We start from the raw sequence: 66891 nt of genomic DNA on the forward strand, positions 1-66891 counted from the left end.
ACCTCGGATCAGGTGAAGGTAAGCGCTCCCCAAGCGACATTTTTTCGGTTTTTAAATGCGGCGGTTTTTCCGAATACGTCGGGTTTTCGTTCGGCCACGCCCCCGATTTCCGTCGCGCGCATGCCGGCGCCGATGCGCCACAATCCGATCGCGTGCGCCACAATCCCGGGGCAATTCAGGTACAATCGGCGCAAATCGGAAATATTCGAGTAACACGTCGGGAAAACGCAAATCGGGTCTTTAGTAAATGACCCCCATTGTGTCACAATTCATATTCAATTTAATTTTGTGCCCATTTACCTCCGTGCAGATTCTATTTTTAATTTTTACTTGTTTCGTTTCTTTGCATGCCTTACATATTTTACAATGTGCAAACTTATTAACTCCATCACGACCACATCTAGGATTGTCATCCTTAATATAGCTATTGGTGAGTCTATCCCTCAGGCACGGTGCCCTGCGGAACACCACTCTTGGTTTGTCTGTTAATTTATCCCCTATTACCGGGTCCCCCTTAAGTACATCCCAGTGCTTTTGTATGATGGATCTGACCTTTAACGCTTCCTTAGAGTATGTAGTGACAAACATAGGATTCATTTTATTGTTATCCTCCTCTATTCTCTTTTTTTCTTTATCTTCGGGGTATCCCCTTTCTGTAAATCTCTCCTTGATAATCGCTACTTGTTGTTCTCTATCCTCCTAATTTGGCCCCTAGGAATATTATCGATCCACGGTCTGTGGTGACAACTGTCAAATTGAATAAAACTATCCACGTCATACAGTAACCAATATTCCCAAATAACGAATATTATCAAAAAATTTATTCCAATGCTTATCCAAGACCCCATTTTACGAGAAATCATATCCCCAGGAATAAAATATATTGCCAGACGAGCTCCCACCCTAGGCAATAGTCTTTCCCCGAGCCTCTTTCTCAGTGAAGAGAAGAAAAAACCCACTTGGCTTAAATACAGAGGCAACTTTAAGTGTGGACATAAGCAGTGTATAGCTTGTGACTACATTAAAATAGGGGATACTGTTACATCCATGCACACAGGCACATGTCATAACATTAAATCCTATATCAATTGTAACACCTCCAATGCCATCTATGTAGCTTCCTGTTTGAAATGCAATAAACAATATGTAGGACACACAGCTGGCCCCCTAAAGATAAGGATACGCAGGCATCTATCTGACATAAGCAATAACTCTGTCAACATCTCTTCTATTTCCAAACATTTTAGAGATTGCCACAATAAACGCACTGATGGCTTTTCTTGGACTGGTATAGAGAGAGTATACCAACCCATTAGAGGGGGAGATATTAAACGTAAGCTTCTCAATCGAGAGACTTTTTGGATGTTTACCCTAGCCAGTCGGCAACCAGAGGGTTTGAATAAAAGATCTGATATCATATTAACATATTAACATCACCCTCTCTCCTCCTAGATATGTGTTTTTCCTTTTTGCATTGGTTTACTTACATCTCCTTTTCCTTGTTTTGTTTATGTCATTGTTTACATATTGTTTACATGTTGTTTACATATTGCATGTTTCTCTAGAACAACTTATGTCATTCTAACATCTTTTATGTGCCTCTGTATTTGCTTCCATATGTGACTTCACCCTCCAATTACCACGGCAACTCACCGTAGGTCTACACCCAGGCAATATACGAGCGTTATGTTTACGAGTGTTATGTTTACGTAGTCTCTTTGTACATGACATGTTACCAGAGCACTTTACATATACCTTATTTAATGGTTAACATAGAGACGTACCTGTGGTCCCGTTTCCCCATAAAGGTTATTCGACGTTTACATATTGTTTACATATTGTTTACATATTGTTTACATATTGCATGTCTCTCTAGAACAACTTATGTCACTCTAACATCATTTATGTGCCTCTATATTTGCTTTCATATGTGGTTCCACCCTCCAATTACCACGGTAACTCATCTTAGGTTTACACCCAGGCACTTTACGAGTATTATGTTTACGAGTGTTATGTTTACGTAGTCTCTTTGTACATGACATGTTACCAGAGCACTTTACATATACCTTATTTAATGGTTAACATAGAGACGTGCCTGTGGTCCCGTTTCCCCATAGATGTTATTTGACGCACTTTATGCCATTGCGTTTTTCCACATGTTGTGTCATTTATAATCCATCAATGTGAATAATGACCTGTGTTTACTTATTTGTGCATTTCCTGCCTCAGCGATTAATGTAGAAGTTCATGTATTGCAGTACATCATCTTTTTGTGGATGCCAGTTACATTCTTTCAGTGCGTTGTGTGTCGTGCCATGATTGGAGTCCCATTTGTCTTTTTTGTAAAGTTTACAATGTTTTATTGCCGGATTTCTTCTGCCCCACGATTTCAGGTTTGTGAGGGTTGACACCGCATCACATGATTTCATGATTGACATATTGTCCATCATCCTCACGTGTGTAACCCCTCCCACATTGGTCACCTGACTCGTGAGGTCATGAAGCGGGTATTTTAAAAGCACCATGTTCTATTGTATATATCAGATCATGACTAAGGCAGCTCCTGCCGAAACGCGTTGATCCCTTACAATCAGCTTTTGTGTGTCCGCATGATTTTATCTTCAATAAAGGATATTTTTTCTGCATTGGACCGTCTCCGTGTTTGGCATAAGAGTGCTGGATCCAAATCTACTTTTTCTACATATTCACATCTACTGGTTTAAAGAAGTTCCTGCTTTTTATTCTACATCCCTCTCGAAATAGTTCTAAGTCCAGAAAGTGAATAGTGTTTTCATCTCTTTCATGGGTGAAATTCAAATTATATTCATTGTTGTTTATATAATTCATGAATTCATCCAAGTCATTATCAGTTCCTTCCATACTATTATGCAGTCATCAATATATCGCTTAAATAAAACAATATTATGCGAGAAGGTGTTTCTCTCACCAAAGATGAAATCCTCCTCCCATTTTTCCATGTACAGGTTGGCGAACGACGGGGCAAATTTGGCCCCCATGGCCGCTCCGCCAACCTGTACATAGAAATAATCCTCATACCAGAAATAGTTATGTTCTAGACAAAACTGTATTCCCTTCACCACACAGTTCTTTTTTAACCAGTCCATCTCCTGACGATTGTCTAGCCTTTCTTTAGTTGCATTGGTTCCCAATTCCTGTGGTATGGAAGTATTTAGGGCTGACACGTCACAGGAGCACAGAATAATATTGTCCTCCCAGCCCTAGATTATTCAATATATCCATAAGATGTGGTGAGTCCCTCAGGTATGATCTCATTAGCTTGACGCTTGGCTGCAAATGAATATCTACATACCCCCCCGAGGGCCGGGAGACAGAGAGAATACCTGAGACCATAGGTCGTCCTGGGGGATTCACCGGGTTTTTGTGCACCTTGGGTAAAAGATATATAACCGGTATTTTGGGGGTTTCTATGCTCAAGTATCTGTATTCTCTTTCATTTATAATATCGTGTTTCTTTCCCCAGTTTCATAGCTCTATTAATTCCCTTTTGTATCTGATTGTAGGATCCCCCTTTAATTTCTTATATGTCGTATTATCATTCAATTGTCTATACATTTCCTTATCGTAGTCGCACTTATCCAGTAGTGCTACCCCCCCACCTTTATCTGCACTTTTTATAATGACATTTTTATTTTCTTTTAATTCTTTCAATGCCATTCTTTCCCCTTTGTTTAGATTATCTGTCCAATTGCTCTTTTTGAGTTTCTCTAGGTCCTTTATAACCAATCTTTTAAAGGAGTCTATGCATTATTACCCATAGGGGGAGCAATAAGTCAGATTTTTTCTTTAGAGAGGTGTATTTTGTGTTAGTCTCTATTGTATTTTTATTAAGGAAATACTTTTTCAAATTGATATTTCTCACATACAGGCGGTCCCCTACTTAAGAACAACTGACTTACAGACGACCCCTAGTTACAGACGGACCTCTGGATTTTAGTAATTTGCTGTACTTTAGTCCTAGGCTACAATGATCAGATATAACAGTTATCACAGGTGTCTGTAATGAAGCTTTAGTGTTACTCCTGGTTCTTATGACAACCCAACATTTTTAAAATCCAATTGTCACAGAGACCAAAAAAATTTTGACTGGGATTACAATAATAAAGTATGCAGTTCCAACTTACATACAAACTCAACTTAAGAACAAACCTACAGACCCTATCTTGTATGTAACCCGGGGACTGCCTGTATTTATTGATGTCAATATAAGTTTGAAATCTATCCATCTTGGATTCTGGGGCATATTTAAGTCCTGTATTGGGGAGTGTTATGTGGTCATCGGTTAGCCGTACAGATGCCTGACCTTTCTAAATTTCTTTTGATCTTTTTGTTTCCGTCCTGTTTTCTCCTTCCCCACGTCTAGTTTTCTTTTTGCTGTTCTCGTGTTGTCTATATGTCCATTTCCAATCTTCTGGTGAAGAAAATTCTGTTTATTTTGATTTGGACTACCTTCATGTGTTAATAGCGGGTCAAATCTATTTTGTAAGTTTAAGCCGTATCCACGGGGTTCTACAAATTGTTGGTGTCCCCTATCCTGTCTGGGAGGGTGTTTTGTTGTTTAGGTGTATAGCTATCATATTGAGGATTTCTATGTTGGTGATATCCATCATATCTGTTGTCCAGGTAACCCTCCTTCCAAAAACCTCTCATATGTTTCCTATCATCCTGGTAGTGTCTGTCCCTATTGTATTCCCTATTATATCCATTATCCCTATTGTATTCCCTATTATATCCATTATCCCTATTGTATTCCCTATTATATCCATTATCCCTATTGTATTCCCTATTATATCCATAATCCCTATTGTATTCCCTATTATATCCATTATCCCTATTGTATTCCCTATTATATCCATTATCCCTATTGTATTCCCTATTATATCCATAATCCCTATTGTATTCCCTATTATATCCATTATCCCTATTGTATTCCCTATTATATCCATAATCCCTATTGTATTCCCTATTATATCCATTATCCCTACTCACATCTTGATAATGTCCCTCTCTTTTTTCGTAGCCCCTAAATGTCGTTGGGCCCCTATCGTTAATAGTTCTATGTCTTCCCCGATCATATCGGGGAATCTGGTCCTGATGTTCTTTTCTCTTAAAAAAATTGGTTGTTCCCCATTGCCCCATTGTGTTCCCATTGGCACAAAATAAATCGCCAAAAGCAAACCTTTGACGTCTGAGTGACGTCTTAGCACAGCAGGAGCACGATCTGTGCAGACACCCCAAACCTTTTCCCAGGAAATAAACCAACTGTGTCAGAAACACCATGTGCAGACGTTGTTGTTGTTTCAAGCGGTTTGCAAAAATAAACTCATCTTTAACCCCTTAAGGACGCAGCCATTTTGTAGCTTAAGGCTCAATTTTTTGGATTCTGACTTGCGTCAATTTATATGGTTATAACTTTTGTATAACAGAGACCCCCCACATGTGGCCGTTACTTCTCCAAAGTGCAGAGACCCCCCACATGTGGCCGTTACTTCTCCCGAGTGCAGAGACCCCCCACATGTGGCCGTTACTTCTCCCGAGTGCAGAGACCCCCCACATGTGGCTGTTACTTCTCTCGAGTGCAGAGACCCCCCATATGTGGCTGTTACTTCTCTTAGTACAGAGACCCCCCATATGTGGCCGTTACTTCTCCCGAGTGCAGAGAACCCCCACATGTGACCGTTACTTCTCCCGAGTACAGAGACCCCCCACATGTGGCCGTTACTTCTCCCGAGTGCAGAGACCCCCCCCCCACATGTGGCCGTTACTTCTCCCGAGTACAGAGACCCCCCCCCCACATGTGGCCGCTACTTCTCCCGAGTACAGAGACCCCCCCCCACATGTGGCCGTTACTTCTCCCGAGTACAGAGACCCCCCAACATGTGGCCGTTACTTCTCCCGTGTGCAGAGACCCCCCCACATGTGGCCGTTACTTCTCCCGAGTGCAGAGACCCCCCACATGTGGCCGTTACTTCTCCCGAGTGCAGAGACCCTCCACATGTGGCCGTTACTTCTCCCGAGTACAGAGACCCCCCACATGTGGCCGTTACTTCTCCCGAGTGCAGAGACCCCCCCCACATGTGGCCGTTACTTCTCCCGAGTACAGAGACCCCCACATGTGGCCGATACTTCTCCCGAGTACAGAGACCCCCCACATGTGGCCGTTACTTCTCCCGAGTACAGAGACCCCCCAACATGTGGCCGTTACTTCTCCCATGTGCAGAGACCCCCCACATGTGGCCGTTACTTCTCCCGAGTGCAGAGACCCCCCACATGTGGCCGTTACTTCTCCCGAGTGCAGAGACCCTCCACATGTGGCCGTTACTTCTCCCGAGTACAGAGACCCCCCACATGTGGCTGTTGCTTCTCTCGAGTACAGAGACCCCCCACATGTGGCCGTTACTTCTCCCGAGTACAGAGACCCCCCCCACATGTGGCCGTTACTTCTCCCGAGTGCAGAGACCCCCCACATGTGGCCATTACTTCTCTCGAGTGCAGAGACCCCCCACATGTGGCCATTACTTCTCCCGAGTGCAGAGACCCCCCACATGTGGCCATTACTTCTCCCGAGTGCAGAGAGCCCCCACATGTGGCCGTTACTTCTCCCGAGTGCAGAGACCCCCCACATGTGGACGTTACTTCTCCCGAGTGCAAAGACCCCCCGCATGTGGCCGTTACTTCTCCCAAGTACAGAGACCCCCCACATGTGGCCGTTATTTCTCCCGAGTGCAGAGACCCCCCCACATGTGGCCGTTACTTCTCCCGAGTACAGAGACCACCCCACATGTGGCCGTTACTTCTCCCGAGTACAGAGACCCCCCCACATGTGGCCGTTACTTCTCCCGAGTACAGAGACCCCCCACATGTGGCCGTTACTCCTCCCGAGTGCAGAGACCCCCCACATGTGGCCGTTACTTCTCCCGAGTGCAGAGACCCCCCACATGTGGCCGTTACTTCTCCCGAGTGCAGAGACCCTCCACATGTGGCCGTTACTTCTCCCGAGTGCAGAGACCCCCCACATGTGGCCATTACTTCTCTCGAGTGCAGAGACCCCCCACATGTGGCCATTACTTCTCCCGAGTGCAGAGACCCCCCACATGTGGCCATTACTTCTCCCGAGTGCAGAGAGCCCCCACATGTGGCCGTTACTTCTCCCGAGTGCAGAGACCCCCCACATGTGGACGTTACTTCTCCCGAGTGCAGAGACCCCCCACATGTGGCCATTACTTCTCCCGAGTGCAGAGACCCCCCGCATGTGGCCGTTACTTCTCCCAAGTACAGAGACCCCCCACATGTGGCCGTTACTTCTCCCGAGTGCAGAGACCCCCCCACATGTGGCCGTTACTTCTCCCGAGTACAGAGACCCCCCACATGTGGCCGTTACTTCTCCCGAGTGCAGAGACCCCCCACATGTGGCCGTTACTTCTCCCGAGTGCAGAGACCCTCCACATGTGGCCGTTACTTCTCCCGAGTGCAGAGACCCCCCACATGTGGCCGTTGCTTCTCTCGAGTACAGAGACCCCCCACATGTGGCCGTTACTTCTCCCGAGTGCAGAGACCCCCCCACATGTGGCCGTTACTTCTCCTGAGTACAGAGACCCCCCCCACATGTGGCCGTTACTTCTCCTGAGTGCAGAGACCCCCCACATGTGGCCGTTACTTCTCTCGAGTGCAGAGAGCCCCCACATGTGGCCGTTACTTCTCCCGAGTGCAGAGACCCCCCACTTGTGGCCGTTACTTCTCTCGAGTGCAGAGAGCCCCCACATGTGGCCGTTACTTCTCCCGAATGCAGAGACCCCCCACCCACATGTGGCCGTTACTTCTCCCGAGTACAGAGACCCCCACATGTGGCCGCTACTTCTCCCGAGTACAGAGACCCCCCCCACATGTGGCCGTTACTTCGCCCGAGTACAGAGACCCCCCCCACATGTGGCCGTTACTTCTTCAGAGTGCAGAGACCCCCCCCACATGTGGCCGTTACTTCTCCCGAGTGCAGAGACCCCCCACATGTGGCCGTTACTTCCCCCGAGTGCAGAGACCCCCCACATGTGGCCGTTACTTCTCCCGAGTGCAAAGACCCCCTACATGTGACCGTTACTTCTCTCGAGTGCAGAGAGCCCCCACATGTGGCCGTTACTTCTCCCGAGTACAGAGACCCCCTACATGTGACCGTTACTTCTCTCGAGTGCAGAGACCCCCCACATGTGGCCGTTACTTCTCCGAGTGCAGAGACCCCCCCACATGTGGCCGTTACTTCTCCTGAGTGCTGACACCCCCCACATGTGGCCTTTACTTCTCCCGAGTGCCGAGACCCTCCACATGTAGCCGTTACTTCTCCCGAGTACAGAGACCCCCCACATGTGGCCGTTACTTCTCCCGAGTGCAGAGACCCCCCGACATGTGGCCGTTACTTCTCCCGAGTGCAGAGACCCCCCGACATGTAGCCGTTACTTCTCTGAGTGCAGAGACCCCCCGACATGTGGCCGTTACTTCTCTGAGTGCAGAGACCCCCCACATGTGGCCGATACTTCTCCAGAGTGCAGAGACCCCCCGACATGTGGCTGTTACTTCTCCGAGTGCAGAGACCCCCCACATGTGGCCGTTACTTCTCCGAGTGCAGAGACTCCCCACATGTGGCCGTTACTTCTCCCGAGTGCAGAGACCCCCCACATGTGGCTGTTACTTCTCCGAGTGCAGAGACCCCCCACATGTGGCCGTTACTTCTCCGAGTGCAGAGACCCCCCACATGTGGCCGTTACTTCTCCCGAGTGCAGAGACCCCCCACATGTGGCCGTTACTTCTCTTGAGTACAGAGACCCCCCACATGTGGCCGTTACTTCTCCCGAGTGCAGAGACCCCCCACATGTGGCCGTTACTTCTCCCGAGTGCAGAGAACCCCCACATGTGGCCGTTACTTCTCTTGAGTACAGAGACCCCCCACATGTGACCGTTACATCTCCCGAGTGCAGAGACCCCCCATATGTGGCCGTTACTTCTCCCGAGTGCAGAGACCCCCCATATGTGGCCGTTACTTCTCCGAGTGCAGAGACCCCCCACATGTGGCCGTTACTTCTCCCCAGTGCAGAGACCCCACACATGTGGCCGTTACTCCTCCCGAGTACAGAGACCCCCCACATGTGGCCGTTACTTCTCCCGAGTGCAGAGACCCCCCACATGTGGCCGTTTTTTCTCCGAGTGCAGAGACTCCCCACATGTGGCTGTTACTTCTCCCGAGTGCAGAGACCCCCCGACATGTAGCCGTTACTTCTCTCGAGCGCAGAGACCCCCCACATGTGGCCTTTACTTCTCCAAGTGCAGAGACTCCCCACATGTGGCCGTTACTTCTCCCGATTGCAGAGACCCCCCACATGTGGCCGTTTCTTCTCTTGAGTACAGAGACCCCCCACATGTGGCCGTTACTTCTCCCGAGTGCAGAGACCCCCCACATGTGACCGTTACTTCTCCTGAGTGCAGAGACCCCCCATATGTGGCCGTTACTTCTCCGAGTGCAGAGACCGCCCACATGTGGCCGTTACTTCTCCCGAGTGCAGAGACCCCCCACATGTGGCCGTTACTTCTCCCGAGTGCAGAGACCCCCCACATGTGGCTGTTACTTCTCCCGAGTGCAGAGACCCCCCGACATGTGGCCGTTACTTCTCCCGAGTGCAGAGACCCCCCATATGTGGCCGTTACTTCTCCGAGTGCAGAGACCCCCCACGTGTGGTCGATACTTCTCCCGAGTGCAGAGACCCCCCGACATGTGGCCGTTACTTCTCCGAGTGCAGAGACCGCCCACATGTGGCCGTTACTTCTCCCGAGTGCAGAGACCCCCCACATGTGGCCGTTATTTCTCCGAGTGCAGAGACTCCCCACATGTGGCTGTTACTTCTCCCGAGTGCAGAGACCCCCCGACATGTAGCCGTTACTTTTCCCGAGTGCAGAGACCCCCCACATGTGGCCGCTACTTCTCCCAAGTACAGAGACCCCCCACATGTGGCCGTTACTTCTCCAAGTGCAGAGACTCCCCATATGTGGCCGTTACTTCTCCCGAGTGCAGAGACCCCCCACATGTGGCCGTTACTTCTCCGAGTGCAGAGACTCCCCACATGTGGCCGTTACTTCTCCCGAGTGCAGAAACCCCCCACATGTGGCCGTTACTTCTCCCGAGTGCAGATACCTCCCCCACATGTGGCCGTTACTTCTCCCGAGTACAGAGACCCCCCACATGTGGCCGTTACTTCTCCCGAGTGCAGAGACCCCCCACATGTGGCCGTTACTTCTCCCGAGTGCAGAGACCCCCCACATGTGGCCGTTACTTCTCCCGATTGCAGAGACCCCCCACATGTGGCCGTTACTTCTCCCAAGTACAGAGACCCCCCACATGTGGCCGTTATTTCTCCCGAGTGCATAGACCCCCCACATGTGACCGTTACTTCTCCCGAGTGCAGAGACCCCCCATATGTGGCCGTTACTTCTCCCGAGTACAGAGACCCCCCACATGTGGCCGTTACTTCTCCCGAGTGCAGAGACCCCCCACATGTGACCGTTACTTCTCCCGAGTGCAGAGACCCCCCACATGTGGCCGTTACTTCTCTCGAGTGCAGAGACCCCCCACATGTGGCCGTTATTTCTCCGAGTGCAGAGACCCCCCACATGTGGCCGTTACTTCTCCCAAGTACAGAGACCCCCCACATGTGGCCGTTACTTCTCCAAGTGCAGAGACTCCCCACATGTGGCCGTTACTTCTCCCGAGTGCAGAGACCCCCCACATGTGACCGTTACTTCTCCCGAGTGCAGAGACCCCCCACATGTGGCCGTTACTTCTCTCGAGTGCAGAGACCCCCCACATGTGGCCGTTATTTCTCCGAGTGCAGAGACTCCCCACATGTGGCTGTTACTTCTCCCGAGTGCAGAGACCCCCCGACATGTGGCCGTTACTTCTCCCGAGTGCAGAGACCCCCCCATATGTGGCCGTTACTTCTCCGAGTGCAGAGACTCCCCACATGTGGCCGTTACTTCTCCGAGTGCAGAGACTCCCCACATGTGGCTGTTACTTCTCCCGAGTGCAGAGACCCCCCGACATGTGGCCGTTACTTCTCCCGAGTACAGAGACCCCCCACATGGGGCCGTTACTTCTCCCGAGTGCAGAGACCCCCCATATGTGGCCGTTACTTCTCCGAGTGCAGAGGCCCCCCACATGTGACCGTTACTTCTCCCGAGTGCAGAGACCCCCCATATGTGGCCGTTACTTCTCCCGAGTTCAAAGACCCCCAAACATGTGGCCGTTACTTCTCCCGAGTGCAGAGACCCCCCCACATGTGACCGTTACTTCTCCCAAGTGCAGAGACCCCCTACATGTGGCTGTTACTTCTCCCGAGTACAGAGACCCCCACATGTGGCCGTTACTTCTCCCGAGTGCAGAGACCCCCCACATGTGGCCGTTACTTCTCCCAAGTACAGAGACCCCCCACATGTGGCCGTTATTTCTCCCGAGTGCATAGACCCCCCACATGTGACCGTTACTTCTCCCGAGTGCAGAGACCCCCCATATGTGGCCGTTACTTCTCCCGAGTACAGAGACCCCCCACATGTGGCCGTTACTTCTACCGAGTGCAGAGACCCCCCACATGTGACCGTTACTTCTCCCGAGTGCAGAGACCCCCCACATGTGGCCGTTACTTCTCTCGAGTGCAGAGACCCCCCACATGTGGCCGTTATTTCTCCGAGTGCAGAGACTCCCCACATGTGGCTGTTACTTCTCCCGAGTGCAGAGACCCCCCGACATGTGGCCGTTACTTCTCCCGAGTGCAGAGACCCCCCATATGTGGCCGTTATTTCTCCGAGTGCAGAGACTCCCCACATGTGGCCTTTACTTCTCCGAGTGCAGAGACTCCTCACATGTGGCTGTTACTTCTCCCGAGTGCAGAGACCCCCCGACATGTGGCCGTTACTTCTCCCGAGTACAGAGACCCCCCACATGTGGCCGTTACTTCTCCCGAGTGCAGAGACCTTCACATGTGGCCGTTACTTCTCCCGAGTACAGAGACCCCGCACATGTGGCCGTTACTTCTCCCGAGTGCAGAGACCCCCCCATATGTGGCCGTTACTTCTCCGAGTGCAGAGGCCCCCCACATGTGGCGGTTATTTCTCCCGAGTGCATAGACCCCCCACATGTGACCGTTACTTCTCCCGAGTGCAGAGACCCCCCATATGTGGCCGTTACTTCTCCCGAGTACAGAGACCCCCCACATGTGGCCGTTACTTCTACCGAGTGCAGAGACCCCCCACATGTGACCGTTACTTCTCCCGAGTGCAGAGACCCCCCACATGTGGCCGTTACTTCTCTCGAGTGCAGAGACCCCCCACATGTGGCCGTTATTTCTCCGAGTGCAGAGACTCCCCACATGTGGCTGTTACTTCTCCCGAGTGCAGAGACCCCCCGACATGTGGCCGTTACTTCTCCCGAGTGCAGAGACCCCCCATATGTGGCCGTTATTTCTCCGAGTGCAGAGACTCCCCACATGTGGCCTTTACTTCTCCGAGTGCAGAGACTCCTCACATGTGGCTGTTACTTCTCCCGAGTGCAGAGACCCCCCGACATGTGGCCGTTACTTCTCCCGAGTACAGAGACCCCCCACATGTGGCCGTTACTTCTCCCGAGTGCAGAGACCTTCACATGTGGCCGTTACTTCTCCCGAGTGCAGAGACCCCCCCATATGTGGCCGTTACTTCTCCGAGTGCAGAGGCCCCCCACATGTGTCCGTTACTTCTCCCGAGTACAGAGACCCCACACATGCAACCGTTACTTCTCCCGAGTACAGAGACCCCCAAACATGTGGCCGTTACTTTTCCCGAGTGCAGAGACCCCCCCCACATGTGACCGTTACTTCTCCCGAGTGCAGAAACCCCCCCCACATGTGGCCGTTACTTCTCTCGAGTACAGAGACCCCCCACATGTGGCCGTTACTTCTCCCGAGTGCAGAGACCCCCCACATGTGGCTGTTACTTGTTTTATGGGGGCACAGCGAGGCGCAGAAGGGAAGGAGCGCTCCGCCGCTGGCAGGATTTTAGTTTTCTCGTTCCTCCTTTTGTAGGCTATAAATTTTCCGCTTTTTCGTTATTGGGGTCATGTGACGGCATTTTTTTTGCGGGATGAGATGCTTTATCCAGTGTTACCATTTTGGGGTTGGTCTCACCTATTGTTACACTGGGGTGTCGGCTGTTAGTGTATCCCGATGCCGGTTCAGCTCCGATCCAGAGATATTTCCGCCGCGTAGTGGGAAGGGGTTAATGTTGCCATCATTATTATACCTCACATAAACCAATAACTGTGCACAGTTTGGCATGTTTGTGCATTCATCCAGCTGGATACGGAATATTGGGAGTGCTGCAGATTTCATTTCCTGGATCACCTGATGAAGAATATCGGCAGACATGTCTTCTACGAGCGGGGGGGTTATTTACTAAGGCCCCGATTCGTGTTTACCTGACGTGTTACCCGAATATTTCCGATTTGCGCCGATTTTTCCTGAATTACCCCCCTGCATTTTGGCGCACGTGATCGGATTGTGGCGTATCAGCGCAGGCATGCACGTGACGGAAATCGGGGGGCGTGGCCGAACGAAAACCCGACGTATTTGGAAAAACCGCCGCATTTAAAAATCCGAAAATGTGTCGCTTGGGAAGCGCTTACCTTCACCTGGTCCAGCTCGGTGTATTCCGGCGCGTTCAGATGATTTTCAGCGCCACCTGGTGGACGGCGGAGGAACTACCTTCATAAATTCCGTCCGGACCCGAATCCTGTTCAGAGAACGCGCCGCTGGATCGCGAATGGGCCGGGTAAGTAAATCTGCCCCAATGTCTTTTGCAACTGGCAACAGTAAACCCCCAGCAATGGTGTGAGGTTTCATTGCTCTGGCGATTCTGAGTGCCACCAAATATGACGCTTCAACAGCTGCTACATTGTGCTTGTGGTACTGGCCACCAGTGTCAAATCTAGATTTCTTGAATCCATCATCTTTGCTTCTAAAATAGTCAATATTCTTACCAGCAAAGCTTGGATGCCTGCTATAAAAATGGTGTTTTAGTTTGTTTCACAACAAATAACACAATGGGGCTTATTTACTAAGGGTCGGACCTCCCGACATTTTCGGGATTTGCACAGCTGTAACAGCTATTTAGCAGTGGATTGTGTGACAAGCAATTGGATTTTGGCGCAGCTGCACTGTTTCCATGCAACAGAAATGGGGGGGGGGGGGGGGCGTCAGACGATCTGACTGATTCTGACTGAACACGGAATTTAACATTCAATTTGGGTCACCAGGGACCTCATTTTCCCTAAAGACAGGTTGCAGGAGCCCATGACACCTGCAGTGCACATCTGCCTCTGCCTTCTCTAAGCATTTGCATTACAGTATAATTGTGTGTTATAACTTACCTTGCACCCTGACAAAATCCTGGGGTAGTCACAGGGGTTGGGCTTTGTTTTGGATGCATTAAAAAAAACAACATGTGACTTATCTGTGTTACTCACTCCTCAGCTCTCAGCCCCCACCTTTGTGCTTCTATACAGCTCCTCCTCCTGCTCCTTCTCAGAGGTCACAGCCTGGTGAGCCTGACATCTGTGGGGGAGGGAGAAGCTGTACAGGAGCACAAAGATGGAGGCAGCCTGTTTTTTGAAATGCATGCAAACCAAAGCCCAACCCCTGTGACTACCCCAGGATTCTATCAGGATGCAAGAGTAAGGTATAACACAAAATTATATTGTAATGCAAATGCTTAGAAAAGACAGAGAGGCCGATGTGCACTGCAGGTGTCATGGGCTTTTACAATCTGTCTTTAGTGACAATGAGCTCCCTGCTGACAGGTTCCCTTTAAGTGTTGATGTCTATTTTTACACCAATGTAAATAACAATAAATGTGTAGCTTATAAAATAAAAATAAATAATAAAAATGGATCATGTAATTCATATGAGCCCGGGGTGTACACAGGAATATAAATCCTTATACAATGAGCCCGGGGTGTACACAGGAATATAAATCCTTATACAATGAGCCCGGGGTGTACACAGGAATATAGATCCCCTACAATGAGTGCAGCTAATGCCACAAAACACAAGCCCCCGGGAGGCTCCACTGATGGACACAACTGATATGTGGTTATTTTATACCTTTTTTTGTATTCAGGTAAAATGATGAGTGGAGCCGAGCCCGGGCTCCAGTACAGGAGGAGGACTGTCAGAGGCGATGGCGGAATGTTGTGATGTTCCTTACCTTCCATGGACACTTACCTTCCGTGGACACTTACCTTCTGTGGACACTTACCTTCCGTGGACACTTACCTTCCGTGGACACTTACCTTCCGTGGACACTTACCTTCTGTGGACATTTACCTTCTGTGGACACTTACCTTCTGTGGACACTTACCTTCCATGGACACTTACCTTCCGTGGACACTTACCTTCCGTGGACACTTACCTTCCGTGGACACTTACCTTCTGTGGACATTTACCTTCTGTGGACACTTACCTTCCGTGGACACTTACCTTCTGTGGACACTGTTCCGTACAGTTTATTGTCAGGTGATTTATGTGATCATGTGACTCTTTGCTGGAATGTATGTCCGGGGGACACCGTGTCGCACGCACTCTTTCACTACCGTCGATGATGAGGACGCTCGATTGACCTACACACCGTTCTCTGACTTCACGTTTTCTTATTTATCTATGTATTTTCACTACGTGTAAGGCCTCATTCACACGGACGTATGAAAACTGCCGTATCCGTATTGTACCGTTTTTTTTACGAGTTACATACGGCCACATTCATTTCAATGGACAATACGTCTGACCGTTTATATCGCCGTTTTTGACACCATGGCATATGCTAGGCGTATAACAATATACAGCATGTCCTATTTTCTCCCGTATTTCAGTTCCGTACGTCCTGGAAGTCTATGGGGACGTATAAAATACGGGTCACATACGCGCTGCATGCGGATGAAGAACGTCACGTATATACGGCTCATACAGGACTGTAGAAGTCATGCGGTCGTGTGAATGTAAGTATTACTCACCATTGTGATTACGCATTCTGGACATTTCCTCCTCGGGGCCAATAGGATAGTGACGGCTGCAGGTAATTAGGGTGGGGGCGGAGCCTTACCTGCTGGACGATATATCTGTGGGATCCGCATTTCAGTACATCACTTACCCCTGAGGAGGTCACTCTCGCGTTTGCCTCCCTCTCCCACAGCTTTTGTCCTGCTCCTCTTGTCTGCCATTAGCTGCCTTACGTGTCCACGTGAATCGGGCTGCAGGCTACTTTTGGTAATTGGACTCATTGTACCTTTACTTATTGCCATCTGGTATATATTTTCTATATTGCTGCGTGTTTCCGGCTGTTGGGTCTGATTTTGTTCTTTACTCCGGCTGTGGGGTCCCGTGCATGCCTCTGGGTCCTGTGTTGCATTGTTACACCCTTTGGTGTATTTTTAGATGGTTTTATTCATTGTTTTTTTCCCATACAGGCAGTCCCCGGGTTACATACAAGATAGGGTCCGTAGGTTTGTTCTTAATTGGAATTTGTATGTAAGTCGGAACTGTATATTTTATAATTGTAACCCCAGACAAAATTTTTTTTTGCCCCAGTGACGATTGGAGTTTCAAATTTTTTTTGCTGTAATTGGACCAAGGATTATCCATAAAGCTTCATTACAGACACCGTACAGCTGATCATTGCAGCCTGGGACTATAGTAACATCCAGAGAGGTCACCAGAGGTCACAGGGGGCAGAGGGGTGCGTCTGTAACTAGGGGTCGTCTGTAAGTCGGGTGTCCTGTATATTGTATGTGATAGTAATGGTCTGATATAATTGAGCTATATTATTATTATTATTATATATTTCAGTCCTCTGTGTTTGATGGGTGGACTGGTTATTCTAGGTTAGTGCCCGTCACCTTGTGTATAGAATGTTGTGATGTTGTTACCTGACAACCAAGAAGTTGTTTTTCTGGGAATTTCCATGTTTTGCTAATCGAAGTTTTTGGATCTTATAAGAAGTCACATGACCTCAGCTCATGCAGGAGACTTCATTCAGCAGCCATTGAAGTCTTCATCCAGCGCAGGATGGATCCCCAGGCCTTCCTCTGCTGATGAAGGGGGTAGTAACAGGTGGGACCTTTATGTGTAATATACATATAACTGAGTATCAGGTATGCATACCTCCCAACATTTGTGAAAACGAAAGAGGGACAAAATGGCGGCTAGCCACACCCCCAATCACTCCCTGGCCACGCCCCAAATTTTAGCCATATTAAAATAATAAAAATCATCTCAATAAAAAAAAAAAATATATCCTCATTAGGATTTGAACCCAGAACCTGACGTGTCCATGTGCAATAATAACACAGCGCCTCAACCAACTGAGCTATAACCTCAGTGATTAACAAGGTGGAGAATTTTGGTAACTAAGAACTATGACTATATACTGCCTTGGTATATAGGGAGGGATCTTCTCAGATTATTGTAATTATTGAGACTATTATTATTATTATTATTATTGAGATGATTATTATTATTTTTACCATTATTAATAATCATCTCCATAATAATAAAAATAATAAAATTTATAATAATAATAATAGTCTCAATAATGACAATAATAATCTCTGAGAAGATCCCTCTCTATATATCAGTGCATTAGTCTGTGTCACAGTGTAAATGGCAGATAACACTTCTTAGTTACCAGAAATCCTCAGCTCTGTATAACTGGGCTTATAGCTCAGTTAGTTAAGCTCCTGTCTGCAGTGCTGAGGGTCCCAGGTTCGAATCTAAGCCTGGCCAAAACTTTATTTAATTTAATTATATAAAGAGCTTGTGTCTGGGGAAGCCCTGGAGACCATATATGGACAGATGGTGATCTGACCTGATGACGTGGTCCCTGCTCTCTCCGCTAAGCCCGACACTTCTCTGAAAAGGATTCCCTGCCCGATGTCTGCTCTGGGGAACCCTAGGAGATGCAGTGACCATATATGGACAGATACTGATCTGAAGCTGATGACGTGGTTAGAGATGAGCGAGCACTAAAATGCTCGGGTACTCGTTATTCGAGACGAACTTTTCCCGATGCTCGAGTGCTCATCTCGAATAACGAGCCCCATTGAAGTCAATGGGAGACTCGAGCATTTTTCAAGGGGACCAAGGCTCTGCACAGGGAAGCTTGGCCAAACACCTGGGAACCTCAGAAAAGGATGGAAACACCACGGAAATGGACAGGAAACAGCAGGGGCAGCATGCATGGATGCCTCTGAGGCTGCTTAATCGCACCATTATGCCAAAATTATGGGCAACAGCATGGCCATGACAGAGTGACCGAATGAGGCTAGATAGCATCTAAAACATCCAATAATTGACCCTGACACTATAGGGGACGGCATGCAGAGGCAGCGGCAGCAGCGGCAGGCTAGAGAGTGGCATGGCGACATACCCTAAATGGACTCAGGCTTCAAACCAATGGGTGGCAGAGAGGAACCAAAGGAGGTGAGCAAGAAGCGCTCAAATAATATCGCTACATGATAAAAGTTTGCCAGTATATTTTGTGGATTACACAGCAGGGTGGCGACAAAGTTAACATGGAAGCCATGAAAACAACCCAAAATTCTGCCTGACACAGCTCGTTTGATAAGGGGACCATGTATGGAGGCAGTGAACTAGTAGTAGATTAAAGGTGCTGCAGTTAAAACTATGTTAGTTGGATCTTGGCATGGAGCTGGCGCTCCGCTTCCAGGCGAGCTTTCGCCAATCCAAGCCCCTGTCTCTAGGCTACTCCCCAAGCAGCACTTCTAAGAACCTTTTGTATAAGATCAAGTGTAGTAGCGTTCTTATAAGTTTGGGATATGGCGAGAGAGGGGAATGTAAACAGATGCGCAAGAAGCGCTGAAATAATATCGGTAAATGATAAAAGTTTTCCAGTATATTTTGGGGATTACACAGCAGGGTGGCGACAAAGTTAACAAGTTTGATGTGGAATGCCCTGTAATAGCTCTTGGGCGGTTTGCCTTTTATCACCTAGGCTCAGCAGTTTGAGCACCGCCTGCTGTCGCTTAGCGACGGCACTGCTGCTGTGCCTAGAGCTACCGACTGATGGCGCCATGCCCACGGATGGTAATTCGGAGGAGGAGGAGGTGGAGGAGGGGTGGGAGGAGGAGGAGGCATAGTAGGCCTGAAACACCTGGACCGAGGTAGGCCCCGCAATCCTCTGCGTCGGCAGTATATGACCAGCCCCAGGGTCAGACTCGGTCCCAGCCTGCACCAAGTTAAGTGTAGTAGCGTTCTTATAAGTTTGGAATATGGCGGGTGAGGGGAATGTAAACAGATGCGCAAGAAGCGCTGAAATAATATCCCTAAATGGTAAAAGTTTGCCAGTATATTTTGAGGATTACACAGCAGGGTGGCGACAAAGTTAACAAGTTTGTTGTGTAAGCCATGAAAACAACCCAAAATTCTGCCTGACACACCTCGTTTGATAAGGGGACCATGTATGGAGGCAGTGAACTAGTAGTAGATTAAAGGTGCTGCAGTTAAAACTATGATAGTTGGATCTTGGGATGGAGCTGGCGCTCCGCTGCCAGGCGAGCTTTCGCCAATCCAAGCCCCTGTCTCTAGGCTACTCCCCAAACAGCACTTCTAAGAACCTTTTGTATAAGATCAAGTGTAGTAGCGTTCTTATAAGTTTGGGATATGGCGGGTGAGGGGAATGTAAACAGATGCGCAAGAAGCGCTGAAATAATATCCGTAAATGGTAAAAGTTTGCCAGTGTATTTTGTGGATAACACAGCAGGGTGGCGACAAAGTTAACAACTTTGATGTGGAATCCATGAAAACAACCCAAATTTCGGCCTGACACACCTCGTTTGATAAAGGGACGATGTATGGAGGCAGCTATATGGACGACTTTTGGAGGTAGCAATGGAGACAACGTGTGGAGGCTGCTATGGAGACAATTCAATTTGGATAGTGCCTGTATGTGGCAGTCCAAAAAAGTTTTCAAACCAGAGGAGCAGGTAGGTGGCCCTCCATAAAAATGGAATAGATTGAGTGCCTGTATGTGGCAGTCCAAAAAAGTTTTCAAACCAGAGGAGCAGGTAGGTGGCCCTCCAGAAAAATGGAATAGATTGAGTGCCTGTATGTGGCAGTCCAAAAAAGTTTTCAAACCAGAGGAGCAGGTAGGTGGCCCTCCAGAAAAATGGAATAGATTGAGTGCCTGTATGTGGCACTCCCAAAAATTGTTTAAAACAGAGGACCGGGTCGGTGGCCCTCCAGAAAAATTAAATGCATAAAGTACTATAGCTAGAGCCAGTGGGCCCTGTCAAAAAATAGCCAGTTTCCTCTGCTTTACTGTACAAAGAGGAGGAGAAGGAGGAAAATGAGGAGGAGGAGGAGGAGTGGATAAATTATTCAGGTTGAGCTTCCTTCACCTGGTGGAGATTGGAAATTATGAGAAATCCAGGCTTTATTCATCTTGATAAGCGTCAGCCTGTCAGCGCTGTCAGTCGACAGGCGTGTACGCTTATCGGTGGTGATGCCACCAGCTGCACTGAAAACCCGCTCGGACAAGACGCTAGCGGCAGGGCAGGCAAGAACCTCCAAGGCGTACAGCGCCAGTTCGTGCCACATGTCCAGCTTTGAAACCCAGTAGTTGTAGGGAGCTGTGTGATCATTTAGGACGATGGTATGGTCAGCTACGTACTCCCTCACCATCTTTCTGTAAAGATCAGCCCTACTCTGCCGAGACTGGGGACAGGTGACAGTGTCTTGCTGGGGTGACATAAAGCTGGCAAAAGCCTTGTAAAGCGTACCCTTGCCAGTGCTGGACAAGCTGCCTGCTCGCCTACTCTCCGTCGCTACTTGTCCCGCAGAATTTCGCACTCTGCCGCTAGCGCTGTCAGAAGGGAAATACTGTTTCAGCTTGTGCACCAGGGCCTGCTGGTATTCATGCATTCTCACACTCCTTTCCTCTCCAGGGATGAGAGTGGAAAGATTTTGCTTGTACCGTGGGTCCAGGAGAGTGAACACCCAGTAATCGGTGCTGGAATAAATTCTTTGAACGCGAGGGTCACGGGATAGGCAGCCTAGCATGAAATCTGCCATATGCGCCAGAGTACCAACGCGTAAGAATTCACTCCCCTCACTGGCCTGACTGTCCATTTCCTCCTCCTCCAACTCCTCTTCTTCTGCCCATACACGCTGAACAGTGAAGGACTCAACAATGGTCCCCTCTTGTGTCTCGCCAACATTCTCCTCCTCTTCCTCCTCATCCTCCTCCACCTCCTCCGATATGCGCTGAGAAACAGACCTAAGGGTGCTTTGGCTATCAACAAGGGAATCTTCTTCCCCCGTCTCTTGTGAGGAGCGCAAAGCTTCCGACTTCATGCTGACCAGAGAGTTTTTCAACAGGCCAAGCAGCGGGATGGTGAGGCTGATGATGGCGGCATCGCCACTGACCATCTGTGTTGACTCCTCAAAGTTACACAGCACCTGACAGATATCAGACATCCACGTCCACTCCTCATTGTAGACTTGAGGAAGCTGGGTAACCTGACTAGCAGTTCTGGTGGAAGTTGACATCTGGCAGTCTACAATCGCTCGGCGCTGCTGGTAAACTCTGGATAACATGGTCAGTGTTGAATTCCACCTCGTGGGCACGTCGCACAACAGTCGGTGAGCGGGAAGTTGGAGGCGGCGCTGCGCTGCCCTGAGAGTGGCAGCATCTGTGCTGGACTTCCTGAAATGCGCACAGATGCGGCGCACCTTCGTGAGCAAATCAGACAGATTGGGGTATGTCTTGAGGAAACGCTGAACTATGAGATTTAACACATGGGCCAGGCATGGCACATGTGTCAGTCTGCCGAGTTGCAGAGCCGCCACCAGGTTACGGCCGTTGTCACACACAACCATGCCTGGCTTCAGGTTCAGCGGTGCCAGCCACAGATCAGTCTGCGCCGTGATGCCCTGTAATAGCTCTTGGGCGGTGTGCCTTTTATCGCCTAGGCTCAGCAGTTTGAGCACCGCCTGCTGTCGCTTAGCGACGGCACTGCTGCTGTGCCTAGAGCTACCGACTAATGGCGCCATGCCCACGGATGGTCGTTCGGAGGAGGAGGTGGAGGAGGGGTGGGAGGAGGAGGAGGCATAGTAGGCCTGAAACACCTGGACCGAGGTAGGCCCCGCAATCCTCGGCGTCGGCAGTATATGACCAGCCGCAGGGTCAGACTCGGTCCCAGCCTCCACCAAGTTAACCCAATGTGCCGTCAGCGATATATAGTGGCCCTGCCCGGCAGCACTTGTCCACGTGTCCGTGGTCAGGTGGACCTTGTCAGAAACGGCGTTGGTCAGGGCACGGATTATGTTGTCTGACACGTGCTGGTGCAGGGCTGGGACGGCACATCGGGAAAAGTAGTGGCGGCTGGGGACCGAATACCGAGGGGCGGCCGCCGCCATGAGGCTGCGAAAGGCCTCGGTCTCTACTAGCCTATAGGACAGCATCTCCAGGCTTAGCAATCTGGAGATGTGCACATTAAGGGCTTGGGCGTGCGGGTGGGTTGCACTATATTTGCGTTTCCGCTCCAGCGTCTGGGGTATGAAGAGCTGAACGCTGGTGGATGCTGTGGAGGATCGTGGAGGCGACGATGGGGTTTTTGTGGCAGGGTCCTGGGCAGGGGGCTGACTATCAGCTGACACAGGGGAAGGAGCAGTGGTGTGCACGGCCGGAGGTGAACGCGCTTGTTGCCACTGAGTGGGGTGTTTAGCATTCATATGCCTGCGCATACTGGTGGTAGTTAAGCTATTAGTGGTGGAACCCCTGCTGATCCTGGTTTGGCAAATGTGGCACACCACAGTCCGTCGGTCATCCGGTGTTTCCTTAAAGAACCTCCAGACTTCTGAAAATCTAGCCCTCGCCGCAGGAGCCCTCGCCACGGGAGCTTCACTAGTTGACACATTTGGCGCTGATGCACCAGCTCTGGCCCTGCCTCTCCGTCTGGCCCCACCACTGCCTCTTCCAACCTGTTCTGGTCGAGGACTCTCCTCCGTCTCAGAAGCACTGTGTTCACCCGGCCTCTCAACCCAGCTTGGGTCTGTCACCTCATCATCCTCCGATCCCTCAGTCTGCTCCCCCCTCGGACTTCCTGCCCTGACAACAACTTCCCCACTGTCTGACAACCGTGTCTCCTCATCGTCGGACACCTCTTTACACACTTCTTCCAGTACGTCAACAAGGTCATCATCACCCACAGACTGCGACTGGTGGAAAACCTGGGCATCGGAAAATTGCTCAGCAGCAACCGGACAAGTGGTTTGTGACTGTGGGAAGGGTCCAGAAAACAGTTCCTCAGATTATGCCGGTTCAAATGGCAAATTTTGCTGGGAGGGGGCAGACTGGGGGGGAGGAGGCTGAGGTGCAGGAGCTGGAGGAGTGCCGATTTCGGTGACATGGGTGGACTGCGTGAAAGACTGACTGGTGGACAAATTGCTCGAAGCATTGTCGGCAATCCACGACATCAGCTGTTCGCACTGTTCTGGCCTCAACAGTGCTCTACCACGAGTCCCAGTAACTTCAGACATGAACCTAGGGAGTGTAGCTCTGCGGCGTTCCCCTGCTCCCTCATAAGTAGGTGGTGTCTCACCCCGCCCAGGACCACGGCCTCTGACCCCTGCAGTAGTTGGACGCCCACGTCCCCGCCCTCGTCCTCTACCCCTAGCCCTCGGGTTAAACATTTTGAAAATGAGAGTTATAACTTTAATTTTTTTTTTAACTTTTTTTTGTGTTTTTTAGTTTTTAAAACCAAACGATGCTATCCTATTGCTATGGCTATTTTCTAGCCAAGTATGAAAGCACACTGCTATGCCAGATGAGATGACGCTGAGTTATTAAAAAAATAAACGTAAAATAAAAAAGGAAATGGCAGACTGTGCCTAATTGAAATCCAACCCCGGGCCCTAATAAATTTTCCCACTTCGGTCTTTGCGATGGATATGTGCGTCACTAAGCGCAAAACACAGTGGTCGCAAGTCTCACTCCAAATTGCTCACAATTTGCTAGTATATGCACTGCAGCAAGGACAGCCACCAGCAGATCAACCAGAAATCAAATATATATAACGCTATTGTAGACGTAAGTAAGCTCTTTGTATTCTCCTATGGCTATTTTCTAGCCAAGTATGAAAGCACACTACTATGCAAGATGAGATGACACTGAGTTATTAAAAAAATAAACGTAAAATAAAAAGAAACTGGCAGACTGTGCCTAATTGAAATCAAACCCCTAATAAATTTTCCCACTTTGGTGTTTGAGGTGGATATGTGTGTCACTAAGAGCTAAACACAGCGGTCGCAAGTCTCACTACAAATTCCTCACAATATGGTACTAGCTGCACTACTAGTGCCAGCAAGCCCAGCCACAAGCAAATAAAAAAAAAAAGTATAACGTTATTGTAGCCCTAAGAAGGGCTGTTGGGTTCTTGTAGAATCACTCCTGCCTAACAGTAAGCTAATAGAACACCCTAACGCTTTCCCTGACCAGCAGCAGCTCTCTCCCTAGCGGCATCCAGCCACAGAATGATCCAAGCAGCGCAGGCAGGGGCTAGTCTATTCCAGGGTCACCTGATCTGGCCAGCCAACCACTGCTATCGACGTGTAAGGGTACCACGTCATGCTGGGTGGAGTGCAGAGTCTCCTGGCTTGTGATTGGCTCTGTTTCTGGCCGCCAAAAAGCAAAACGGCGGGAGCTGCCATTTTCTCGAGCGGGCGAAATACTCGTCCGAGCAACGAGCAGTTACGAGTACGCTAATGCTCGATCGAGCATCAAGCTCGGACGAGTATGTTCGCTCATCTCTAGACGTGGTCCCTGCTTTCCGCTAAGCCGACACTTCTCTGAAAAGGATTCCCTGCCCGATGTCTGCTCTGGGGAACCCTAGGAGATGTAGTGACCATATATGGACAGATGCTGATCTGAAGCTGATGACGTGGTCCCTGCTCTCCGCTAAGCCCGACACTTCTCTGAAAAGGATTCCCTCCCGATGTCTGCTCTGGGGAACCCTAGGAGATGTAGTGACCATATATGGACAGATGCTGATCTGACCTGATTATGTGGTCCCTGGTCTCCGCTAAGCCGACACTTCTCTGAAAAGGATTCCCTCCCGATGTCTGCTCTGGGGAACCCTAGGAGATGCAGTGACCATATATGGACAGATACTGATCTGACCTGATGACGTGGTCCCTGCTCTCCGCTAAGCCGACACTTCTGTGAAAAGGATTCCCTGCCCGATGTCTGCTCTGGGGAACCCTAGGAGATGCAGTGACCATATATGGACAGATGCTGATCTGACCTGATGACGTGGTCCCTGCTCTCTCCGCTAAGCCCGACACTTCTCTGAAAAGGATTCCCTCCCGATGTCTGCTCTGGGGAACCCTAGGAGATGCACTGACCATATATGGACAGATACTGATCAGACCTGATGACGTGGTCCATGCTCTCTCCGCTAAGCCCGACACTTCTCTGAAAAGGATTCCCTCCCGATGTCTGTAGCAGCCACTCTGTACTGTGAGTTCAGACTTTCAAAGTATTTACTATGCGGACACAGCGGGACCTGGGGGGAGAATCCGTGACAATATCATAGCTGCCCGTGACGCGGGGCAGAGGTACGGGAAAACGGGAAAGTCCCGTCAAAATCGGGACGGTTGGGAGCTATGGGTATGGGGGGGAGGGGGGGTACTGTGTGCTCTGGGGGTGAGAAACCTATGTATCCTAATGACTGGTGCAGCACCAGACGAGATCATATCCTCCTATACGTATACTATACTATGATCTCCTCCTATACGTACACTATACTATAATATCCTCCTATACGTACACTATACTATGATATCCTCCTATACGTATGTTATACTATGATCTCTTCCTATACGTACACTATACTATAATATCCTCCCATACGTACACTATACTATGATATCCTCCTATACGTATGTTATACTATGATCTCCTCCTATACGTACACTATACTATAATATCCTCCCATACGTATACTATACTATGATATCCTCCTATACGTATACTATACTATAATATCCTCCTATACGTATACTATACTATAATATCCTCCTATACGTACACTATACTATAATATCCTCCTATACGTACACTATACTATAATATCCTCCTATACGTATACTATACTATGATATCCTCCTATATGTATATGCAACATCCCCCACCGGGGCCTAGCCCTTGAGGTGAGGCCTGGTGACAGCCGGGGCCCGCGGTACCGGAGTGGCTGGCGGTTGCGGCCTAAACACGCTATTGTCACGGTGCTTGGTACGGGGGAACCGGAGGGCTGTCCTACAGCCTGGCAGGTCTCCAGCAGGGTGGTGTTGGCAAGAAAAGATGAGGGAGAGGCTGCTATAGCGGATCTCCCTGGGGCAACCCCTTAATGTCCCGAGTGTGAGTCTCTGGGTGATGGACAGGGTGCCGGTGATGAAGGCAGCCGTATTAGCAGGGACCAGACGGAGACAGAAGTTGAAGAAAACAACTTACAGTTCTTTATTTGAACCGCAGGAACCGCAGCAACGTGCCTTTAACAGGTAGGTAGGGTGCTGAGATGTGAGTTGGAGGGAGCCTCAGGAGATAGTTCACCAGCCTGGATGTAGAGGGCAGGCTGGGAAGGCAGCTGTGTCCTGGTAGGAAGCTTCAGCTTGTCCTGTAGGGCTTCAGGTATCACCTTTAAAGGTAAGATGATACCCCTTTTCCTCACTACACTACTCTAGTCTAATACTCCACTCTTCAGAGGCAGGGGCTAGGCTCTTCCTGCTCTGGTATGGGCTAGACAGAGATTACTCACTCACTCACTCACTAGGATTCTCCTACACTGGAATCTCTCTCACTTAGAATCCTCCAGAACATTCCTGGCCAGGGGGTTTTATTACCTCCCTTTGGTCAGGTGGTGGCTGCTCCTCCAATCACATCTCAGCTTACAGAGCACAGGATGTAACACATATCATTGGACAATAGCATCTTGCATCATACAAAATACTTAACCTCTGCCTTGCCAGGCAGGATTCACCACTGCAATGCCCCTATGTCCTATCAGGACCATGTATGGGATTACATGCAGGTGGGACGTATTCGCAAACCCTCCCTCGCCATTGCATCGGCGAGGGTGTTGCATACCCCGGGGGCAATTGAAAGAGCCGCCCTTGGCTCGACTACAGATGGTTTGGGGCACAGAGGGGGCTAAGGGCACTTCTAGGAAGTGCAGGCTATGTGAGGTGTAGGGACAAACCGCCCATGGTCCTGGAGACAGGCACCTGGGTTGGTGTCGGACTAAGACAAAAACATGTAGCTGTATGACAGTTGGTCGCTGACGCCATTAAACCGAACTGTACAGTAGGAAAGGTGTGGTGTCATGTCCTGTAATCCACTCCTTGCACCAAGGCCTGTATATTTGTTTTATCAACGCTTCTTCCCTGGCCGCAATTATATAGTGTCTATCTGCATTGCCTGAGCATATGCGACACGAGTACCTCCTGACTGACAACCTTACCCATGTATGGGTGGCATCCAGGTGCTAACTCTGTAACACCCCCGGTCCCCTTAAGACCCGCAGTTTACGGACTACCCCCATGTGCAAACCTCAGTTTGAGGGATCAGGTAGCGGTCAGTGTTTTACACAAAAAGACGGTCCGACACAGCCACACTACAACCTGAAAAGCCTATGAAAGGGTTAATGCAGACTACTGGCATATCTTCTGACAGTGTGCAAACAGGTTAAGATCACATTGGCTTAGGAGCCCAATGGGTAACACATCTTGAACGTTACAAACGTTACAGAGGTAGATAGGCTACTCAGGGTAGCACGATAGTAAATGTCTCTTTTCCTGCAAAGAAAAGGCATAAAGAGTGCAAGCAGAATGTCCATACCTAAAAAGGAATGCATTAAGTGCAAAATAATCAGTCAATAGCAACTTTTCCCTTGTAGTATCTGGCAAAAGTCTCACAGAAGGTCTCTAATGACAAAGTCCATCTTCTGGGTACAGCCCTTGAGGTGGGGAAAAGTGCAATAAAGATGCAAAGGGTCTCCTCTATGTGTAGAGGGACAGAGTCCTTTGGAGGAATCTCTGCTGGGGCAGAGGAAGGGGTGCTATCATAGCACATGACAATGTATAATCTCTTGACTGAGATAAATAAGGGTGAGCGGGCGCTCAGCCCAAATGGGATAGCAGTAATAAATATACATATGTACAATATTCACAGTACCTGAAGTGGGCTACAGCCCTTCAGGGGTTAATCTTGCTGCTCAAGAGCAATGGCTGCAGGCATGGGAGCAGGAACTGCAGCAGGGACATCATTAGCCTGGGTGAAGAAAACCGTGTTGAGATCTGTCACCTGAAGACATCTGGTGGTAGACACTGGAACTGCTGACATGGAACACCCAGAAGCTGGAGCTGGAACAGCAGGGAGGTCACCTACGGCGGCAGGCATCTCAGCAAAGGAAGGAGACAGGCACTTCTCTGGCTGACCTTCTGTAGCTGGGGGCGCTGTGGAGCGCATGATGATGACCGCAGGAGCTGTAACTTCTTCACTGCTGACAGCTGAAGGATTGTTGTTCCGGGACTGACCTGTAGCTCTTGGGGGTGCTGTTGCGCTGGCGGTGGTAACCTCTGTAGCTGGCAGGGCGTTCTCACCGGACAGCCTGGGCCTCTTAGCAGGTGGTCCTGGATACTCCGCAGGATGATCAGCAGCATTAGATAAGGGGTCAGGCCCCTTTAAGAGAGTCCCTTTTGTAGCCGGGGCTAAGGGAGATATAGTGACAGTCACTGTGATATAGGCCCTGGGGGCCATGGTACTCACATCCGCGGTGGTCCTCAGGAGGTCCGGAATCGGAGGAGGCAGCCGCTGTGGAGAATCCGCCATTGGAGACTGCGTACGGGAGACAGCAGTAAGAGGTGTAGCAGATGGAGGTGCCCGAGGCTCGGGGGCAGACCATGTGACACTTGGTTCCTCATTTCGTCGGCTGTACAGCATGTCGGCAGGACAGGAGACAGCACGTGGAGAAATCCAAGATGGCCGATTAACCTCTTTGATGCTGGATGGCGGCTGCGCTGATTCTGAGGTACCTCGTGGGCTCTCATTGGCGTTGCAGCGCGGGAGAGTTTCGCGCCAGAGGGCGGAGCTTGAGTCTTTCCCGCCAGGAGTTGTGGCCGGCTGAATTTTCTGCTGCGCCACAGCGCGCTGAGGCAGGATTCGCGCCATACGCGCAGGGGGCGGAGCTTAGTGATGTCTCTGGGTTTTCCCGCCAGTGAAGGTTTTGGCGGGCTGGAATTACTTGCTGCGCCACAGTTTCTGAGGTAAAATCTTCAGGCGCGGCAGCGCCGGATGTAGCAGAGCTGACAAAGTTCTTTGCAGGGTTTAACCTCTTGAGTGCTGGAGCGGAGCTCGACAGCACGTGGCAGCAGTATAACACAGTTCAATCCAGAAACACACAAGTACTTGGGCCTAAACCCGGATGGCAGCAGGGTTAGGCAGCACAGTCTTTTTAATAAAGGAAAGTCTTTAATGCCGTAATAAGGCACAGAAGTATCAATCCTGTTTGTGACGCCACTTGCAACATCCCCCACCGGGGCCTAGCCCTTGAGGTGAGGCCTGGTGACAGCCGGGGCCCGCGGTACCGGAGTGGCTGGCGGTTGCGGCCTAAGCACGCTATTGTCACGGTGCTTGGTACGGGGGAACCGGAGGGCTGTCCTACAGCCTGGCAGGTCTCCAGCAGGGTGGTGTTGGCAAGAAAAGATGAGGCAGAGGCTGCTATAGCGGATCTCCCTGGGGCAACCCCTTAATGTCCCGAGTGTGAGTCTCTGGGTGATGGACAGGGTGCCGGTGATGAAGGCAGCCGTATTAGCAGGGACCAGACGGAGACAGAAGTTGAAGAAAACAACTTACAGTTCTTTATTTGAACCGGCAGGAACCGCAGCAAACGTGCCTTTAACTGGTAGATGGAGTGCTGAGATGTGAGTTGGAGGGAGCCTCAGGAGATAGTTCACCAGCCTGGATGTAGAGGGCAGGCTGGGAAGGCAGCTGTGTCCTGGTAGGAAGCTTCAGCTTGTCCTGTAGGGCTTCAGGTATCACCTTTAAAGGTAAGATGATACCCCTTTTCCTCACTACACTACTCTAGTCTAATACTCCACTCTTCAGAGGCAGGGGCTAGGCTCTTCCTGCTCTGGTATGGGCTAGACAGAGATTACTCACTCACTCACTCACTAGGATTCTCCTACACTGGAATCTCTCTCACTTAGAATCCTCCAGAACATTCCTGGCCAGGGGGTTTTATTACCTCCCTTTGGTCAGGTGGTGGCTGCTCCTCCAATCACATCTCAGCTTACAGAGCACAGGATGTAACACATATCATTGGACAATAGCATCTTGCATCATACAAAATACTTAACCTCTGCCTTGCCAGGCAGGATTCACCACTGCAATGCCCCTATGTCCTATCAGGACCATGTAGTGTAATGGGATTACATGCAGGTGGGACGTATTCGCAAACCCTCCCTCGCCATTGCATCGGCGAGGGTGTTGCATATGCTATACTATAATATCCTCCTATATGTATACTATACTATGATATCCTCCTATATGTATACTATACTATAATATCCTCCTATATGTATACTATACTATGATATCCTCCTATACGTACACTATACTATAATATCCTCCTATACGTACACTATACTATAATATCCTCCTATACGTATACTATACTATAATATCCTCCTATACGTATACTATACTATGATATCCTCCTATATGTATATTATACTATGATATCCTCCTATATGTATACTATACTATGATATCCTCCTATATGTATACTATACTATAATATCCTCCTATACGTACACTATACTATGATATCCTCCTATACGTACACTATACTATGATATCCTGCTATACATATACTATACTATGATATCCTCCTATACGTACACTATACTATGATATCCTCCTATACGTACACTATACTATAATATCCTCCTATACGTATACTATACTATAATATCCTCCTATACGTACACTATACTATAATATCCTCCTATATGTATATTATACTATGATATCCTCCTATATGTATACTATACTATGATATCCTCCTATATGTATACTATACTATAATATCCTCCTATACGTACACTATACTATGATATCCTCCTATACGTACACTATACTATGATATCCTGCTATACATATACTATGCTATCCTCCTATACATATACTATACTACCTGCATCTCTACTCTGAGAACGCTGGGAGTCATGTGTGTAACAGATATTATAAGTGAATTTTCTTTAGGCCTAAAAGTTTTTTCTATATTATTTTTCCTTATGGTTTTTATATAACAGAGTTATGTCATTTGTCAAGGAACCGCCATGGGATCTGTACCTACCCCTTCCCAAATTCAACCCCATATTAAATAATAATAATAATATAATAATAATCTTTATTTATATAGCACCATCAAATTACGTAGCGCTTTACAAATCAATGAAACGTATACACCGTGCAGCTGTGACACGAGCTCCATTCCCTATATGTTTCCTCTGTACATTGTATACTGTGTCATCTTTATGTGATGTGTTTATGATAAAGCAGTCCAATTATATGAATGACCAAAATTCAGAAATTACTACATTTACCCAAAACCACCTTCTTCTCACAATACAGAATTGTAATTTTATGTCCTGCTTTGTGGTAAATGCTGGTAGTAGTAAAATTATAGAAAAATGAAATAAAACATAAAAAGAAAGTAAAATCTCTTACAGAAAAAGAAAGTGAATAATGGAAAGAGTGGGGGGGGGGGAGGGGGTGACGTGATTCAGTGGCGTGATACTGGGAATTTCCAATGACTCATTCAATGACATCAGTTTTCTCGTTTCCATTATCACATACTTCACTTTCATATCACATCAACCTTTCAATGCCCCCACACTGATCTTCATCATCATGCACCCCTCTTTGATCCTACTTTTGATATTACTTGTAAATCTTGCAGAAGGTGAGAATAACATGAGCTCTTTGTGTATTATTACTGCAGTCACTTTGTGTCTGTCTTCTGGTATTCTAGATTTTAGGGATTTGTCAAGGGGACCGCTATGGGGTCTATAACTGCCCCTGTCACAAATCTGATGTGATGTTTTTTAGGTGAAACTAACAATGGCAGCCATGTGTAGGAGGCTTAGTATCTGCTAGACCCCGGAGAGGGGGCTCCACCGCCTCCATGTATATTTATATCATTGAGTATATACGTTATGTGCAGGTTTCCTGTACAATGTGCAGCGCTGCAGTTATATGGGTATATACTAGACCGACGGCTGTACTACAAGGTCATACTATAGGTGAAAGGAGTCATGTTATAGGGAAATGTAATACATTTATTTGGTGACTGCTGTTTATTATAACCATGTATTTGAGATATGGTGATTATATATATATTCACAGGTTTTAAGGGGTTTCATTACATAAAACTGATAATGAAAAGAAATCATGTGGCAGAGGGGCTTTTCCAGCCTGACTTCCTGTTACATATTGACCATGTATGCAAATGTTGTTCTCCTTACTGATATGGGGATTCCCTGGGTGGGGGTGGTGGGGGAGGGGGTCACATACTTTCTTCACACCTTTAGTATCAGTTTCACCCTGTATTAGCTTTCCAACACCTTCCCACACATAGAGCTTCCGGTAGACCCTCTATGCTAATAATGACTCTGCATCCTATCCTATAAACAGTATATACAGTGTATACACGTTCATATATATTTTCCTGTATGTAAATCGCACTGATGCATCTCTATTTTGTGTGATCTACTCTTTTTCTGTTTCTCTTTTTTCTCAAAGATTTCATATTTCACATTTAGGAGATGTTTTTTAGGGGCTACAATGGGGTCTGCAACTACCCCGGTCACAATGTGTCTCTATAGCTACAAATAGTTTGTCAGATAATTAAGTCAGACTCTCCTCATGGCCTCTCCTCATTTTTCTCATGTATTTTGCAGCCTTTGCCTTCAACATAATATACATACTAGAAAATACTATAATAATAGTCTCAGAGCCTCATATATATGTAATGTGTCATAATAAATATATATGGAAGGTAATACAATGGTTTCATTCATATGAAGGCCACATCCACCCACCGTACATCCAATTACCCCACCATAACCTGTGTCTCACAATCTTCACCCACTACTTTCTATACTCCATGACACCAATCCACCAACATCTCATCTCCTACCCCTGGGACTTACCTTCAAAGTCTGGACTGAAACACTCTTCCCCTAAGACACAAGTCCTACAACAAAACTGATATAAAAAACTTTCAAGCTACAGGAGAAATCCCTAAAGGGGTTTTCCCACCAACAAAAATTGGCCCTATCCATGGGATCGGGCCTAACCTGCTTATTAGTGGGGGGCTCAGTGAGGAGATCCCCACAGATCATGAACACGAGGGGTCCGATGGAGTCCCAAGTACCTCTGTCAGACCCCTCATCGCTCCGTCAGACTAATGGAGAAGACGCTCGGTAATTTCCGTCAGCTCCATAGAGATTAATGGAGTAGAATGGTCCTGAGCAGCCGTCTGCTCCATTAGTCTGACGGAGCGACGAGGGGTCCGACAGAGTTACGTGGGACCCCATGGGACCAATCATTTTCATGATCTGCGAGGACTCCTCACTGAGACCCCCATTGATCAGCGAGTTAGGCTCTATCCTGTGGATAGGGCCAACTTTTGTTCGTGGGAAAATCCCTTTAAGATTGTGGTCCACAGGTCCAGAGAAAGTCCTGCTCAGAGTCATTGGTGGCTTCTCTTGGTTAATGTCTAGTATCAGGGCCCAGTATTGCTCCACCGCTTCAGTCCCATCCAGGATAAGGATTCTGTAAGGACCCTGTATCCAGCGATTTCATACATGTTGGAGGATTTCTTCCATTTGTGGTCTCATTCCTTCTCTTAGATGTGGAGATCCTAGAGGATCTGGTCACCTTCTCTACAGAACATCTAGACCTGTGGTAGGAGATTTGGTTCCTTCTGGATCAGTATTATTTTTGGACTTTTGGTGTGAGGTTTCCATCCATTGTCATCCCAATCTATACCCCATGAAGAAGAGTCCTCCATAGAGAAGCTTGTGAGGAGAATATCTCCAGGGTTTCCATGGACTGTGCCCCTCAGCTGGTCCTCCTGGTCCTGGATATCAGCCGGGCAGCTTGTGCCGGCTCTCGTTATACTCCAGGTCATAGTAGAAGCTCCGTCATCTGGTAAAGTGGAAAATTCCTCTTCTGTGAACTTGTCTGTTCAGTCTTGTGCCTCGCCCCACTGAGTCATGCAGAAGTTATGAAACGAACTCCTGAGTCTCTTATATACAAGTCAAAGTGAAAGTGAAAATTCCGCTTCTATCCTGCGTATAACAGCTGACGGTCACCACCTCCTCAGCCTGATCTGTGGACACAGACATAACACTGAGCCCACACTCATAATTACAACACTTCATCACGTTACATCCAGAGCTGCGTTCACAATTCTGCACATGAGACGCATTAACATCAGGAGCCACAGATTCCTGATTTCCATGTGTAACACTCATTGCCTCCAGAGCTGCATTCACACTGAAGCCGTTACCTGTGTCTTATTCTCCACTTACCTCTAAAGCCGCCTTCACCAATGCTCCCTCCCTCTAGTCACCTCCAGAGCTGCATTCACACTGAAGCCGTTACCTGTGTCTTATTCTCCACTTACCTCTAAAGCCGCCTTCACCAATGCTCCCTCCCTCTAGTCACCTCCAGAGCTGCATTCACACTGAAGCTGTTACCTGTGTCTTATTCACCACTTACCTCTAAAGCCGCCTTCACCAATGCTCCCTCCCTCTAGTCACCTCCAGAGCTGCATTCACACTGAAGCCGTTACCTGTGTCTTATTCACCACTTACCTCTAAAGCCGCCTTCACCAATGCTCCCTCCCTCTAGTCACCTCCAGAGCTGCATTCACACTGAAGCCGTTACCTGTGTCTTATTCTCCACTTACCTCTAAAGCCGCCTTCACCAATGCTCCTGATAGAACGTGTGACATCTAACGACAGAAGTCTAATGTTACATCCTTCCCTCTAGTCACCTCCAGAGCTGCATTCACTATTCTCCTTTCAGCTTCTTGGAATCCATCAGACCTGTGCAGTTAGATTTGTCACCTGGGGCTGGAGGGGAATCCAGGCTTAGATACTTAATAGCACCTGTGACCTAAGACTGGAAAGTCCCGGTAACACCAGAGCGTCGGGGAAGTTGTGTTATATACAGGACCAACCACTTAATCCTTTCTGGTTCTGGGAGACAGAGTAGTAGGACCCTGTGCCCAACCGGACAGGATGATGGTACCAACTAACGTGTCTATGTGGTGGCCATGACTGACACTGATATTCCTGGACTTACCATGACCCCTATAATCTCTCTCCATATATATATACTGCTTCTTCATACACGGACAGGATGATGGTACCAACTGACACTGATATTCCTGGACTTACCATGACCCCTATAATCTCTCTCCATATATATATATATATATATATATATATATATATACTGCTTCTTCATACACGGACAGGAAAGCCCAGGATCATTCTGCCTCGTACTCACTATTCTTGTGTAGGATGGTCTTACCCTTGGGGTGGTTCATGCTGGTTCTCCAAATATGGACAGGGCAGCTAGTCCTTCCATTATTGTAGGGGCGTATGCTGTTGTCACCCTTAACAATAACAAATCTCTCTCTCTGACTGTCTCTCTGATTGTCACTGACCGTCTCTTTCTCTGACCTTCCATGCCTCTCACCTTCTCTGACTGTCTCTTTCAGTGACTGTCTCCGACTGTCTCTTTCAGTGACTCTCTAACTTTCAGTGACAGTCTCTGACCATCTCTGTCTCTGACGTTCTCTGCCTTTGACTGTCTGGTTGAGTGACTGTCTCTGACCACCTCTTTAAGTGACTGTCACTGACCATATTTTTGAGTGGCTCTCTCGGACCATCTCTTTCAGTGACTGTCTCTGACCGTCTCTTTCAGTGACAGTCTCTGACCGTCTCTTTCAGTGACAGTCTCTGACCGTCTCTTTCAGTGACAGTCTCTGACCGTCTCTTTCAGTGACAGTCTCTGACCGTCTCTTTCAGTGACAGTCTCTGACCGTCTCTTTCAGTGACAGTCTCTGACCGTCTCTTTCAGTGACCGCCTCCGACCATCTCTTTCAGTGACCGTCTCTGACTATCTCAGTGACTGTCTCTGACCATCTCTGTCCCTGGCATTCTCTGTCACTGACCATCTCTTTTTAGTGACTGTCTCTGAGCTTCTCTGTCTTTGACCATCTCTTTCTGTGACTGTCTCAGACCGTCTCTTTGAGAGAATGTCTCTAGCCATCTCTTTCAGTGACTGTATCTTACTGTCTCTTTCAATGACAGTCTCTGACTGTCTCTTTAAGAGAGTGTCTCTGACAGTCTCTTTTATTGACTGTCTCTGACAGTCTCTTTTATTGACTGTCTCTGACAGTCTCTTTTATTGACTGTCTCTGACAGTCTCTTTTATTGACTGTCTCTGACCATCTATTTCAGCGACGGTCTCTGAATGTCTCTTTCAGTCACTCACAGACCGTCTCTTTCAGTCACTCTCTCTGAACATCTCTTTCAGTGAATGCCTCTGTATCTGAATGTGAATGATTCTGACTGTCACTTTGTCTATGGGGATATTTATCCCCATAGAAACCAATCCCCATGGAAACCAATCAGAGATCAGCTGTAATTTTTGTAACTTGACTGTCTCTTTCAGTGACTGTCTCTGACTGTCACTTTATCTGAGACAGTTAGTGAGAGTTACTGAAAGAGACAATCAGTGACAGTCACTCAAAGAGACAGTCAAAGACAGAGACTCTCAGAGACATAGAAGACCAGAGACGGTCAGTGACAGTCACTGAAAGAGTTGGCCAGAAACAGTCAGCGAGAGAGAGAGATAGGTACATATAAAATATTTTTTGTTGTTATAGCTATAAGCAGTTATCTCCTATCCTGGCAGCGCCGGGATCTACAGCTGGTATATATATATATATGTACATTTCATACCTGAATCATTGATATTCATTGAAGGAAGTGACACGTTATAGGAAATCTACCATCAAATTCTATCACGGTGACTGTGGTATCTTCTTATATGTGTTATCCATGCTCTCCTTCCTTCTAAAATCAACTTTTATAATAACGCTAATAAGCTCTGAGGGTGTGGCCAGAGCCCCTCCATGCAGTAGCTTCACAGACTTTTACACTGTCTCCCCACTGCTCCCGTATCAGTACACCCACCGTCTACCTGATGTAATCTCAGTATAGGAAGTTTTAGCGCACAGAGGGGGAGTGCAGTGGAAGCAGGGGAGAGGGGGAGAACCTGTAACAGCCTGTGAAGCTGCAGCACAGAGGGACTCTGGTAACACCCCCATAGGCTGTCAGGTTCATTAGCATAAAGAGACTATGCATAACAGATATAAGAATATTCCTACAGTCTCGTTGCCTGGAGCCAGAGGTAATGTCCCTGGTCTATCATGATGGATTCTGATGGTCGATTTCATTTAACCCCTGACGGGAGCCGGAGCGTGGATGGGTAAGTGGCGTGAAGTGACGCCGGCGGGTAGGGAGGGGCACTGGTGAGCTAGAGACCCATGATAATGGTCCCGGGAGCACCGGTGACATTGAAGTCTGGCTTTTATGTAGGATGTATATTCAGGTGCCGGTGTAGACTAGTGTGATACTACGGAGGAATACCTCGTGCAATAGTGATTACTAGGTGTAGACAATGTGTCCTCCTTAATGAGGTTGTTCCAATTGTTTTAATACTATTGTACTGTCAGTGACAAATGGAAGTACAAAAAACACTTAGAAGTCTTGGAGACGGCTGTGAGAAGAGCGGATGGTGATGGAGTGAAGCTGAAGGTCCTGTGAGGAGCGGAGGTTACTTGTGGGACGGTAATGGCTGTGAGAAGAGCGGATGGTGATGGAGTGAAGCTGAAGGTCCTGTGAGGAGCGGAGGTTACGTGTGGGACGGTAATAGCTGTGAGAAGAGCGGATGATGATGGAGTGAAGCTGAAGGTCCCGTGAGGAGCGGAGGTTACGTGTGGGACGGTAATGGCTGTGAGAAGAGCGGATGGTGATAGAGTGAAGCTGAAGGTCCTGTGAGGAGCGGAGGTTACGTGTGGGATGCTAATGGCTGTGAGAAGAGCGGATGATGATGGAGTGAAGCTGAAGGTCCTGTGAGGAGCGGAGGTTACTTGTGGGACGGTAATGGCTGTGAGAAGAGCGGATGGTGATGGAGTGAAGCTGAAGGTCCTGTGAGGAGCGAAGGTTACGTGTGGGACGGTAATGGCTGTGAGAAGAACGGATGGTGATGGAGTGAAGCTGAAGGTCCCGTGAGGAGCGGAGGTTACTTGTGGGACGGTAATAGCTGTGAGAAGAGCGGATGATGATGGAGTGAAGCTGAAGGTCCTGTGAGGAGCGAAGGTTACGTGTGGGACGGTAATGGCTGTGAGAAGAACGGATGGTGATGGAGTGAAGCTGAAGGTCCTGTGAGGAGCGGAGGTTACTTGTGGGACGGTAATAGCTGTGAGAAGAGCGGATGATGATGGAGTGAAGCTGAAGGTCCTGTGAGGAGCGGAGGTTACGTGTGGGACGGTAATGGCTGTGAGAAGAGCGGATGGTGATGGAGTGAAGCTGAAGGTCCTGTGAGGAGCGGAGGTTACGTGTGGGACGGTAATAGCTGTGAGAAGAGCGGATGGTGATGGAGTGAAGCTGAAGGTCCCGTGAGGAGCGGAGGTTACGTGTGGGACGGTAATGGCTGTGAGAAGAGCGGATGGTGATAGAGTGAAGCTGAAGGTCCTGTGAGGAGCGGAGGTTACGTGTGGGATGCTAATGGCTGTGAGAAGAGCGGATGATGATGGAGTGAAGCTGAAGGTCCTGTGAGGAGCGAAGGTTACGTGTGGGACGGTAATGGCTGTGAGAAGAACGGATGGTGATGGAGTGAAGCTGAAGGTCCTGTGAGGAGCGGAGGTTACGTGTGGGACGGTAAGGGCTGTGAGAAGAACGGATGGTGATGGAGTGAAGCTGAAGGTCCTGTGAGGAGCGAAGGTTACGTGTGGGACGGTAATGGCTGTGAGAAGAACGGATGGTGATGGAGTGAAGCTGAAGGTTCCGTGAGGAGCGGAGGTTACGTGTGGGACGGTAATGGCTGATAAGTTCAGAGATATATGTGGGGGGGGGGGGCAGGATATGGACGACTTTGTGAGTCATGGTTAATATAGCGCAGACCATGGGTAGGTCTAGTGGACGGGATGTGTTAGGTGGAGAATAGATTTTGAGTTCAATTTTGTTCATGTTAAGTTTGATAAAACGGGAAGAGATGGAGGATATGGCTCTGGAATTCTGGGTAGAAGAGAGGAGATACCTGGACCAGAAATGAGGATTTGTGTGTCATCTGTATCAGGTGGGTATTGAAAGCCGCGGGACCTAATGGACCCAATGAGGCCAGATGTGTAGATGGAGAGTAGGGTCCCAGGACAGAACCTTGTGAGACCCCAACACAGGGGGGCGAGATGAAGAGGTGGTATGAGAGTGATAGACACTGGAAGTCCAAAGGAAATGTAGGACATGTCTACCAGAAGTACTAGAGATAGTGAGGTGGGGAGAGCAGAGGAGATGGGTCCAGCGATGGCTTCTTTAGGATGGGTGTAACAGATGAATAAAGGGAGATGGAACAAGAACAGTGGATAATGAAATAATGAAGAGATAAGTTAGATCTGGGATGAGCACCGGGTGAGGTTGGCAGCGATGGAATTGGGTCACACGTAGAAGTCGTTAGATGTGAGCCTGAAAGGATGGAGACAACTCTCATCAATAAGAATAGAGGAGTCGCTTATATGGAAGGGGAATTGGATATCCTGGGTCATTTCAGGGATTGAAGCTGGAAACTTTTCCAAATAGGTTTTCTACACATTTACAGGTTGTTCCGTGTTCTTCTAGGAGTGTAGACTGATTTACTCTTGGGTTGGTTCTATATTGGTTTCCTATGGACAGGCTAACCCTTTATTATTGCCAGATACCTCCTACTCTTGTGTTAGTGTAGGCAGATGTCAGGCTTGGGTGGGTTCCTTGGAGCTTCTCCTCCCATGGACGGTTGGGCTTCACACCTCTTGACCAATATTGCTTGAAGCTTCTGTGACCTTATGGATGGTTTCTGCCATCGCGTAATTTGCTGCTGGACCACCATAGTGGGGATATCTACAGTAGGCTCCATTCTCTAGTGTTCCTTTAAAACACACTGCCCTTAAGCTCAGCAATCTTCTACTTATCTAGTAAGATTTATATTTCATTTTTATTCCAGGAAATGTTGACATCAGAAAATATGAGAAGTATCGTCCGGTTGGCTCAGCTTATATCTTCCCACCGGTACCTTTCACTAAAGGAACTGTATATGATTTACAGAGAGCCAATCACAATCTGGTAATCACATTTCATGAGATTGAAAACATAAGACCACCCTACTCTGGTCGTTCGAAGTTCTACAAAAACAATGGGACGTTTGTCCTGGAGAACTTGAGAGAAGATGACAGTGGCCTCTACGAGCAAAAAGTAAACATGACGCTAGTGGCGTACATACGTCTCTATGTGATTGGTGAGTCCCCGGGGCTATCTCTCTGCAGCTGTGGGCAGTACATACACTTCTTTCTATTCGGGGTACCTGCTATCATTGTATAGATCTTGTAGAACCTCTCACTATGCAACCATGTCCAAGGACAAATGTAAAAATGTATGTAGAGAAGATATTAGGAAGGGGATAATACACGTCCTGGGGCTTCTTCTCATCATACAACATTGTCTTCTTTCAGAATTAGTGAAGCAGCTGGCCATGCAGAAGGTCAATGAGACCATACAAGATGAGCCATGTCAGGTCATCCTGGCGTGCTATGTCCAGGCCTCATATCCACATAATGTGACATTTCTGAAGGATGGAAAAGAGGTCACTGAGAACGTCACCAGGATGGATCATTCCAGCTTCTTGTCCCTTGACACTCGGGATCCCCAGTCTGCAGGGACATACACATGTAGACTCTACTACCCATTAGGTACCAGGACATCTGGGGAGATTCAGTTACTGACTCCTGGTAAGTAAAATTTGGGTTCCAATTACAGATTTGCAGATTTTGTTGCATCTTCTTGTTCTTAAGTAACTAATTTTAAAGAGTGGAAAAGTGAATGGGAAGTTGTGGATATACAATCTATGGATTGAGGATCACAGCACAGAACTAGAAGGTATAGTAGATCCACTAGGAGGATGTACTCTTCTCGGTCACTCCGGTTGATATTTTTGGGATATATCTTGTAGTGATGTCACCACCTGATACTAGTAAGACATAATAATCCATCACATCTAACCCTCTCCCAGACAAGACCTGCAGGAAGGGAACATTCTACCTGGAGACCTGGCAGATCATCTTCATCATCTTCATGGTTCTCCTCCTCATCGGTATCATCATCGGTATCATCAGTTTCATAGTGTACAAGAAATGTGAGTAGACTTCCCCTATAATGTGGTAGACAGTATTGTCTCTGGTTTTATCTGTACATCCCTGAAAAGGCTACAAAGGTCATACCCAACCCTCTCCAGACCATTGTACCCTGCCTCCCGTCCTGCCCCCTATCCTGCCTCCCGTCCTGCCCCTCCGTCCTGCCTCTCCGTCCTACCTCCCGTCCTACCCCTCCATCCTGCCTCCCGTACTGCCTCTCCGTCCTACCTCCCATCCTACCCCTCCGTCCTGCCCCTCCGTCCTACCTCCCGTACTGCCTCCCGTACTGCCTCCCTTCCTGCCCCTCCGTCCTGCCTCTCATCCTGCCTCCCATCCAGCCCCTCCGTCCAGCCCCTCCGTCCTGCCCCTCTGTCCTGCCCCTCCATCCTACCTAACGTCCTGCCTCCTGTGCTGCCCCTCCATCCTGCCCCTCCGTCCTACCTCCCGTCCTGCCTCCCGTACTGCCTCCCTTCCTGCCCCTCCGTCCTGCCTCTCATCCTGCCTCCCATCCTGCCCCTCCGTCCAGCCCCTCCGTCCAGCCCCTCCGTCCTGCCCCTCCATCCTGCCCCTCTGTCCTGCCCCTCCATCCTGCCTCTCTGTCCTGCCCCTCCATCCTGCCTAACGTCCTGCCTCCCGTCCTGCCCCTCCGTCCTGCCCCTCCGTCCTGCCTCCTGTCTTGTTCCCCAGCACTTCAGGATGTAATGAGCCCCAGGAGCCGGCAGCACCATTGCCAGGAAATCAGCGGTGCTTGTCTTCCTGGAATAACTTAGACGGGTTTCTGTTTCATAACAGTTTCATAACTCAAAGGGGTTTTCCAGCAGAGCTGTAATATACAGTATATATATATATACACTATATAGAAGATTCCATTAATAGTAATAATGATGGTGGAGGCGATGGCTCCTGAGCTATTATTCCTCTGATGGATCTCTCCATACTAGTCACCATCCAGTGTAAGTATTGCAGATTGAGTCTTGGCCAATAGTATCATAGTATATGAGGCTGGAAGGAGACGCAAGTCCATCAAGTCCAACCTTCAAGAATTAAATGTTTTATCCCCATAACCCGTGATATTTTTTCTCTCCAGAAAGGCATCCAGGCTTCTCTTGAACATGTACATAGAGTCCGCCATAACAACCTCCTGCGGCAGAGAGTTCCATAGTCTCACTGCTCTTACAGTAAAGAACCTTTGTCTATGTTGATGGTAAAATCGCCTCTCCTCTAAGCGTAGAGGATGTCCCCTTGTCCTGGTCACAGGCCGAGGTATAAAAAGATCTTTGGAGAGATCCTTGTACTGTCCGTTCAGGTATTTGTACATTGTAATGAGGTCTCCCCTCAGTCGTCTTTTTTCTAAACTGAATAATCCCAAATTTTTTAATCTGTCAGTGTATTCTAGTTCCCCCATTCCCCTAATAATCCTGGTTGCTCTCCTCTGCACCCGTTCCAGCTCTACTATATCCTTTTTATACACTGGTGCCCAAAACTGTACACAATATTCCATGTGTGGTCTGACCAGGGATTTGTATAAGGGCAGAACTATGTCTTTATCATGAGAATCTATTCCTCTCTTGATACATCCCATTATTTTATTTGCTTTAGCAGCAGCCGCCTGGCTCTGGTCACTAAAATTAAGTTTACCATCCACCAATACCCCCAAGTCCTTTTCAGCCTCAGTTTTACTAAGTAATTGACCGTTTAGAACATAATTATACTTTTTGTTTCCATGGCCCAAGTGCATAACTTTACATTTATCAACATTAAACCTCATCAACCATTTCTCTGCCCATCCCTCAAGCTTCCACAAATCCCTCTGTAATGCTAAACTATCGACCTCAGTATTTATTACTTTACACAGCTTAGTATCATCTGCAAATATTGAAACTTGACTGTGTAAACCCACTACAAGGTCATTAATAAAAATATTAAAAAGAAGTGGCCCCAATACTGACCCCTGTGGCACTCCACTGGTAACATCAACCCAATCGGAGAATGTGCCATTAATGACCACCCTCTGTTTTCTATCACTAAGCCAATTACTTACCCAGATACACAGATTTTCTCCTATTCCCAGCAGTCTCATTTTATATACCAACCTTTTATGTGGCACGGTGTCAAATGCCTTTGAAAAGTCCAGATATACAACATCCACAGCGTCCCCCAGATCCAGTCTTGAACTTACCTCCTCGTAGAAACCAATCAGATTAGTCTGACAGGACCGATCTCTCATAAACCCATGCTGACGCTGGGTTATAAGGTTGTGCACAGTGAGATACTCCAGGATAGCATCTCTAATAAACCCCTCAAATATTTTCCCCACCACAGCAGTTAGACTTACGGGTCTGTAGTTTCCAGGATCGCTATTTGATCCTTTTTTGTATATTGGTACCACATTTGCTATGCGCCATTCCTGTGGAACATAACCAGTCCTCAGTGAATCTTCAAATATTAAAAATAACGGTCTGTCTATCACCGTACATAGTTCATGCAGAACCCGGGGGTGTATGCCATCTGGCCCAGGTGATTTATCTATCTTAGTGGTTGCGAGGCGGCGCCGTACCTCTTCCTGGGTTAAACTGTTGACATTATAAAAAGAATTGACATTATTCCTCATTGTGTCTTCCACCAGGGGATTTTCCTGGGTAAAGACAGTTGAGAAGGCGACATTCAGTAGATTGGCCCTTTCCTCATCTCCTTCCACCATGACCCCCATGTTATTTCTAAGGGGACCCACACTCTCTGTTTTTAGTTTCTTATCATTTATATACTTGAAAAATAATTTGGGATTATTTTTGCTCTCCCTTGCAATATTTCTCTCAGTCTCTATTTTTGCGGCCTTTATCTGCTTTTTACATGATTTATTTTTCTCTCTATAATCCTGTAATGCCTCATCGCTACCTTCACGTTTTAGCACCTTAAACGCTTTATCTTTCTCGCTTATTGCTTTCCTTACAAGACTAGTTAGCCACATAGGCTTTTTCTTGTTCCTTTTATGCTTTTTCCCATAAGGTATGTGTTTCTCACAGGACTTTTTCAGAATATATGTGAAAAAGTCCCATTTTTGGGGGGGGCTTTTGTCTTTGAGAGCATTATCCCAGTCTATGCCTCTAAGGTCTTCCCTTAGTTGATGAAAATTTGCCCTCCTGAAGTTTAGAGTGTTGGTTGCCCCTTCACTAACGTGCTTAGTAAAGCGTAATACAAAATCAATGATATTATGATCACTATTCCCCAGGTTCCCCCCAACCTGTAGTTTTGATATCCTATCAGGTCTGTTGGTAAGGATAAGGTCCAGCAGTGCCCCCCCCTCTTGTTGGCTCCAGGACTAGTTGCGACAGGTAATTGTCTTTTGTTGTTGATAAGAACCTGCTACCTTTGAAGGACCTGCAGGTTTCTGCCCCCCAGTCAATATCTGGGTAATTGAAGTCCCCCATGATAAGTACTTCACCAAGCTTTGAAGCCGCATCCATTTCACTTATCAGCATTTCCTCTGCTGCCTCCATTATATTTGGAGCCTTATAACAAACCCCTAGTAATATTTTATTATTCTTTTTCCCTCCCCTTATCTCCACCCATAGGGACTCCACATTTGCGTTACTGATGTCATCTCGCAGGACGGGCTTGAGGCAAGAATTCACATATAAACAAACCCCTCCCCCTTTTTTTTTTATACGATTCTTTCTAAAAAGACTATAACCATCTATAGTAACAGCCCAGTCATAGCTACTGTCCAGCCATGTCTCGCTGATACCCACTATATCATATTTCCGCTCCAACATCAAGAGTTCCAGTTCCTCCATTTTGTTTGTGAGGCTTCTGGCATTTGTGTACACACACTTTATATGGTTTTCCCTGTCCCTATTCCTTTTGTCCTTATTTCCCAATCTCATTCCAGCCCCCCTTCCTCCCCCATGGACTATGGCTCTTCCCAGCTCTCTATGTACACTGTCTATTTGCCCTGCACAAGTGTAATTGCCCTCCCCCCAGGTCTCTAGTTTAAACACTCCTCCAACCTTCTAGCCATTTTTTCCCCTAAAACAGCAGCCCCCTCCCCATTGAGGTGCAGCCCATCCCTACTGTAGAGCCTGTAGCCGACAGAAAAGTCATCCCAGTTCTCCATGAACCCAAACCCCTCCTTCCTACACCAACTTTTGAGCCACTTATTTACCTCCTTGATCTCCCGCTGCCTTTCTGGTGTGGCACGTGGTACAGGCAGTATTTCGGAGAAAATTACCTTTGAGGTCCTTGCCCTGAGCTTATGGCCTAAATCTCTGAAATCATTTTTAAGGACCTTCCACCTACCTGTTACTTTGTCATTAGTGCCAATGTGGACCATGACCGCTGGTTCCTCACCAGCCCCTCCCAGTAATCCATCAACCCGATCCGCAACATGCCGAACCCGAGCACCCGGCAAACAACACACTGTTCGGTGTGCACGGTCTTTGTGACAGATTGCCCTGTGTGTTCCCCTAATAATCGAATCTCCCACTACCAGCACCTGTCTGACCTTGCCTGTGCTCCCATTACCCTTCTTACTGGAGCAGACATTCCCCTGGTTGCTAGCGGCCACATCTTTCTGCAGCATTGCTACCCCAGAGCTGATATCCCCCTCATCCGCCAGCCTGGCAAACTTATTGGGGTGCACCAGATCAGGACTAGACTCTCTACAACTCTTCCCTCTACCCCGCCTTCTACATGTTACCCAACTAGCTGCCCCCTCCCTCTGCCCCTCCATACTTCTCTCCCCACACCCATCTGCCCCCTCACTCTGCACCTCCATACTTCCCTCCCCCCACCCATCTTCCCCAGAGAGTTTGTGCTCCAGGAGCAGCAAACTTCGTTCCATATTATCAATTGCCCGCAGCCTTGAAACTTGCTCATTTAGATCCAGAATCTGGGCTTCCAGATGAGCAATTTTCACACACCCCACACAGCAGTATTCCCCCTCGAACGGCTGTTCAAGGAAAGCATACATGGCACAGGATGTACACCGTGTAGCAATGCCACTTATGGAGTCCATTATTCTAATGGGGATTACAATAGAAATATGCACAGAAAGAAGAATTTACAGTCAGAGTAACACAGAACACAGAAGTTACCTGCTAAAGCCCCTCAAACTTAAGTCCCTTAAACGTAAGTCACACTTAAGACACTGCACACACTTCAGATCAATGCACACTCGCCGCCAAGCTCATACACTCGCTTTGCTAATGCTTTTTTAAAAGTTATCTGCCATAAAAATCTGCAGAGCTCACTGCAACAGGATCTGGTTGCAAACCACAATAGTTTTGCTGGTGGAGCAGACATTTCTAGGATCCAGGATATCCCCGTCCTCTTTCAGGGGATGGATAGTACAGGAAAATACAAGAAAATTCTTCTTCCTCCAGTTTCTCAGGCTCCAGAATAAGACCCCAAATACTTCCATAGATGAGAGATCCATAACATGTCTGTATGTGTGACACCAGAAGAAGCCTGTAAGTGATCTCAGGTAGATGCGGGTATGATGACCGGTGTGTATACTGTGATAACATAGAATATAGGGTCCAGGTGAGGCCATACAGGATCCATCCTACTCTACATATACAGAGATATTCTCCCATAGAAGTAAATCTTCCTTCTGCCTCCGAGCATATGGTGTCCATGATGCTACCAAGATCCCTTCATAACCAACAGGGAAATCCTCCATAGTGCACATAATGTGAAGTGACAACGATTGGGGTACAGTAGAGACTCTAAGTTCTTCTTAGGAATCCCCATCATGTCTACATATAACACAAGACCCTAGTAGATTCTTCAATGGGAGGAAATATTAAATGTCAGCCCCTTTAGTTTGGAACATGCATAGACAAAAGTAAGAAGGAGAACAAAACTGACCTCCCATGATGCTTCAGTGGTCTAATATACATAGAGCATCATCTCAAGGATTTCCATACGAGACGAAGAGAGCATCAAACTTCTCTGTTTCTTCCAACAGGTCCTAGAACATGTAGAGATGGGAAATCTGAAGATGCAACACCAGAAGAGGTGTCAACGCTTCAAGACGAGACAAGACGAGAGTCCAACCCAATGTCTATGACTGATGAAGAAGAAGCTGCAGAGAACATGACCCTGGACATTCTCTCGGAGCTAGATGCATCGGTGGACAACAGTCTGGAGCCAGGTCATTATGGAGAAGAGGGAAGAGCCGCTGGGGAACCAGCTCTCTATGTGGTGGAGGCGTATGGATAATTCGTGCACATAGTGTGATAGAGCTTGGACATTATGAGCTCATGTTACATCTGGTTACCTTCTATTCTGGACCAAGGGAGGAGACAAACCCTACTGGACCGCTCTGAGAGGAAGCGGATTCCCAAATCTAAGAGTCACCTATCAGCAGAGCTCAAACAGGAAGAAGACATGGCAGATTAATAAGTGACACCGGTTACTATTGACACGTGGAGCCGATCTGAAGCCAATGAGAAGCCGAGGGCGAGAGAACAGATTTTGGAGACGTTTTGTACATTGTAAATACTAGATTTCATATATTTAGGTTCATGTTGATAATTTGGGTCCCTTCCTCTCTTCTAATATCTTATATGCAGGGAAAGCTGAATTTGATGCGCTGTAGTGTAGGCCGATTACTCAGCATTAGATACGTCTCTGTTATATAATACACAGTATGTTGTATGTTTCCTCCCATTTCAGACTGTCCAGTTATATAATATGTGTAGTAAAGTTCTCCCATATAATAACACAAGAATCCTGATGTCTGTTGGCGATGCGGAGCTATGGGGGGACCATGGTACACATATGGTGGGCATGCCCTAGTTTACATACATAATGTAACAGGAGTGATGATTCCCATCCCCCGTGGTCCGGGCGAGGTGCTCCGATACATGGCACTATGGGCTAACACCATTTCTACTGTGCCTACTACTGAATAAAGGAAAAAACACGAGAATACTTACAGGCAGGGACTTACTCCTCTAGACACAACACCAGGAACCTTAAAGGGGGTTTCCAGGAGTTCTAGTGCAACACCAACCACTGGGGCCTGACCTTTTAGTTTGGGGGCAGCTGATTCCCTTTGGCACCAGAGCGGGTTTGGGTCACAATCGCTTTACCGGAAGAACAGGCCTCATCCACACCGGACAGTTATCCAGCAGGTAGATTTGCAGCAAAAGAGAGGGAGATGCTGCAGATGTGTGATAGTTCTGCCGCTGTAGGTGTAGGGATCCCTGTGTGATGGTAAATGGGTGATGTTAGCAGCTTGTGACAGGGATCACTCGGAGACTAGAAAGTATGTCAACCATAAACTTACAGATCCTTTTATTCCAGAACTCAGCAACAACAGCAGATTTAAGTGGTTCAAGGTGATTGGTTGGTTGGTGTTCGGCAAGTGCTCCTCACAGTCCCCGATATGTAGCGTCAGGCTGGAGATGAGGGGCTGCAGCAGCAGCAGGACAATGCAGACTCCTGAAGGTAGAGATCGGCAGAGGCCTTAGTTGTAGGCCCCACACTCACGTGCTTCTGTGGAGCTTCTCAGAACTCTCGCAGGAGAAATAAGACCTAAAGACCCAGAACTTTCCAAGAGTTTATATAAACTTACCTTAGGAGCGTCCAGCTCAGGTGTTATCCAACCAGCACCTTTGTAGCAGTAGTGATTAACAATACATTGAATTGGTCATCATTTCCTTTCCAGGCAGATATTCAGCAGCTGCATTACTATTTATAGACACTAGAGGGTTTGCGGAGGTGATCAGTCTCAATGATCCCCATAATATCTATTAGGCGGTTTAATTGGCAGGCACACTGCATTGGCAGGGGTGTTGCAGTAGCATCACACCCATCTTCTGACCTTCAGAATTGCAGGTCCTGGTTAGAGACGTCACTTGTGCCACTTATGAGTTTTTGACATCTTGGGTGCCCTGACCCCCATCACTTTCATCCAGGCCCGAGACCACCACAGCAGTGGACCCAAGAGCCATTCCCAGTTTCCTGTAAAATCCCTTTAACTCTCAGGCACCACCTATAGGAGCTATATCAGATTAGCAGGGGATACGTTAGGACAAAGCATGATGACCATTTTAATCTCTGGACTAGACACCAGCAGCCACTGGCCGGCAGCAGTAGAGGGAAGCAGGTGACCAGAATACTGAGCGACACGAGAACCCGATGGAGCACAGGATCAGTGCCCGACCCCTGAAGTCTCCTATACCACAATCTTCTCACTGGTGGCTGCATACGTGACGTATCTGCTCCTCGATGTCACAAGACCAATACTCTGACTCTCCAAATCAGACAGTGGGGGTCATTTATCATAGTGGGGTCTCTTTGTTGTTGTTTCTTTTTGTTGTATATTAAATGTGTGTGGCTTTATTTTCAATTTAGAGCATGATAAATGACCCCTGGTGCCCCATGTTCCTATGAGAGCCTCGATGTGACTGACCACCCATGAGGAGCTTTCTGAGCCTGAGGGCCAAAGTGTTGGTGACATCAAGCAGCCAACTGGGGGCCAGAAAGCAGATGCTTCACAAATATAATAACCAGTTACACAACCTTCATCAAGGGTCTGGGAATGAAATTGTTTGCTGGAACGTCCCATTAAAGTAAAAATGTCCATCTTCATGTTATCAGAACATCCAGATGATGAATTCATGGTATAAGGCAGTAGATAATGTTGGTCCTGGTCTGGATCCATCAGTGGTGAATGCTTCCACCAGTGTCTGCACACAGTCATATATCGTACGTGTAATAGGTGATAGACACGTTCACCAGTCTTCCCAGTGGATTAGACGATGGCTTTGATCTGGTCTTCCTGAAGCCCATGTTTTGGTAGAGCTTATGAGCCGCATATTGTATGGTCGATGTGTTTAGAGTCACGTGCTGGTATCCACGTTGACGGGCAAAGTCAATGACGCACATGCAGAGATTTCTAGCGATCCCCTTGTGCCGATGATGCTTGGCCACAGAGAGACGTCTCAGCTCTACGTCATGGCTGGATCCTTGGATGGGTTGGACCCCCGCCATGCCCACCACCTGACCATTGACTTCTGCCACCCAAAAGCAGGAGTTGTGCCTCAGCATGTAGGACTCCTCTATGTTCTGTAAGTCCGCCTTGTAGGTTATGTTTATAAACTTCTGAATGGACAATATGAGGAGCAGGTAACCTACAGCCAAGAGAGCCAAAATAACCAACAATGACACCAGGAAGGATCCAAAGAGCAGGAAGGAGGTGATGAACAACGCAAGGAAGGTCAGATGAAGGAGGCGAAGCCTCAGCAGGTACAGGCAGGAGTTGGGAACATAGTCCATCATCCCTTGGGCAAATAAATGACGGACAGTGTCATAGTCTCTGCTCTCGTACCTTCTTATTAGGACCGTCATCTTCAAAATCTGAAATAAACAGGACATCAAAACTCTTACAATATAAATAAGTTGACAGCACCGAGCCATTTGCCCTAATATTATAGTCACAATTGAGGGGGTGGCATATAAGAGCCCTGGGGGTGCAGGAGACCCTGGTGGATGTGGGAGCCTCACACTACGCACAGATTTGCCCAATCATTTAGATCTGTGGGAGATGCCTCTGTTTTTTGGAGACTTCTAGACATTCCAGGAGTGATATCAGGAATGAGAGGAGATAGACCACTGATGTGAAGTCATGGTCATCTGAGTTTGATCTGTTCTTTGGATGTTTACACTGAGACATCTACCTCCTGTAAAGGTGTGAGGTCTATCCTCATGTATAGAGATGGAGACATTACTTTCATAGCACCCTTCCCTATTACAACTTACATGTTATCAATCCAGCAGGACAAGAGTTTGGCCCTTTCTGGGGTACTCTTGTCTGTTACCTCGATGTCACCTTAGCCATGCTCTTATTCACATTATTCCAAAATATTGTAGAGGTTTATACCTGGGAAACACCATGTAAAGCTTTGACTACCACTACTGCTTCACCACAGAGGACAACTGGAGAGCTACCACCATCATCCACAACCATCATCCACCACCATCCAGAACCATTCACCAACATCATCATCCACCACCATCCAACATCCATCACTATCATCCCCTCTCCAGGGAGTCACCAGCGAGGTCCTCACCCCATATTACATCTTTCCAAACCACTTGCCAGTTAAAAGGGAAACAAAGACCTCATTCTGTCCTCAGTCTGGTCATTTATCAGAGTCAGGACATGACCCATATACACATGGATGTAGAGGTCAGTCGTGTGTCACAGTCAGGACATGACCCATATACAGGTGTATGTAGAGGTCAGTCATGTGTCACAGTCAGGACATGACCCATATACACATGGATGTAGAGGTCAGTCGTGTGTCACAGTCAGGACATGACCCATATACAGGTGTATGTAGAGGTCAGTCATGTGTCACAGTCAGGACATTGACCCCCAGTACATGAGCCGTTCCCCTTCTCACCTGTGATGATGTGGCTTTTATCTCCTGTAACCTGAGATTTCATGGGAAAACTGGGCAAAGTCTCATGAAAAATGGCCTGGAGGGAAATCTTCTACCCGGCACAGCCTGCTGCATCTCCTCTCCCATTACTGCCCCCCATGCTTTATACTGCAGCTTCCCTTCTATTAGGAATGATTCATCTGCAGTGAGAGGTCTCCGCTCATTAGTGACTCTCCCCCTGCAGCCTCTAAACTTGACTCATGTGAAAATGTGGTGAGAAGAGTCTGATTTGTCTGACTTAGGAGAAGATCTCATACCCTACCTAAGGGGGCTGCTAGTTTAGTGGGGTAAAACTTGGTGACAGGTTCCCTTTAAGGACCATTAAAGCTCCATAAGGCTCTATTCAGCTTTCCCAGAACCCTGATGGAATAATGGACCTTATTTATAGGTTTAATGTAAAGACACATGATAAGATATTACTGACCCTAACCCAGCTTTTCCTGATGTTTGGACATAATCCTGAGTCCTGTGTGAATTGCGGAGGATTATGGGACTGACCTGCGGTGGAGTCTTCTCCTGCCTCGTCCTGCAGACACTGAGGAGTCACAGTCATGGAGATCACCTGACGCCTCCTCCACCGGAGACATCACCGTATTCATGGGAAAGGTCACAGTATAAGGAGAGGGGAGATAGTGGAGAGGACACTCCTACCTACCTGACCGTCCACCTACAGGGAGATGATCCTGGATCTCTGACCTCATCTATAAAGTGAGATCTACAAAATGTTTACATACAGGATCAGGGGCAAAAGTCACCAAGACCTGAGGATTGTTTAAGATAAAATTGTAAATCCGAATCCACCTTCATGCAACTTGATTACAAATGTGAGGAGTTGGAGCTGAGGCTTATGATACCCCCGCGCTTTGGGGGTCCATATCCAGGAGTGATGGCAGGCGGCCCCGCACTCCGGAGGTCCATACCCAGGTGTGACGGCAGACGACCCCGCACTCCGGAGGTCCATATCCAGGAGTCATGGCAGACTGCCCCGCGCTCCGGAGGTCCATATCCAGGAGTGACGGCAGACGGCCCCGCGCTCCAGAGGTCCATATCCAGGAGTGACGGCAGACGGCCCCACGCTCCGGAGGTCCATATCCAGGAGTGACGGCAGACGGCCCCTCGCTCCGGAGGTCCATACCCAGGAGTGATGGCAGACGGCTCCGGAGGTCCATATCCAGGAGTCACGGCAGACGGCTCCGTGCTCCGGAGGTCCATATCCAGGAGTGAGGGCAGACGGCCCCTCACTCCGGAGGTCCATACCCAGGAGTCATGGCAGACTGCCCCGCGCTCCGGAGGTCCATATCCAGGAGTGACGGCAGACGGCCCCGCTCTCCGGAGGTCCATATCCAGGAGTGACGGCAGACGGCTCCGTGCTCCGGAGGTCCATATCCAGGAGTGAGGGCAGACGGCCCGGCGCTCCGGAGGTCCATACCCAGGAGTGATGGCAGACGGCCCGGCGCTCCGGAGGTCCATACCCAGGAGTGATGGCAGACGGCCCGGCGCTCCGGAGGTCCATACCCAGGAGTGATAGGCGACAGCCCCGCGCTCCGGAGGTCCATATCCAGGAGTGATGGCAGACGTCCCCGCGCTCTGGAGGTCCATATCCAGGAGTGATAGGCGACAGCCCCGCGCTCCGAAGGTCCATATCCAGGAGTGACGGCAGACGGCCCCGCGCTCCGGAGGTCCATATCCAGGAGTGACGGCAGACGGCCCCGCGCTCCGGAGGTCAATATCCAGGAGTGACGGCAGACGGCCCCGAACTCCGGAGGTCAATATCCAGGAGTGACGGCAGACGGCCCCGCGCTCCGGAGGTCCATATCCAGGAGTGACGGCAGGTGGCCCCGCGCTCCAGAGGTCCATATCCAGGAGTGACGGCAGACTGCCCCGCGCTCCGGAGGTGCATATCCAGGAGTGATGGCAGACGGCTCCGGAGGTCCATACCCAGGAGTGATGGCAGACGGCCCCGCGCTTCGGAGGTCCATATCCAGGAGTGACGGCAGGTGGCCCCGCGCTCCAGAGGTCCATATCCAGGAGTGACGGCAGACGGCTCCGGGCTCCGGAGGTCCATATCCAGGAGTGACAATAGACAGACCCGCACTCCGGAGGACCATATTTAGGAGTGACGGCAGACGGCTCCACGCTCCGGAGGTCCATATCCAGGAGTGACAATAGACGGACCTGCGCTCCGGAGGACCATATCTAGGAGTGACGGCAGACGGCTCCGCGCTCCGGAGGTCCATATCCAGGAGTGATAGGCGACAGCTCCGCGCTCTGACGGTCCATATCCAGGAGTGACGGCAGACGGCCCCGCGCTCCGGAGGTCCATATCCAGGCGTGACGGCAGACGGCCCGCGCTCCGGAGGTCCATATCCAGGAGTCACGGCAGACGGCCCCGCGCTCCGGAGGTCCATATCCAGGAGTGATGGCAGACGGCTCCGCGCTCCGGAGGTCCATATCCAGGAGTGACAATAGACGGACCTGCGCTCCGGAGGACCATATCTAGGAGTGACGGCAGACGGCCCGCGCTCCGGAGGTCCATATCCAGGAGTGATGGCAGACGGCTCCGGGCTCCGGAGGTACAAGGTGAGAGACTAAGGACCCCCAAGTCACCCAGTCTTCAGGAGCAGTATGGATGACTGTCCCAGTATGGAGGCTGAGGCCTATAACGAGACCATAGAGAAGCCAGAGGAGCTTAGGCCCAGATATTTGGGTCCAGAGAGCGGCCACAGGAATACAGGAGTGCAGCAAGGGACAATTTTGGGACTTGGATCTTTAAGATCCAGGACTGTATTCCCACAAGTGTAAATGTGCCTCCATTATATGGACATTGTAAGCATTGAAGTAACCTGAGCCGTGAGCTGGGCCTGTTGGATCATTGCTCCGGCCTCCTGGTTCTTATTTTAACATCAAGGAGCCCCAGTTCACCACCTATAGGCCAGGAGATTATAAGCCGGGTGTTTGCCCCGGGGGTTACACCAATCCACACACCGAAGCTACAGCGAGCCCCCTACAGCGATTGGTGGGATTAACCCTCTAGCCACTGTGACCCTACCGCTAGCAAGTCACCCTAAGAAGCAGACCGCCACTCCAGGGACCCTAGAGTCTGTATGGGCCACGACGGTGCCCGCTTGGACCCTGCTGCAGCCATCACTAAACGAGCGAGGAGTGTCCTGCATCCGGCCTGCCGCTCGCTGCATTAATACTACAGGAGCCTCTATAGGGCACAGAGGAAATCGATAAAATACGGCTCTTTTCAAATCAAGAACTTGTTGCTAAAACTGTTGTAACCTTCTAGCGTGGAAATAGAAAGATGACAAATGGCAAAAGGTTTCTAAAAAAATTTTAAAAATGTGGGCTGACTTTGGGTCTTAAGTAGAACATTTGAAACTTAAGAACTGTAATTCTTTTTATAGTTTTCCTAAATTGTTGAATTTTTACCGCAAAAAAACTGATCAGCAAAAGTATTCGGGTGACAAACTGCAATGTGACATGAAAACAATCTCAAAATCACAGGGATATGTGAGTTATTACCACAAGAAGAGACTGTGGTCAAATAAAAAAAAAAAACCTTACAGGGGTTTTCCCACCAAGTAAGTTAGGCCACACCCACAGGAACACTTCCCAAGATTAATGGAGCAGACAGCGGCACTGTTCTGCTCCATTCATCTCTATGTAACTGACAGATTGACAATTTGATTTCAGGTATTGTGAACCAAACATACCTTGAGGATGCTATAGCTATACTAATGCAGAAACATATCTTGTTTAATCCCTGTGCTGAATGGTTTTGCTGAAAACAATTATAAAATGCAGGGGAATGGTGCAGCGATTGATTACTTCTGCCTGTCATACACAACACAGAGATTACGTCATCCTCTGAGCAGTGCATAATTATGGTAAGAGGAGAAGCGCCAGGGCAGCCACAGGAGCGCCAGAGCCTCATTATCATAATTTTATAATAGTTTTTTCAGCAAAACCACTCAGCTCAGGGATCAAAAAGATATATTTCTGCATCAGTGTAGCTGCAGCAGTCTCAATGTATGTTTGGTTTAAGGGGTAGGTTTTCCTTAAGGGGTTAAAGAGGACCTTTCTCCACCTCACACATGTGGAGATTACCATACATTAGCATATTCTGTTGACACTGCATTTACATAATCACAATGTTATGAAATAGTCACTAGGTAGCCACTAAGTTAGGCCATAAATACTGGATCTGTGTCATTGGGACCCATCAACAACCTAGTAAGGGTCTGTAATGTATCTCTCCATATACGGCAACAAACTGATCCGGCCTGGTAGACGGCCCCTCAGAGACAACTGGATATTTTATGGGAGGCCCAGTAAAGTGGGTGATGGACACAATGGCCTCCTCTGTGTGTGTTGACAAAATACTTGACAAAGAGCGGTAAACCCAAAACCCCCGATCCCCAAAGTCCACCAGCTGAGATTCTACAAGGTAGACCACCCTTCTATTTCTTAAATTCTTCTGCCTTGTTCCTGTTGAGGCCACTACGACCAGGACTCAGGAGGACACAAAGGGGAACCTATAGGCGTCACCCACATTAGATCTTGGGTGTGTGTTGTACTCATTGGGTACTTACCATGAAGGTAGACCACGTAGATGCTGTGATGACCTACCATATGTCCTCACTCCCCCGGCCAGGTAAACCACCACTTTGTGCAAACCGCGAGTGACATCACCACTATCGTACTAAAAGCTCCTCCCCCAAACACACAAGGCTCCTCCTACACAAAATATTGCTATTTCCAGTGTTTTTATTAAGATAATTTATTATATTCTCTACGGTGAAAAATATAAGATTTGTGTTCAGTGTTCTCCGTCTACAAATGTGGGGGAATGAGCAGGACCTCAGATTTTCTCCCATTAAGAACATGGTAATAGATGCAATAAATGTAATATCCACACGTTCTACAGCGCTGGACGCCAGATTGTCAGGAGAAGACTTTCCTGTGGTTGGACCTGCCCTACAATATAGACATGAAAGGTGTTTGAGGATTATAAATCTAGTGGAAGTTCCATGAGGTGGTGGAATATGACATCCGACTGCCCAGTCCATGGAGTTATGGATGATAGAGGTCCACTAATGTCTTGTCCATGAAGTTATGGATGATGGAGGTCCACTACTGTCTTGTCCATGAAGTTATGGATGATGGAGGTCCACTACTGTCTTGTCCATGAAGTTGAGGATGATGGAGGTCCTCTACTGTCCAGTCCATGAAGTTGAGGATGATGGAGGTCCTCTACTGTCCAGTCCATGAAGTTATGGATGATGGAGGTCCACTACTGTCTTGTCCATGAAATTGAGGATGATGGAGGTCCTCTACTGTCTTGTCCATGAAGTTGAGGATGATGGAGGTCCACTACTGTCTTGTCCATGAAGTTCAGGATGATGGAGGTCCACTACTGCCCAATCCATGGAGTTATGGATGATGGAGGTCCACTACTGTCTTGTCCATGAAGTTATGGATGATGGAGGTCCACTACTGTCTTGTCCATGAAGTTGAGGATGATGGAGGTCCACTACTGTCTTGTCCATGAAGTTATGGATGATGGAGGTCCACTACTGTCTTGTCCATGAAGTTGAGGATGATGGAGGTCCACTACTGTCTTGTCCATGAAGTTGAGGATGATGGAGGTCCACTACTGCCCTGTCCATGAAGTTGAGGTCCCACCATCCCATTACTCTTTAATCCTATATTCATAGGTTAGGATGGAGAAATTAGCAAATTTTGCGATCAAGGATGGCGCAATCCTGGAATCTGTCTCCTGGAAACCCAATTTTTCATATAATTTATGAGCAGGGACTTGTATCATGGACGTCTCCAGAGTCACCACCTTGAAGTCGCGCTGACGTGCAAAGTCTATGACCTTCTGGCAGAGAGCACTGGCGATTCCGAGGTGCCTCTGATCCCTGGCCACGGACAGACGCCTTAGCGCCATGACTTCACCAGAGCGGGGGGCGGCCTGCACCCCCACCATGCCTATGATCCTGTTATTAGACTCCACCACCCAGAAACAAGAGTTGTTACTGGCCATGTAGGACTCCTCGATGTCTAGCAGGTCTTCTCTCTGACACTCGTCCACGTATCGGTGGAACTCCGAGGTGATCAAGCGTCTTCCTGCTGTGAACACCACGGCCAAACTTACTAGAGAGAGCAAGTAGGACCCGGATATTAGGAGCAGGGTGATGAAGGATATGAAGAGGACAAACTGTGCCCGGGAAAGCTTCAGGAGGTGGGCGCAGGTGGCCGGGATGTGCTCCAACATGCCCTCAGCAAACAGCAGCCGCACGGCATTGTAGTCCCGGTTCTTGTAGACCCGTATGGTGTAGTCAGCCATGACACCTCAGACCTGTGCACAGAAGAACCTACACAGAGAGAGAAGACAGAAGTGAGGGCCACAACCTCAGGTACTGGGGCCACGTGTGCGGAGGAGAAGATCCGGGGTTATAGCTGCTGGGAGAAGACCCTGGGCAAGGAACAGCCATGTCCTGGCAAACGATCAGGGATGAAGGAAGAGGAGGAACAAAAAGAGGAGAAATTATGGAAAAACATGGAACAGAAGAAGAGATAGCAGCAGTAAAAGGGAAGGAGGAGAAAAGGAAAAAAAATGGGGGAAAAAGAGGAAGGGAAAGGAGAGGAAAGGGCGATGAATGAGAAAATGAGAAGAAAGAAGGAAATAGAAAAAGTACAACAGAAGGGGAAGAAAAAAAAAAAAAAGGGGAGTAAAGGAAAATAAAGGTGAAAGAGAAGAAATAACATGAGGAGAAGAAGAGAAAGAAAGACAGAAGATAAAAGCCGGAGGAGGAAAGAAGGAAAAGGAGGAAAGATGATAGTAAAAAAAAATCACCTGAAAATCAGGAAAATGAAATCTAAGAGAAGAAGACGGAGAAGTGTGATCACATGACGGGAGGACAAAGTCTACAACATGAGGACGAGGCTCGTACATTACACCAGGAGACAGCGGGTCACTAATCAGAACCAAACCGACCCGATCAGCACCGGACCAAACACTGAGCCCAGAGGAGAGGAGCCGTATACAGAGACATCATATATACAGGACACAGGGAAACCTGTATATAAAAGATACTGGTATAAAGATCACAGCGGAGATGCTCTGCAGATGATAGGAGCTGGAGATACTACAGAGCTAATGGCAGGTGCGATGCTCTGCAGATGATAGGAGCTGGAGATACTACAGAGCTAATGGCATGTGCAATGCTCTGCAGATGATAGGAGCTGGAGATGCTACAGAGCTAATGGCAGGTGCGATGCTCTGCAGATGATAGGAGCTGGAGATACTACAGAGCTAATGGCAGGTGCGATGCTCTGCAGATGATAGGAGCTGGAGATACTACAGAGCTAATGGCAGGTGCAATGCTCTGCAGAGGATAGGAGCAGGAGATGCTACAGAGCTAATGGCAGGTGCGATGCTCTGCAGATGATAGGAGCTGTAGATACTACAGAGCTAATGACTGATGCGATGCTCTGCAGATGATAGGAGCAGGAGATGCTACAGAGCTAATGGCAGGTGCGATGCTCTGCAGATGAAAGGAGCAGGAGATGCTACAGAGCTAATGGCAGGTGCGATGCTCTGCAGATGATAGGAGCAGGAGATGCTACAGAGCTAATGGCAGGTGCGATGCTCTGCAGATGAAAGGAGCAGGAGATGCTACAGAGCTAATGGCAGGTGCGATGCTCTGCAGATGATAGGAGCAGGAGATGCTACAGAGCTAATGGCAGGTGCGATGCTCTGCAGATGATAGGAGCAGGAGATGCTACAGAGCTAATGGCAGGTGCGATGCTCTGCAGATGATAGGAGCAGGAGATGCTACAGAGCTAATGGCAGGTGCGATGCTCTGCAGATGATAGGAGCAGGAGATGCTACAGAGCTAATGGCAGGTGCGATGCTCTGCAGATGATAGGAGCAGGAGATGCTACAGAGCTAATGGCAGGTGCGATGCTCTGCAGACGTAAAACACACAGAATAATAACAATGTATCCAGACCTGAGCTCCTTCTACACCATCGCCAGCTGCTCCCAGGATGCCGTCTGCTCTACCCACAATCCACTGCAGCAGCTCCCCCTCCCCTCACAGAACAGCTGCAGCCGGGGGAGGGGGGCGAGACCAGGAGCCCCCCCCCCCTTATATATACTGCTATATACTACACCCCCCCATATACTACACATCTCTATATATACTGCTATATACTACACATCTCTATATATACAGCTATATACTACACATCTCTATATATACAGCTATATACTACACCCCCCCATATACTACACATCTCTATATATACAGCTATATACTACACATCTCTATATACACAGCTATATACTACACCCCCCCCATATACTACACATCTCTATATATACAGCTATATACTACACCCCCCCATATACTACACATCTCTATATATACTGCTATATACTACACATCTCTATATATACAGCTATATACTACACATCTCTATATATACAGCTATATACTACACCCCCCCATATACTACACATCTCTATATATACAGCTATATACTACACATCTCTATATACACAGCTATATACTACACCCCCCCCATATACTACACATCTCTATATATACAGCTATATACTACACATCTCTATATATACAGCTATATACTACACCCCCCCATATACTACACATCTCTATATATACAGCTATATACTACACATCTCTATATATACAGCTATATACTACACATCTCTATATACACAGCTATATACTACACCCCCCCATATACTACACATCTCTATATATACTGCTATATACTACACATCTCTATATATACTGCTATATACTACACATCTCTATATATACAGCTATATACTACACCCCCCCCATATACTACACATCTCTATATATACTGCTATATACTACACCCCCCCATATACTACACATCTCTATATATACAGCTATATACTACACCCCCCCATATACTACACATCTCTATATATACTGCTATATACTACACATCTCTATATATACTGCTATATACTACACATCTCTATATATACAGCTATATACTACACCCCCCCATATACTACACATCTCTATATATACTGCTATATACTACACATCTCTATATACACAGCTATATACTACACCCCCCCATATACTACACATCTCTATATATACAGCTATATACTACACCCCCCCCATATACTACACATCTCTATATATACTGCTATATACTACACCATCCCCATATACTACACATCTCTATATATACTGCTATATACTACACCCCCCCCCATATACTACACATCTCTATATATACTGCTATATACTACACCATCCCCATATACTACACATCTCTATATATACTGCTATATACTACACATCTCTATATACACAGCTATATACTACACCCCCCATATACTACACATCTCTATATATACAGCTATATACTACACCCCCCCCATATACTACACATCTCTATATATACTGCTATATACTACACCATCCCCATATACTACACATCTCTATATATACTGCTATATACTACACATCTCTATATACACAGCTATATACTACACCCCCCCCATATACTACACATCTCTATATATACAGCTATATACTACACCCCCCCCCCATATACTACACATCTCTATATATACTGCTATATACTACACCATCCCCATATACTACACATCTCTATATATACAGCTATATACTACACCCCCCCCCCATATACTACACATCTCTATATATACTGCTATATACTACACATCTCTATATACACAGCTATATACTACACCCCCCCATATACTACACATCTCTATATATACAGCTATATACTACACCCCCCCCATATACTACACATCTCTATATATACTGCTATATACTACACCATCCCCATATACTACACATCTCTATATATACAGCTATATACTACACATCTCTATATATACAGCTATATACTACATCCAGGAGCCCCCCCACCCTTCATCCTCATAGACTGTAAGCTCTTGTGTCCCCCCTCATCCTCATAGACTGTAAGCTCTTGTGTCCCCCCTCATCCTCATAGACTGTAAGCTCTTGTGTCACCCCCTCATCCTCATAGACTGTAAGCTCTTGTGTCACCCCTCATCCTCATAGACTGTAAGCTCTTCTGTCACCCCCTCATTCTCATAGACTGTAAGCTCTTGTGTCCCCCTCATCCTCATAGACTGTAAGCTCTTGTGTCACCCCCTCATCCTCATAGACTGTAAGCTCTTGTGTCACCCCCTCATCCTCATAGACTGTAAGCTCTTGTGTCCCCCTCATCCTCATAGACTGTAAGCTCTTGTGTCACCCCTCATCCTCATAGACTGTAAGCTCTTGTGTCACCCTCTCATCCTCATAGACTGTAAGCTCTTGTGTCACCCCCTCATCCTCATAGACTGTAAGCTCTTGTGTCACCCCCTCATCCTCATAGACTGTAAGCTCTTGTGTCACCCCCCCCATCCTCATAGATTGTAAGCTCTTGTGTCACCCCTCATCCTCATAGACTGTAAGCTCTTGTGTCCCCCCTCATCATCATAGACTGTAAGCTCTTGTGTCACCCCCTCATCCTCATAGACTGTAAGCTTTTGTGTCACCCCCTCATCCTCATAGACTGTAAGCTCTTGTGTCCCCCCTCATAGACTGTAAGCTCTTGTGTCCCCCCTCTTAGACTGTAAGCTCTTGTGTCACCCCCTCATCCTCATAGACTGTAAGCTCTTGTGTCACCGCCTCATCCTCATAGACTGTAAGCTCTTGTGTCACCCCCTCATCCTCATAGACTGTAAGCTCTTGTGTCACCCCCTCATCCTCATAGACTGTAAGCTCTTGTGTCACCCCTCATCCTCATAGACTGTAAGCTCTTGTGTCACCCCCTCATCCTCATAGACTGTAAGCTCTTGTGTCACCCCCTCATCCTCATAGACTGTAAGCTCTTGTGTCACCCCCCCCCCCCATCCTCATAGATTGTAAGCTCTTGTGTCACCCCTCATTCTCATAGACTGTAAGCTCTTGTGTCCCCCCCTCATCCTCATAGACTGTAAGCTTTTGTGTCACCCCCTCATCCTCATAGACTGTAAGCTCTTGTGTCATCCCCTCATCCTCATAGACTGTAAGCTCTTGTGTCCCCCCTCATCCTCAGACTGTAAGCTCTTGTGTCACCCCCTCATCCTCATAGACTGTAAGCTCTTGTGTCACCCCCTCATCCTCATAGACTGTAAGCTCTTGTGTCACCCCCTCATCCTCATAGACTGTAAGCTCTTGTGTCCCTCCCCTCATCCTCATAGACTGTAAGCTCTTGTGTCCCCCCTCATCCTCATAGACTGTAAGCTCTTGTGTCACCCCCTCATCCTCATAGTCTGTAAGCTCTTGTGTCATCTCCTCATCCTCATAGACTGTAAGCTCTTGTGTCACCCCCTCATCCTCATGGACTGTAAGCTCTTGTGTCCCTCCCCTCATCCTCATAGACTGTAAGCTCTTGTGTCACCCCCTCATCCTCATAGACTGTAAGCTCTTGTGTCCCCCCTCATCCTCATAGACTGTAAGCTCTTGTATCACACCCTCATCCTCATAGACTGTAAGCTCTTGTGTCACCCCCTCATCCTCATAGACTGTAAGCTCTTGTGTCACCCCCTCATCCTCATAGACTGTAAGCTCTTGTATCACACCCTCATCCTCATAGACTGTAAGCTCTTGTGTCACCCCCTCATCCTCATAGACTGTAAGCTCTTGTGTCCCCCCTCATCCTCATAGACTGTAAGCTCTTGTATCACACCCTCATCCTCATAGACTGTAAGCTCTTGTGTCACCCCTCATCCTCATAGACTGTAAGCTCTTGTGTCACCCCCTCATTCTCATAGACTGTAAGCTCTTCTGTCACCCCCTCATCCTCATAGACTGTAAGCTCTTGTGTCACCCCCTCATCCTCATAGACTGTAAGCTCTTGTGTCACCCCCTCATCCTCATAGACTGTAAGCTCTTGTGTCCCCCCCTCATCCTCATAGACTGTAAGCTCTTGTGTCCCCCTCATGCTCATAGACTGTAAGCTCTTGTGTCCTCCCCTCATCCTCATAGACTGTAAGCTCTTGTGTCACCCCCTCATCCTCATAGACTGTAAGCTCTTGTGTCCCTCCCCTCATCCTCATAGACTGTAAGCTCTTGTGTCCTCCCCTCATCCTCATAGACTGTAAGCTCTTGTGTCACCCCCTCATCCTCATAGACTGTAAGCTCTTGTGTCCCCCCTCAACCTCATAGACTGTAAGCTCTTGTGTCCCCCCTCATCCTCATAGACTGTAAGCTCTTGTGTCACCCCCTCATCCTCATAGACTGTAAGCTCTTGTGTCTCCCCTCATCCTCATAGACTGTAAGCTCTTGTGTCACCCCTCATCCTCATAGACTGTAAGCGCTTGTGTCTCCCCTCATCCTCATAGACTGTAAGCTCTTGTTTCCCCCCCCTCATCCTCATTGACTGTAAGCTCTTGTGTCACCCCTCATCCTCATAGACTGTAAGCTCTTGTGTCCCTCCCCTCATCCTCATAGACTGTAAGCTCTTGTGTCACCCCTGATCCTCATAGACTGTAAGCTCTTGTGTCACCCCTCATCCTCATAGACTGTAAGCTCTTCTGTCCCCCTCATCCTCATAGACTGTAAGCTCTTGTGTCACCCCCTCATCCTCATAGACTGTAAGCTCTTGTATCCCCCTCATCCTCATAGACTGTAAGCTCTTGTGTCACCCCCTCATCCTCATAGGCTGTAAGCTCTTGTGTCACCCTCTCATCCTCATAGACTGTAAGCTCTTGTGTCCTCCCCTCATCCTCATAGACTGTAAGCTCTTGTGTCACCCCTCATCCTCATAGACTGTAAGCTCTTGTGTCACCCCTCATCCTCATAGACTGTAAGCTCTTGTGTCACCCCCTCATCCTCATAGACTGTAAGCTGTTATGTTCCTCCTCATCCTCATAGACTGTAAGCTCTTGTGTCCTCCCCTCATCCTCATAGACTGTAAGCTCTTGTGTCTTCCCCTCATCCTCATAGACTGTAAGCTCTTGTGTCCTCCTCATCCTCATAGACTGTAAGCTCTTGTGTCCTCCCTCATCCTCATAGACTGTAAGCTCTTGTGTCACCCCATCATCCTCATAGACTGTAAGCTCTAGTATCACCCCCTCATCCTCATAGACTGTAAGCTCTTGTGTCACCCCTCATCCTCATAGACTGTAAGCTCTTGTGTCACCCCCTCATCCTCATAGACTGTAAGCTCTTGTGTCACCCCCTCATCCTCATCGACTGTAAGCTCTTGTGTCCCCCCTCACCCTCATAGACTGTAAGCTCCTGTGTCACCTCCTCATCCTCATAGACTGTAAGCTCTTGTGTCACCCCCTCATCCTCATAGACTGTAAGCTCGTGTGTCTCCCCCTCATCCTCATAGACTGTAAGCTCTTGTGTCAACCCCTCATCCTCATAGACTGTAAGCTCTTGTGTCCCCCCTCATCCTCATAGACTGTAAGCTCTTGTGTCCCCCCTCATCCTCATAGACTGTAAGCTCTTGTGTCATCCCCTCATCCTCATAGACTGTAAGCTCTTGTGTCATCCCCTCATCCTCATAGACTGTAAGCTCTTGTGTCCCCCCTCATCCTCATAGACTGTAAGCTCTTGTGTCCCCCCTCATCCTCATAGACTGTAAGCTCTTGTGTCCCCCCTCATCCTCATAGTCTGTAAGCTCTTGTGTCACCCCCTCATCCTCATAGACTGTAAGCTCTTGTGTCACCCCCTCATCCTCATAGACTGTAAGCTCTTGTGTCACCCCCTCATCCTCATAGACTGTAAGCTCTTGTGTCCTCCTCTCATCCTCATAGACTGTAAGCTCTTGTGTCACCCCTCATCCTCATAGACTGTAAGCTCTTGTGTCACCCCCTCATCCTCATAGACTGTAAGCTCTTGTGTCACCCCCTCATCCTCATAGACTGTAAGCTCTTGTGTCCTCCTCTCATCCTCATAGACTGTAAGCTCTTGTGTCCCCCCTCATCCTCATAGACTGTAAGCTCTTGTGTTCTCTCCTCATCCTCATAGACTGTAAGCTCTTGTGTCTCCCCCTCATCCTCATAGACTGTAAGCTCTTGTGTCTCCCCCTCATCCTCATAGACTGTAAGCTCTTGTGTCACCCTCCTCATCCTCATAGACTGTAAGCTCTTGTGTCACCCCTCATCCTCATAGACTGTAAGCTCTTGTGTCACCCCCTCATCCTCATAGACTGTAAGCTTTTGTGTCACCCCCTCATCCTCATAGACTGTAAGCTCTTGTGTCATCCCCTCATCCTCATAGACTGTAAGCTCTTGTGTCCCCCCTCATCCTCAGACTGTAAGCTCTTGTGTCACCCCCTCATCCTCATAGACTGTAAGCTCTTGTGTCACCCCCTCATCCTCATAGACTGTAAGCTCTTGTGTCACCCCCTCATCCTCATAGACTGTAAGCTCTTGTGTCCCTCCCCTCATCCTCATAGACTGTAAGCTCTTGTGTCACCCCCTCATCCTCATAGACTGTAAGCTCTTGTGTCACCCCCTCATCCTCATAGACTGTAAGCTCTTGTGTCACCCCCTCATCCTCATAGTCTGTAAGCTCTTGTGTCATCTCCTCATCCTCATAGACTGTAAGCTCTTGTGTCACCCCCTCATCCTCATGGACTGTAAGCTCTTGTGTCCCTCCCCTCATCC

At 48.1% G+C, this 66891-nt stretch overlaps 4 protein-coding genes across 6 annotated transcripts; 1 reads left to right on the forward strand and 3 right to left on the reverse strand.

Moving 5' to 3' along the window:
* Positions 1 to 26645: 26645 nt before the first annotated feature.
* Positions 26646 to 35301, reverse strand: LOC140084393 (uncharacterized). 2 transcript variants are annotated; one of them, XM_072126449.1, is made up of 2 exons: positions 35153 to 35301; positions 26646 to 34570 (listed from the first exon to the last, which is right to left on the reverse strand). In XM_072126449.1, exon 2 carries the CDS (start codon positions 29338 to 29340, stop codon positions 28372 to 28374), a length of 969 nt encoding a protein of 322 aa, XP_071982550.1. In that variant the 5' UTR covers positions 29341 to 34570; positions 35153 to 35301; the 3' UTR covers positions 26646 to 28371. The 2 variants fall into 2 exon arrangements, with proteins under 2 accessions (XP_071982550.1, XP_071982551.1); XM_072126450.1 differs by lacking the exon at positions 35153 to 35301 and adding an exon at positions 34773 to 34823.
* LOC140084377 (uncharacterized) lies at positions 32017 to 48410 on the forward strand. The gene is made up of 5 exons (XM_072126448.1): positions 32017 to 32137; positions 40519 to 40809; positions 41024 to 41299; positions 41581 to 41703; positions 47670 to 48410. The coding sequence occupies exons 1-5, from the start codon at positions 32086 to 32088 to the stop codon at positions 47921 to 47923; spliced, it is 996 nt and encodes a 331-aa protein (XP_071982549.1). The 5' UTR covers positions 32017 to 32085; the 3' UTR covers positions 47924 to 48410.
* Positions 48411 to 49055: 645 nt separating this feature from the next.
* LOC140113793 (probable N-acetyltransferase camello) lies at positions 49056 to 52748 on the reverse strand. Its single transcript, XM_072132661.1, has 2 exons — positions 52657 to 52748; positions 49056 to 51070 (listed from the first exon to the last, which is right to left on the reverse strand). The coding sequence occupies exon 2, from the start codon at positions 51059 to 51061 to the stop codon at positions 50411 to 50413; it is 651 nt and encodes a 216-aa protein (XP_071988762.1). The 5' UTR covers positions 51062 to 51070; positions 52657 to 52748; the 3' UTR covers positions 49056 to 50410.
* Positions 52749 to 56926: 4178 nt separating this feature from the next.
* On the reverse strand, positions 56927 to 60301 carry LOC140084419 (probable N-acetyltransferase camello). 2 transcript variants are annotated; one of them, XM_072126451.1, is made up of 2 exons: positions 60185 to 60301; positions 56927 to 58544 (listed from the first exon to the last, which is right to left on the reverse strand). In XM_072126451.1, the coding sequence occupies exon 2, from the start codon at positions 58514 to 58516 to the stop codon at positions 57857 to 57859; it is 660 nt and encodes a 219-aa protein (XP_071982552.1). In that variant the 5' UTR covers positions 58517 to 58544; positions 60185 to 60301; the 3' UTR covers positions 56927 to 57856. The 2 variants fall into 2 exon arrangements, with proteins under 2 accessions (XP_071982552.1, XP_071982553.1); XM_072126452.1 differs by lacking the exon at positions 60185 to 60301 and adding an exon at positions 59027 to 59263.
* Positions 60302 to 66891: the final 6590 nt, after the last annotated feature.

Source organism: Engystomops pustulosus, chromosome 1, assembly GCF_040894005.1.
Source record: "Engystomops pustulosus chromosome 1, aEngPut4.maternal, whole genome shotgun sequence".
In the NCBI taxonomy this organism is placed as follows: Eukaryota; Metazoa; Chordata; class Amphibia; order Anura; family Leptodactylidae; genus Engystomops; species Engystomops pustulosus.

Bases quoted from the DNA above. Each gene is read 5' to 3' on its own strand.
- LOC140084393 (XM_072126449.1), bottom strand. From the start codon at position 29,340: ATGGCGCGAATCCTGCCTCAGCGCGCTGTGGCGCAGCAGAAAATTCAG.
- LOC140084377 (XM_072126448.1), top strand. From the start codon at position 32,086: ATGCACCCCTCTTTGATCCTACTTTTGATATTACTTGTAAATCTTGCA. The intron at 32,138-40,518 runs GTGAGAATAACA...TTTTTATTCCAG, and splicing joins ACTTGTAAATCTTGCAGAAG to GAAATGTTGACATCAGAAAA. The intron at 41,300-41,580 runs GTAAGTAAAATT...ACCCTCTCCCAG, and splicing joins GATTCAGTTACTGACTCCTG to ACAAGACCTGCAGGAAGGGA.
- LOC140113793 (XM_072132661.1), bottom strand. From the start codon at position 51,061: ATGACGGTCCTAATAAGAAGGTACGAGAGCAGAGACTATGACACTGTC.
- LOC140084419 (XM_072126451.1), bottom strand. From the start codon at position 58,516: ATGGCTGACTACACCATACGGGTCTACAAGAACCGGGACTACAATGCC.